Raw genomic sequence first — 72,089 nt, forward strand, 5'->3', positions numbered from 1 at the left:
AGAGCTGCTTGTCAGGAACCATTTCATTTAAGTTATCCTACACCTCACCAAATGGGCCAGAGTGTGTACACCGCATTGCAGTCTACAGCATGCTGGTAAGGCAAATGTTTCTTTATGGTCAAGTCACCAAGGGTATGCCACTGTAGGGGACACAATATGATGATAATACTGTTAAAATACCTTTTTGGCTTGCAGCCCCTTTAATGTCTGCTTCTATTAAAGTGTAAAACATGGTGAAATTGTCCAATTATACCATGTGAAATGAGAGTAAATGGTCAAAAGTGTGGCCATATGGTAAACATGATCTTTTATCAACTTTAATCTAAATACAAGTCCAGTTCTATTAACTAAATCAATAATGGAATAAAATATATTTTTCTCCTGTTTTAAAAGCATGTAACTTGTGTAAAATTTTTATTTAAACAAAAGCTTTGACTGATTGATTGGGCTTTTTATTTAAGTTATCAATTTTAACCTATAGAATACCAGAATATGTCAAATTCTGACTTAATATAAATATGAAGCTGTATATAACATTGAGGCCTACAAGTAACAACATGTAAGCCAATATTTGGTCCATATCATCCGTTCATTCAATTATTTAATTTAATCTTGAGACAAGAAAAATGAAAAAAATGAATGAAAATCAATTAAATGTATTTCTGCTTTCATCATGAAATGGAAATTTAAAAAAAACAAAAAAACAACCAAAACCCCAAAAATACAGTTTCTGTTATTTTTACACTATCTTTCTCTGCCAATGTGCATGAGCAGCCATGAACTGCAAAGTGCACACAATTTGCGGGAGGATGGATGTAACAAGATAGTTCTATGTTTGAGGAACATGCAAAGAGTAAAAGAAAACCAAGTATTTTTCAAAAATATCATAAAACAATAGTCAAGTATCAAAATTAACATTGTCACTCTCTGTAATCATTCCTCCTGTTCATACTGGCCTTTAAGAGTTCCTGTCATAATGCACTTACAATGTCTTTTTTTTATCTTTATTATGCAGGAATGTCATGATCACACTCACACAGTTACACATTTTGGAAGCAGTCCAATACAACCAGTTGGGATCAGTTGGGGTTAAGAACCTTGCTCAAGGTCAACTCAGTGGTGGTAATAAGGGAGAGGCAAGCGCTGCTTTTTCACTTTCCCCACCTAACATTAGATTTATTCTGCCAGTCCAGGGATTGAACCAGCGACCTTCCAGTCACAAGCTCGCTTCTCTAACCTTTACACTGTACATGCAAAAATGTATTTAAAAGTTTGTTTGGAGCTAGTATGAAGCTTCAGCTGTCCGAATTAGTCAAATCAAGTATCTTTCAAATCTTTCAAAGTTAGTCTTTTTTGTGCCAAATTCCCTCTTTTTGTTACAAGCCTTCAACTGCAGCTGAACAGGAAAACACTGTCCATCAAGACAGAAAGAGGGACATTTGTACTAAAAAAGACTGTGGACGATACCCACTTTATTTGAATTACTCAGATTGCTGAAGCTTCATATTAGCCTAAGATAAACTTTTAAATACATTTTTGTATAGAAGGAGGACTGTGGATTTTGTCCCCCATCACTTACATTGTAAGTGTATTATGAAGGGATCTTCTAATGGCCAGTATGAACAGGAGGCGTGATTACAACTAGTGCTGTCCGGAGGGAGGTAGTCATATACCTACACTCTAAAGCAACATCCCTGCACTTGTATAAGTTATTGTCTCAGCTACATTTACCAAGTGTCACTCAGCTATGTTTACAGTTTTTTAGCTTAATTTTGCTTTTCAAATGTGCATGTTTAGCCATATCTATTTTGCATTAGTATTTACAGTACCAGATGTAGCAGAAGTTGGGGTTTTAATTATACCCACACTGTTAATGTGTACATCTAGGCCCACTGTGAAACCCATGTGTGTGCAGTCTGCATGGGGCTAACATAGAACCCATGGACAAACACATTTACAACCCATATTTCAACCCATGTAGTCCCCATGTAGTACCCAGATAGAACTTGAACCTGGGTCTGATATGGGTCTTGCATATGTCACCCAGTTGGGGCCCACCCAACAACCAGTGTAATCCTGCTACCTGCATGGTAGGATCCATGTGAGCAATTGACATGGGGCAATTAAGGAACCTGTGGACAATCCCATATAGGGCCCATTTTTCAGCCCATTTACTACCCACATGGGTCTCACATATAAATGTTGGCTGGGTAACAATATATTCTGTACTGCTATGAATATTTGTTATGTTTTCATATTATGCTCTCTTTTCTCTGCTTTTCAGACCCTTTTGCCTTGTACCCTGCCCTCTTTATACACCGTCGTAATGTCATCTCATAAGGTATTTATTTTACAGGAAATTATTTCAAAATAGATGACCTTTATGTTTTTTACATAAATTTCTAAAATGCACCTCAATGTGTGGACAATGTAGATGGACTGCCACTCTTTAAGACTACTTGTAGATCTTTCTGGCCTGTACTCTGCACTGTACATCTAAAAGCAGCAAGCACATTCACACATTCAAATCACTGGACTTCATTAAAGTCATAGCAGATAAACTGAACATAATACTAATTAATGGCTATGAGCGGGGAGAAACAATGCATTACATGTGATGCACCAGCAACAGCCATGCTGAAGTGCATCAAACAATTCTCAGGTTACTATGGCTGTGACAAATGCACCCAAAAAGGCAACTGGGAGGGGCGCATGACATATCAGCAAGTGCATGACCTCACAGGGATGATATCTCATTCAGGGAGCAGCACCAGAACACCGCCTTGAAAATGCTGTGTCCCCTTTCAGTGACCTCCAAATACACATGGTTAAGTCTTTCCCTGCAGACTATATGCACCAGTTCTGCCTGGGAGTAGTGGGAAAAATGCTCATACTATGGTCACAGGGCAAGTTGGGGCATAGGGGCATCACCAGCTAAGCTGAGGGAAGTTAATCAGAGGCTAAGGAATTTGAGAAGTGGCTCAAATTCCTTAGTGGCTTCCCAGTATTTTTGCTGGGAAGCCACGGAGTCTGGAGGAAGTGGAGCGATGGAGGGCCACTGAATTTATAGAGTTTATGCTCTCCACAGGCAAAATTGTTCTGCAGGGGATTCTGCCAGATATCCTGTACAGTCATTTCATGGCCTCTAGTGTGGCTATGTGTATACAAGTGTCTCCAAATTTAACACAAATCTAAAATATGTATGCTTATGAATGGCATACATATTGGCATATAATTCTTCCATGGTGAAGAATTTCTAGTGTACTGTGTGCACTCACGGCTTCACCTCACAGCTGATGCCACCGCATATGGATCCTTAGACAAATGCTGGTTGTCTATGGTTAGATCAGAAAACCATGCCCTAATTCAAGCAGCAAAATGGCTCCAAGAACATTCATGAATTCAAATAAAAGCAAGTGAAGAGAGACCAATACATACGAAGCATCCTAATAATGTTTACATTGTTAGCCCAGCATCCTGCCGTGAAGTTCAAGAAAGGACCAACTCAGGAAAGCTCTTCTGTAGAGTCTTCTCACATTTGAAATTGTACCTTTGCAAGCCATTTGATTCAAGGATCTATGGAGCCTTTCTATGTGGTCCATCAAAGATGGAGGTTCTGGACAAGACAAACTTACAAGGAAGGGCAATGATACTTGAGGATGGGCATGGATGGATGGGTTGTCCTTTCCTCCATGATCTCAATTAACAAATGAAATCAAATATGTACATAGTATTATTTTTTCTGTCATTGCCTTAATGTCTTAACTTTTTTCTCATATTTCTTGAATGATTGTGCTCTTGGCCCTCATTTTTAAAGTGTATGTTCTTTTTGTATTAGAGGTTCGTTTCTACAGCTGTGGCTCAGGAGGTAGAGCACGTCGTCCACTAATCAGAAGATCGGCGGTTCGATTCCCGGCTCCTCCGGTATGTGTGTCGAGGTGTCTTTGGGCAAGATACTGAACCCCAAATTGCTCCTGTGAATGTGTGTTAATGGTTAGTTCCCTCTGATGAGCAGGTTGAGACCTTGCATGGTAGCCCCTGTACCCATTCAGTGTATGAATGGGTGAATGTGGCTCATAGTGTAAAAGCGCTTTGAGTGCTCAGAAGACTAGAAAGGCGCTATACAAGTACAGGTCATTTACCATCTACATGATTATTTTTGTGAATGAAAACTCAATTGCTGTGGCACCTGCATTATGGGTAGAGGAGGTGAATGGAGTAAGGGCGCACATACAAACACACACATTCACACAGACAGACACAAAAAAGTCCATAGTTCAGAAAAAGTTAGACATGTGATTAACTTTCTCCTGAAATGTTTTAGGTTCTGATTTGCTACTGGCCCTGTAGAAATGCCAGTGGCATGACAAAGGCCTCCCAGAGGACAGATAAGGAGCTCTGGAATCAATATAAGATAAGAATTATCATGACACCTGTGAAAAACTGAATAAAGATATAGTCATATGGAGGTACACTGCATTTACATACTCAAAATAAATACAAAAAGTATAAACACATCACGATGTTACTCTGACCTTAGACAACTACAAGACAGCCAGAGAGTGAGCCAAAGGAGCCACTGAAACCTCCAAAGTGGACAGTGAGGAGGAGGAGGAAAAAGGGCAGAAGAAAACTGCCCCATCTAGATACAGGACAGTTAGTGAAAGTAAACACATGTGACTGCTATTTCATGTATTACTCCACTGTTAATGTATAGAAATCGTGCCTAAACCACACATGGTTACAGAGATAACCGAAACGGAGGAAAAAATCATCCACATCCCCTCAAAACCCACCAAGCCTCCCTAAGCCTCCAAGTTGTAAGTAACGGATTTCTCTTTTGTAAAAGTATTCAACCCCCCTGAACTGTAACTGAAGTTTATTCCATGCTTTCATTGTTTGTTCTTAGACAAAACACCTACTCACATCACAGTCACTGCCCATGTACCTGAGAGCAATGAGCCATCCCTGCCTAACCTCTGATTGATCGATTTGATTTATTGAACAGGACAGTGTGCAGTATTAAGCATAAATGATGCACTGCACCAGAGTTAGCTTGAAGCTAATTTGCATCAGTAGTCCATTATAATCAAAACATACAACAGCACAACAACAAACAGTACAAAGCAAAAAAAAAACCAAAAACACGAAGAACACACCATACAAAATACAGTTCTTCATATAATCAGGTAGGGCATTCCACTGAGTGGTGGCTTTCACACAGAGAGCTGACTGCTGAAATGCAGTGCAACAAAATGGTATGGTACAATCTTGTATAGAGGATATTCTGGAGGATTTAATAGAACTTACTGAGCGAGTGTACACAAAGTCACATAGTGGAGGAGGGGCCAAACCATTTAAAATTTTATAAACTAGGTACAAATTTGAGAATAATCTAAAATTGATTAGATTAGATGATAATCCTTCAAATATTATGTGTGTTCAATGTTGGGCTTCTATCCATCTATTAACATTAAATATTTTTTCATATTATTGAGTGAAGTGAGCACCTTAACTAAAAGAAAACTGTGTACCTCAACTTAGGGTTGAGCCATTGTGATGGCGGACAGTCATCAACCATTGAGCATCTATCATCGTAACATTGTGATTTATGAAATCATGTTTGTTCAGTGTTGTGCAGTTTTAGACCAGAATATGGCCTATACATAAGTCTATGTGGTGAAATGTCACTAAAAATTGTGAAACAGACAATAACCAAATGAAACCAAATGAAACCAGCCATGCAGAGGGTGCAGTAAATGCAGGTAAACGTATGGTTGCACTTTTTTATTACTATTGATAGTCTACTATTGACAATTGGGTGGTTGGTTGCATTAGGCCATAGCCATGCATCTTGCAACAAAGAGTCATATGCCAATGTCTATATTTTCTACATTTTCTTCTTGAATACCACACCTATGCTCAAATAACACTGAGCAAATAATTGAATGTCAAAATACCTCTTTTTTCTTATCTCAATTTGTCAGGCCTCCATCAACCAATAATTCAATCGTAAAAATGGATGCTGCTGGCAATAGAAAGAATGCAGGCAGACCTAGCAAATTCTATTGAACGCTTGGTCCAGGCTATTCAACAGATGCACTCTGGTCCAGCATCCATGTCATCACAGCCACACAAGGCCATTGAGAGGCCCTACAAAACAGTGCAGGAGCTGGAAGAGTTAAAATTGAAACTGGAGGGCCAAGAACAAAAGAAAATGATGGCATGTTGATATGCCATGCACTTTAAAGACTCATTGTGCTATTTAAGATGATTGGTTTAATTGCAACACTAACACTTGCTTTTGAATATTTATCATAAATCCAGTTTTTGAGCTTGATGGGAGGCTGCAGCATTGGACATGCTGTGAATCCTCCAGAAACCAATGAGGCCCGGTCAAATAACAGCTTCAAAAGCTAAAAGGGAAAGCTGCCCTTCATAGAGACAGCACTCCATCATATTGTTTTAAGTAAGCTTTTCAAAGCCCCTTCTTCTTACTTATTCATGTAACTGTTTTAAAGGACAAATGATATACCATCTCTGTACACATACACCACTGCAATTTTTCACTTTTGTAAACATCTAATTTAATCACTATTAAATGTGGATGAATTAGCTAGCAGGTGCAGGTGCATAATCAAAGTGGGCCGACAACGCATCTCTCTCTCTTTTTGTATAATGGGCTGCTCAAGCAACCCACAGAGCAACTGGTGCTCCCGATGACCTGTCCAACTCCACTTACAATTACATTTACAGTATTTGTGTAACTGTATGCCAGAGAAAACGAGACACATTCTGTATCTGCGATTTAGCGACTGATAGCAAATTCTCTGGTGTAATGTTAATGTGTGAAATTGGCTGCAACAACACACTCTCCAGCAGTTAACATCACCATGACAATGATTGATGATGTCAACAATAGGGAAATAAGCCACATTAAGACCACATTCACCTGGGGACAGGATTGCTGTGAATGATCCCCAGCTACACTGTCAATACAATGTCTCTAACAATTTATTGATCAATAGAAAATTTATTTAAAAATATAAACCGTTACACTTCACAACATATTGTATTCATAACACAAGATATGGGTTGGGTCCGGATTGAGTTGCCATCCGTACTTTGAGAAGCCCTGCTTTATGGCAACAAAAGAATGTAACCGATTACTTTTTAACCCTTCACTTTTTCCCTCAAATTAAACTTTGCTTCTGTCACTTATGATTTATGGACACCTATTCATAGTTTAACAAGAAAATCTCACTTTGTCATATCAATATTCACACTTGACATGGCAAACACATTTAGTTAATATGCTAAGTTCCCTCATAGTCAGTATTTATACACTTAAGTGTAATTAAAAGCACTTGGCAAGTGATTGGCAAATATTATCATTTATGAAATTGTCAGACAGCAGAAGAAGAACCTGGGGGGTGCCCCAGGCATGACAGTGACTGAGCTCTCTCTCTCTCTCTCTCTCTCTCTCTCTCTCTCTCTCTCTCTCTCTCTCTCTGTTTCCTGTCTCTCCTCTCTCTGGCTGGCCTTACTACAAAAGGATATATTTTGTTGTTTTTCATTAACATGTATGAAAGTTTTTATTGCATGCTGTAACAAGGAAGGGTACTAGTACTACTAAATTTCATATTCATTCATAATCTGTGTTATTGTTCATTAACTAAATGAATGACAGATTCCCGCTTTGGAAATGTTTGATTACTTCCGCAAGAAATAATTCCAGTCAAAATGAGGTTCAAATGTAGAACTTTGGCAAAAGAAGGGTGCAATTTGTAAGGTGCAATATGGGTTGTGACGTCTTTTTTGTTAATGTAACTCAAAATATGTATTACTCTCTGCTTGTTAAGTAGACATTTACATGCATATAGTCTGATTGGTAAATGTCTAGTTACCAGTGTGTTAATCAGACATGTTGATTGAGCATATTAAGTCATTATTAAGTTCCACAGCACCCTTGATAAGAATGAAGACAATTTTGATTTATAAAAGAACTGAGATAATGTTACTTCTAGCATGCTTTGGGGATGTCAAGTCTAGAAGTATAAACAGAAATGCTATATTTTACTTTAAATTGTCAATCAAGCCAGATAGCCTACATCTACCACAGCAAAATTTAACATCATGCTCAGTAAAACAATTTATAAGAACTGAAATGCTGAGAATGTCTTGCATTAGACATGAATGTTTTATGGTGTAAACATGTTTTTATGGTGACATGTTTACACCATAAACATGTCACCATAACATAGCAAGATAGCAATTTTTAGGTCCCCTAAAGGCTCTGCAAAAGCTCCTGTAATGTTATTTAAGTTCTGCAAATGTTCTAGAAAGGTGATGCAAGGACCAAAAATAACATTCTAGGTTTGGGCCCTAAAGGTTCCTGTGATGTTAAAGGTTCTGGGAATGTGATGGAAGGACCAAATAGGTCCAAAAAGAACATTATAGGTTGGTTCCTTAAAGGTTCCTGTAATGACACTAAAGATTTGCAAATGTTATGGGAACGTAGTGTAGAGACCTAGTGGGAAGGTCCTATCGTAATGGTCCCCTAAACATTCCCAGAATACCCTGAATGTTCCCTGAAAGTCTGCCAAATAACGTCCCCTTACCCTTTAAAGAGCTCAACAAGATAATGTTTTGGAATGGTCTTAGTCCTGACCTTAATCCTATAGAAATGCGGTGGAAGGACCTGAAGCAGGCAGCTCATGCAAAGAGGCCCACCAATGTCCCTGAGTTGAGACTGTTCTGTAAGGAAGGATGGGCTAAAGTTCCTCCAAGCTGATGAGCAGGGTTTATAAGCAGGTACCAGAAACGTTTGTTTGAAGCTATTGCTGCAAAAGGGAGTCACACCAGTTACTGAAAGCAAGGGTTCACATACTTTTTTCTCCCACAAATATGCAAGATTGGATAATTTTCCCCAATAAATAAATGAAAAAAATGACATTTTTTTGTCTCATTTTTTAAATTGGGTTCACTTTATCTAGTTTTAGGACTTGTGTAATTATCTGATCATGTTTTATGTCATATTTATGCAGAAATACAGAAAATTCTAAAGGGTTCACATATTTTCAAGCAACACTGTATATTTTCATGGACATTTCATGTGGGAGGTAACTATCACTTCCTGTGTGCACTATGTGGCACTAGAGAACACCCACAATTACACATAATGTTGGACAAAGTCTAGTTGAGTTACAACAACTTATTGTTTCATGGCTAAACATCGAAGTTCAGCACATCACCATGTCAAGGGCGTTCAGTGAAAACTCAGGATTTTGATAACGTTTAATCAAAAACGTGTTTAGATGCCACTGACAAAATTTGAAATTGCTCGGGTGAAATCTCGTTTGTTAAAATACAATGCCTGCAAAGGGCCAAAACTGCGCAAAAATTGCAGTTTTTCCAAAATGGCCGACTTCCTGTTGGATTTAGGGTATGACTCCAAGAGGCTTTTTTTGTGCATTTGGACACCAAATTTAGTTAATCTACATCAAATTTAAAGGTGGGGGCTTTTAATTTGAAATTTTCTGGGGGGCGCTCTAGAGCCATTTTGGAACACCCAAGTCAAAAGGCCATATCTGATATCAAGTTTTGCCACTTCTGATGAATGTGCAAAGTTTTACTTTCAAAGGTAGTTAAGGGGCGTTATAGAGCTGCTGTGCCATGCCCAAGCCCATTTGTAATATCAAATCGAATTAAAGCTGCAAGTAGCGATGAACGGGTCCTCGCACCTTCGTGCACGTCGGGCTGCAGCACAATAGAAGGACTTCTGTCATGGGTTGACCCGGTCTGTTTTCAGACTTTGCAAGAAGGAGATAAACATCACTTCCTTTGTCCACTATGCCTACTGCTGGGGCTGCTTCGTTGAAATTTTGTAGGGGGACTATTGAGCCAGTTTGCATCACTGACGGAATATTGTCATATAGATATGTTCAGGCCGGGACTCTTATTAAACATGTGAAACATGGCGAAACATCAAAACTCAACACCATGCCACGGCCACGCGCTTCAAAGATAGCTAAATCTTTTAATAACTTTTGATCACAAACTAGTCTAGATTACACACACTTTAAAGAGCTCAACAAGATAATGTTTTGGAATGGTATTAGTCCTGACCTTAATCCTATAGAAATGCGGTGGAAGGACCTGAAGCAGGCAGCTCATGCAAAGAGGCCCACCAATGTCCCTGAGTTGAGACTGTTCTGTAAGGAAGGATGGGCTAAAGTTTAGGGTTTATAAGGGTTTATAAGCAGGTACCAGAAACGTTTGTTTGAAGCTATTGCTGCAAAAGTGTTGCCAGTAGGTTGCGCTACGACTATGACTCAATATGAGCCTGTACTTGCCTTCAGACCAGGACCTTTATCAAGCATGGGAAATTTGGAAAAGATCTGATCATGCAGAGTCAAGTTATAATACTCTGTTCATGACGAAACATTGAAATTCGCCACGCCACCACAGCAAAGGCGTCCAGTGAAAGCTTTTCACAACATGGAATCATCAAACACTTAAGGCTTTTCTGACCAAATTTCAGATGGATCTGTTCATCATGCTTGGTACAGCTCATAAAAGTACTGAACATGTAACTTCCTGTCGCCAGTAGGTGGCGCTATGAGTATGTCTCAATATTGGCACTTAGATGTATTCTGGTCAACCTGCTAGGAGTAGTTAGTAAAAGTATAGAGCCTATTACTTCCTTTTGCCAGTAGGTGGCGCTATTACTATGATTCAATATTGTCCTGTACATGTCTTTAGACCAAGACTCTTATCAAACATGAAATTTGGATAAGATCTGATCATGTTGAGTTGAGTTACAACAGTTTTTTTTGCAATGGCGAAACATTGAAATTTGTCACGTTGCCACGGTAATGGCGTTCAATGAAAACTCACAATGTTCACAATATATAGAATCATCAAGGTCTTGAGGCTTTTCTGACCAAATTTGAAGTGGATCTGTTCAACTTGCTAGGCACAGGTCATAAAAGTATAGTACCTGTAACTTCCTGTTGCCAGTAGGTGGCGCTATTACAATGAGTCAGTATTGACACAAGGATGCATTCAGGTCTGGACCTTTATCAAACATGAGAAATTTGGGGCAGATTAGGTGGTGTACTTTAAAGTTATAACAACTTCCTGTTTCATGGCAAAACATCAAAGTTTGCCTTGTCGCCACGGCAAGGGTGTTCAGCGAAAACTCAAGATTTTGATAACTTTTCATCACACACGTGTTTGGATACCACTGACCCAATTTGAAGTTGGTTGGGTTAAAGCTCTAGGAGGAATTCGTTAAAATACAACCTCTGGAAATGGCAAAAACTGCACCAAAATTGCACATTATATTCAAAATGTGCGACTGCCTGTTGTACTTAGGATATGGCTCCAAGAGTCCTTTCAAATTTAAAGGTGGGGGCTTTTAATTAGAATTTTTCTAGGGGGCGCCCTTGGGCCATTTTGGAAGAAAGACCTATATCAGATATCAAGTTTCCCCACTTCTAATGAATGTGCAAAGTTTTGTGATTTTTTGAGCATTCCTAGCACCTCAAAAATGCCTAATGTAATTAGGGGATGCTATGGAGCTGCCGTGTCGCAACCAAGCCAATTTTCGTTAACAAATGAAAATCCTCACTAATTCAAATAAGCGTGCACATGCACTTTCAGTGCCAGGGACCCTGGCACTTTCGTGCTCAAGCCCTAATAATAAAAATAATAATCTCTACAAAAAACAATAGGTTTCCCGCACTTTCAGTACCAGGGACCGTTGGGCCCCTGGCTTTCTTTTCCATTTAGGCTATGTCTCAGCTCCTTTAGGACAATATGACGCTGCATGGCTGCGTGTCTCCTCCTGAGTCTGAAAAGGACCTCAGACTTTCACAAACTGAATAAGCCATAATTTATTTAAACATATTATGCTGTTTTAATCGTTCCTTTTCGTCAGTTCTAATCTTTCAGTAATCAACAGATGTAAATTTTATATTTGTGTCTTATTCTGTGACAGACGGGTGCTGCTATAGATCCATAATCAAATGATAAAAATTGGTGGTTATCGGGTGTTTTCTTTCCAGCTATCATGATGAAGAAATGATTAAGACACAGTGTAAAGTGCTAATTAATGGTACATGAATTTTATGTGTAAACTTTAGAGTTTTAGCTGTTACTTAATAATTTCTACATATTAATAGCTGACTTCTACATATTTGACAGTTGAGGTGCTGTGTGTCATGAGGTCGTCTCCTTAAAAGGAGTGAGCGGGGATGTCCCGTTTGATGAATTACATTCCTCCGTACTCGCATCTCTTCCTCACATTTCCATGCATGCATCTCCTGCATCCTTACTGGGAGGAGCTGAGACGTGAGTGAGGGAAGTGAGGAGACAAGTTAGCATAATGAAAAGCACCCAGAGTGTCTATGAGGAGGGAAGAAGGAAAATTATATCAGCATTAAACATTAGAGAATCACACATCACACAATCTCACATTAGAGATACTCCTTGGAGAGGCATCATGACATATATATATTTAAAAAAAATAGGGGGTGGTGTGTCTTCCTCAAGCTCAGGTAGTCTACAAGAGGCCTGGAAGTTTAGGGGTTCTGCACAGTATCTTAGCTGTTCCTAGGACTGCGTTCTTCTGGACAGAGACCTCAGATGTTGTACCTGGAATCTGCTGGAGCCACTCTCCCAGTTTGTGGGTTACAGCCCCCAGTGCTCCGATTACCACTAGCCCCACTGTTGTTTACTCCCCACATCTTTAGTAGCTCCTCTTTCCTCTTGGTATTTTTCAAGCTTCTCGTGTTCCATCTTCCTGATGTTGCTGTCGCTTGGGATTGCTATATCTATCACCACTGCCTTTTTCTGTTGTTTGTCAATCAACATGATGTCCGGTTGGTTAGCCATCACGAGCTCGTCAGTCTGGATCTGGAAGTCCCACAGGATCTTGGCTTGGTCGTTCTCAACCACCTTAGGAGGTGTCTTCCTTTTTGACCTTGGGACTTCCAGCCCAACCCTGGGTTGCAGACCGAGCCTTCGTGGTCCTTTGCAGTCCTGTTGGCAGCTTTCCCTGGCTGTTGCTACTGCTATTGTTATTGTTATGATTGTTGTTATTCTGTCCCTCCCCCCCTCCTCTCCCTTTCCCTCTTTCTTTCTCTCTCTCAACTCAACCGGTCAAAGCAGATGGCCGCCCACCAAGAGCTGGGTTCTGCTTGAGGTTTCTACCCATTAAAGGGGAGTTTTTTCTTACCACTGTCGCCAAGTGCTTGCTCATGGGGCAATTGTTGGGTCTCTGTAAATTAAGGAGTATGATCTTGACCTGCTCTATGTGAAAAGTGCCCTGAGATGACTTTTGTTGTGATTTGGCGCTATATAAATAAAAATTGATTGATTGATTGATACTCAGTGCAGATGTTCCTGTACACTATGCCAGCCACTTGGTTATGGCATTCCATGTACGCTGTTCCTGCCTGCATCTTACACCCTGCTGTTATGTGCTGAACTGTCTCAGGAGCCTGCACCTGGGGTCCTGTCTGGTGTGGTAGATCCCTGCCTCTATTGATCTTGTACTAAGTGCCTGTTCTTGTGCTGCCATGATTAGTGCTTCTGTGCTGTCCTTCAGTTCAGCCTTTTCCAGCCACTGGTAGGATTTCTTGATATCAGCCACTTCTCCTATCTGTCGTTGGTACATGCTGTGTAGGGGCTTGTCTCTCCATGATGGTTCCTCCTCCTCTGCATGTTTTTGCTGCCTGAGGTATTCACTTAGCAGTTCATCTTTGGGGGCCATCTTCCTGATGTATTCCTGGATCTTAGTTGTTTCATCCTGGACAGTGGCTCTGACGCTCACCAGTCCTCGGCCTCCCTCATTCTGGTTAGTGTACAGTCTCAGGGTGCTGGACTTGGGATGAAACCCTCCATGCATTGTGAGGAGCTTCCTTGTCTTGATATCAGTGGCCTCTGTCCCCTCCTTTGGCCAGCTTATTAAAACAGTGGGGTATCTGATGACTTGCAGGGCATACGTGTTGATGGCTCGTATCTTGTTCTTCCCATTCAGCCGACTTTCCCGGACCTGCCTTACTCTGTGTAGGTATTTGGCTGCGGCTGACTTCCTTGCAGCCTCCTCATGGTTCCCATTTGCCTGTGGGATCCCAAGGTATTTGTAGCTGCCCTGAACACCTGCAATGCTGCCTTCTGGTAGTTCAACCTCCTCGGTTCTGATCATCTTCCCTCTCTCCGATACCATCCGACCACACTTATCTAGTCCGAATGACATTCCGATGTCATTGCTGTGGATCCTGGCGATGTGGATCAGTGAGTCGATGTCTTGCTCATTCCCAGCATACAGCTTGATGTCATCCATGTAGAGAGGACTTTACAGTCTTTTTAGTTCAGAGGTAACTGATGGTTGTTCCACTTCGGAACCGGTATCCATAGCCATTCTTTGAGATGATCTGGCTGAGAGGGTTCAGGCCTATGCAGAACAGCAGCGGGGATAGCCCATCACAACAGTCATTTTCCGCAGGCCCATTGAGTTCTTGATGAAGGCTTGAGTCGTAGGCTTTCTTGTAATCAATCCAGGTGATGCACAGGTTGGTCTGCCTGGTATTGCATGGTATTGCAGTCTTGTGTGACTGCTCTATCGACCAGTAGCTGGTGCTTGGCTCCCCTGGTATTACTACCAATTCCTTTCTGGGCCCTGCTCATGTATTGGGCCATGTGCCTATTCATCTTAGCCGCTATGATGCCTGACAGGAGCTTCCATGTTGTACAGAAGCAGGTTATTGGCCGGTAGTTTGATGGAATTGCACCCTTCTGGGGGTCCTTCATGATCAGGACTGTCCATCCTTGGGTTAACCACTCTGGGTGAGTCCCATCCAGCAGCAGTCGGTTCCTTTGTGCTGTTCATGGAGTGCAGTTAGTTTCTTTAGCCAGTAGGTGAGGATCATGTCCGGGCCTGGTGCTGTCCAGCTCTTCATATCTGACACTCTTTCTTGGGTGTCTGCCATTGTAATGGCTACTGGATCTTGTTCTGGGAAACTGCTGTGGTTTGCTCTTAAATCCAATAGCTTAGCCACTGAGCATTGGTGTCTCCCATATGCTCTTCCAGTATTGTTCAGTCTCAGCCCTGGGTGGATCTGTTCTCGTGTTATTACCTTGCCACTGAGAGTACACATTGGATGGTTCAGTGGAGAACATCTTCATTCTCCTGGCTTCTGCTTCTCCTATGTATCTCTTCAGGCGGGTAGTCAGAGATGTGAGTCTTTGCTTGGCAATCTCCAGTGTCTCAGGTATAGACAGTTTGTTGTACTTCCTGGGTATCCCTTTTGTCCGCACACCTTTCTGTAGCTCTGTGAGTTGACTAACTTCTCTCCGTGTCGCTTTGATCTTGGCCTCCAGCCTCCTTCTCCATGGAGGATAATGCTCTTTGTGGCTTATGGTGTTCATCTTGTAGCTAAGCATCTCTAGGATCACTGTTGCTGTGGCGTATATCAGCTGATTGGTCTTAGTTATGGTCCTAGTAGGGATAGTAAGAAGTGCTGCATTCACGTCCTCCAGCAGACTTTCAGAGGGTACTTTGTCACTTAGCCTTGGCAATTGGCTACGGGAGTGCCGGTTGTCCAGCTTAGTCATGATTTTCAATCTCAGGTCAGTCGCCCTTGTGTTAAGGTCGTGAGGGCTTGTTGGGGCTTGGTACCCAATCTCAGAGTGTGGGGATAATGATGATATCTCCCCTCTGACCTCTCGTCCTGGCTCCCCCTTGCCGTCGCATGTTCATTGTACCTCATCAATCTCTAGTTGTGATAGCAGTTGCCATTTGCGGATGTTGGAACACTGAGCCAGTAGTTGTTTCTTTGTCATCTTAGATGTTGGTTTCGAAGCATCCATGTATCCCACAACCCCTGCATGTAGCCCCTGTCATTGGGGTTACTTGTATAGTAGCATTCCAATAGATTCGTATTCTCTGCTCTACTCCATCTATGTCGTGTTCCAGTAGCCCATTTCTCATTAGGGTGTCCTGGTTCCCCAGTATACATACATATATATATATATATATATATATATATATATATATATATATATATATAAATAGTCACATAATTAAATATCTAAAGGAAAAGGGTTTAGTAGAGAGAATTATTATTATTATTAAAGAAGTATTTATTTTTGGTTTGTGTTGTCTGCCAATATAATATTCTACACGTCATTCCAGTAGGTTACAGTAATGCAGCTTTAAACTAATTTGCCAACCGCCAATTAACCCAAAAGAAGAAGAACTCCCTGTAATGAAAACTCTATGGGTGCTTGCCATTATGCTAACGTGTCTCCTCACTTCCCTCCTCGTGTCTTAGCTCCTCCCAGTGAGGATGAGAGAGAGAAGATGCAAGGAGGAGAGGCGAGGACAGGGGAATTTAATTTATCAGACGGGACATCCTCACTCACTCCAGTGTCATTTTGAGGAGACAACAAGTTGTCATGACGCACTTCACCCTAAATGTCAAATATGAATAAGTCAGCAATAGAAATGACTAAGTAACAGTTTAAACTCTAAAGTTTGCATTTAAAATTCATGTACAATTCATGAACACTTTACACTGTTACTTAATAATTTCTACATATTGATAGCTGGAAGGAAAACACCTGTTAACTGCTCTAATTTTTATCATTTGATTATAGATCTATTGCAGCATCTGGCTGTCACAGAATAAGACACAAATAGACAATTTAAATCTGTTAATTACTGAAAGAACAGAACCAACATAAAGGAACAATAGAAATAGCTGTAGCCTGCAGAATAGGTCTAAATAAAATGTTGCATGTTTAGTTTGTGAAAGTCTGACATGCTTTTCAGGCTCAGGATGATTTTATAAGAGACGCAGCTGTGCAGTGTCATATTTTCCTGAAGGAGCTGAGACATACTGAAAGGAAGAAGAAGAAAGGAGAAGTCTTTTGGCTCATGAAGATAAATAGTAGAGTTTTTTATGATTGAGTCATTGAGTCTTTAATTTATAAATAAATACTCTATGAGAAGCTGCTGTTGGTGCTTTCATTCCTTCTCTGCAGGTAGGGCTCTTTTCATTTCTCTATTTTGTGCCTCCTGGTCCCTTCTCTCCTCCTGCCCATGACCCGTAAATCAATCTCTGCGCCTCATGTTTAAGGATGTCTCAGTTCCTAAAATGCAACTCGAGGAGAGAGACTTGCCATAGGAGCTATGAGCGAGGATGCACAGGTGTGTCATTTACCGAAGTCTTTTCGGCACCCGTGACATATAAAAGAGGCGTAACATACAGCTGGGTGGATGCACATGTTAAATAAAATATAACAATGTATGACATCTATACATTCTTGTCACATTATGCCACGTTGTGATTTGAATTAAAAGTAAATATATAAGTTGTCATGAACACTGTTATGCTCATCTGTCAAAAATCATAAAATACAGCAGTAGACATATTTAATTGACATGACGGCTCCAAAGCAAGGATGTCTCATTTTGTTAAATGCCTGTTGTCTCGACTCTTCTCTCCTCGTGTCTCTTCCTTGTCTCCTCCACTTGCATCTCGGGTGGGAGGGACTAAGACGCGAGGAGAGGAGGTGAGGAAAGGAACTGAGGATGTACAAACAGATGCATTTAAGGGTGCATTTAAGGGATTGGAAGATCCTCCATGATGATGGAGGGAAATCAGTTTCCGGATCACACAGAAGAGACTTGCAAGGAAGCATAGAATTACCATAATAAAAAGCACCCTACGGCTGTGGTCAAAAAGTCCCTACTATCGTCTTTTCCTACCCACTTTTAGTTGATCTCGATGGAAAACATCATGAGGTCAAGGAAAGATGTGAAGGAGAATTCATAAGGACTTAGGAAAAGAGAACCGCGGTGCTAAGAGATTAGATAAGAGAATCCGATTGCACTTACACTGGGCTACCTAATTATGCGATGGCAGATGTTATGAAGTTTTATTGACACAAGTCTGCTGTGGTGAAAACTACAATGTTCTGAAGATGGACTACAAAAAGTGCATCTTTCATGCAGGCTATATAAATGTGGATACCACAGTGAAAAACATTACCTCATTACTGAGGTTGGAATTGAATTTTAAAAAGGAATATAGGCTACCAGTCACAAAACTGAAATAAAATTGTCACATTGAGAATGCTTGCTCACACTCACCCTCCTGAATCACAATTATTGTAAAAATATTGAAAATAAATGTAAATGTGTGCAAGATAGGCATGTTAGACCTACAAATCCACTACTGTACATATCATCACTTAAGTTTCAAACATGTTGAATTAAAAACATAATCTGACAAAAAACGTCTCATATCCCCTTTTCTGTGTTATGTTTAATATGCTGATGATAATCTGTTATTAGCCTGTGCATAGAATAGTTTAAGAACCACCACACAACTCAATACACACCTTGAAATGTTAACTTGATTTTGCTTTGAAGTTGTGATGGTTGATACAGGCTGTGGGTCTGTGTACCCTCCATCCAAAGCTCTGTTCAACTTGTTTGATAACAAGATAAACAAATATACAATGCATTATATATATCATATCATATATATATATATATATATATATATATATATATATATATATATATATATATATATATATATACATATATATATACATATACATATACATATATATATATATATATATATATATATATATATATATATATATATATATATATCCTTCCACTGCAGCTCAATAGGGAAACAGTGTACAGGGAAACAAAAAGTGGGAAGCAGCGTAACTTGACCATTTAAATCTCCAGACACGCCAACAGGACCGGTCAGGAACTAATGTTAATTAATGTTGACTGAGTGTTTCCCAGTTGAGCTACAATGGAAGGATCATAACAAAAAGCGAGAATCTGGCACCATAAAAAAGACTTTAACATTGAAAGATATCTGCTTGAGGTTATTAAATACCTGCAGCATCAAACCCCATTCCACAGCAGAAATGATAAGTGCGTTTCCCCATTAACAGAGACGCTGTGAGTATTTACGCACGAGGCACTGCAGCATAACTTCATTGACTATCTATCTATCTATCTATCTATCTATCTATCTATCTATCTATCTATATATCTATCTATCCATAGCCAATGACAATGTTTTGAGATGCAGTAGGGGCAGATAATATAGATATAATGATAAAAGTGAAAATGTTTTCTGGTTTTGTTATCATTTCTCTTCCGATTTGAGAACAAAAATGGGAAAAGCATGTGAATTTCCGGTTTTATTATTATTATATTTAATTTACAGGAAAAACGGAGAAACAAAATGATACATTTTATATTTGTTTATAAACAAGTTGAACACAGCTTTGGACGGAAGGTACACGGACTGCTGTGGATGTGTAATGCGGGTTTAATTGTTTGAGTTTTTGAATGGTGCGTTGCTTGGTAGCTTTAAATATTGCTGCTGAATTATCTCCTTTCCTTTCGTAAAGGATGGTCAAGTGTACCCTATGCTAAAGGAGAATATAAAGGAAGCATTGAAGCACCTTTTCATAGCAGTTAGAGAATTTGACCAGCTCTTATCATGGCTGCCACTTAGATACCTCCGGGTCACTTCACTCAGTGAGGAACCTTCCTAAGCAAAAACCAGTAGTGTGATTCAGGAATGCTGGGAATACAACAGATTTCAAGGTAATGGTTTTGGCTGGATAAAGAAGGCTAAATCAGAGGAATATAGGCTGGAAAATATTTGTTTTAACTCCCCTACCCCTATTAGTAAAAAAATCTATTCAGATTACATAGGCTTGGGATGGAAGTGCATCCTTGTTGGGTACTTGCTCATGCAGGAATAAAAGGGAATGAGGGAGCAGACAAAATAGCCACAGCAACCAGGATGAGAGATGTCATAGACATACCTTTAGGTAAAGGGGAAGCTAAAGGGATACTCGAAAAAAATAATGAAGAAGTGGCAGGACAGATGGGACAGGGATAACAGAAGAAAATATTACAATGTGCAGAAAACCATTAATGCGCAGGGTGTGTTTAGAGGAAACAGAAGGGAATTGAGACTGCTTGAACAAGACTAACATCCAACCATACAGGTCTAAATAAAACATTATTTTTGCTAAGGAAAAGTACATCAGATGAATACTTAGAATGTAAAAGCATATACTGATGGACTGTCAAAAGTATAGGGAAGAGAGGATAAGACAAACTAGATAGTTAGTTAGTTAAAGCAGGAAGAGAATGGAACCTTGAGGGCATTCTGGGAATATCAGGAGGTAGGGTACAGGACACACAGAAAGCCGTTGTGGAATGTTTGAAGGAGATAAGATTAAAGTAAAAAAGTAGCGGCGCACACAGCTCCAAGTCTTGAACAGGTGCATGATTGTGGCAAGGATGAACCAAACTGTCCACAATAAATAATAAGGAGATAGGATTATACCATAGAATTTAGCGAGTTTTTAAAAAAAATTAAAACTATCATTAAAGAATTATTTATTTACCTAATGATATAAAGTAGTCCAGGGATAATATCACATGCTGCATGCTCCGGTACAGTAGGTGGCGGTATTCACCTTATGAGCAGTGGTTGCAACTCGCCATAAAACCAAAGGAAGAAGAACTCCCAGTGTGCACTGCTGCTGTGTCCAACATTACAACACAACTAAAACGCTCAATGAACTCGACGCTGGAGGTGAGTCTTTCAGCAGTGAATTGTACACAGATAACAAATCTGGCAAATACTGTGTGGCCTTGAGACTCTCCAGGATGAGCGGCCTGCGGACCATCCTGAGCTCCACTGCGATGGTCGTAGTCCTGGGGGTCGGCTTTGGGACGTGGCTGATGGTTGTCCCGACAGAAGACAGGCGGAAAAATCTGATCAAGGTGACTCGCTATATTGCACCTGACATTCAGTGTACAGCCTCTCTGCTGCACTGTAATTGTAATCCCGGTTTGTGTCTTAAGTGCAATAGTCGTTTTTATATTTGAAAGGCTTGCATTAGTTTATAGTTAGCTACGATGTCTTGTCAGGACCCGTCATGTCTAATCTGCCGATACTAAAACGTTCCCTTCAGTGTGCAATGATCAATCTGTGATCCAGTAAGGTGGCAAAGGACTGAATGTGTCTGTGGTTGCTGGTGGTGGTGGTGATGATGATGATGATGATGATGATGATGATGTTGCAACAGGAAGAGGAAGCGTCGAAGTCTTTGTAAATGCTTTTTGTTTTGATTTTATACATTTTCCAGATACATTCCCACTGAGTTCTTTTTCGTCTTGGCTAACTGTGTATGTGAGTGAAATGGTGTCACCAGCAGGAAGCAAAACACACCGAACTTAAATATTGGGGAAAGAAACAGCAGAATGCAGAATCCGATTCTACCCCGTCAGTAGAAAAAGAGCAGTTTGTCAGAGAATTAACGTTCTTCAATCAAATTATTATCAAAGAATTGAATACAGGCTGTATGTTCACAGATTCCTTGCCACCTGATTTGTACGACCTACCACACGCAACATCAGTCACACTTTGAATCAAAGTGGATAATGGCCTATATGCTTATCCTATTTATTCTCTACATAGCCCCATGTATGCCCCTTATGAAGTCACCTTCTTCACGTCAGAATTCTGCATTGATGACCATCAGTCAAATGTTCAGTAGCCTACACTGTGTGATGTGGTTGTCGAACTGCAGTGTTTTCGTCATATGATCACCATGTTTTGCTATGTTTTTTACATTATGGTAAAGTTATTCCTTTTTTTTCTTTCCTACTTTGTTTTTATTTTGAAAAAAGCAAACATGTCAAGAGAGCAACGTACACTTAAAATCAAATTAAATACACACATTTCTTATACTGCTGTCCCAGCATGAAAACATATACACAGTAAAAGAGAATGTTTGGTGAGATACAGATATCTATCTACCTTAACATATATTATTGCTTGCCACTCCCAACCAAAATACATGCTGAGGTATCACCATTCTTTTACAGACTCATCTAAGGTTCTTTGTAATACATTGGATAATCTCTCACAAGGAAGAATTGATAGTAATTTATCAAACCACATTGATAGGTGGATCAATGTGCCAACAACATCTTTTGAGATTTTCAAATAACATCACGACAGTATAGATTTATTTGTTCAGAGATTGAGGGATATTATTAATTAGATTCTAGTCCAACCATAAAAAAGGCCTTCCCCTACATATCAGATATTTGAACGGTAATAACAAACATAAAACAAATGAAAAGGAAATAAATTAATGACCAAATAAAAAAAATAAATAAAAAAATTAAAACAGAAGGGTTTTAATGCAGAAGGGTTCCCATACTGTTAAATTCAAATTGCACGTTCATTATTTGTACATCTGTATTGAATTCAAAGGTATACTTCACACAAACCAGGACAATCATATACCAAATGAGACTGCAGCCACACATTTTTCCGTTTTCTATTTCTCTGTTAAGTGTTGTCAGGTTAGGCTAATCCATTGTTGCTAACTTCAGAGCTAACCCCCAAGCTGCAGCATTTATTAACTGACACACTGTAGTCTGTACTGTAAAAAAGACAGGAGAAAGAGAGAGAGAGCACCAGCGAGAGAGTGAGAGAGACTTTTGATATCCTTTAATAAACAGAGGCACTTACAACACCACATACAGCTCCTACCCATTGATCAAAAACATAAAATAGACCAACATCCCATCTCACAGACACCCGTAACTCCATTCATCATCCCTCCTCAACACCTATAACCACATGCACTTTTCACTGGTGAATGTTAGTTTGGTGGCTCGTTCACTGGCCACAATCCAGCCCACAATCCTTCACTTTATTCCTCCTTGTGAGTCAAGTAGCCAGTTTAGCCTGCCCAAACAGTTCATCAGCACACTTTTTGTTTTGCTTTTCACGGAATACACTGGTCCCAAAACGTACAGCCCCACAGAAAAGAACTCCCATCTTTCCACGTAGCACTTTCAACAAAGCAAGAACAGGTGACAGACGGTTACATTCAGTGAACACATGTACAACAGTCTCAGGTGAATTACAGAAAGGACAGCCATTCCCCACATTTTTATCTATTTTGGACAGAAACATGTTAGTCGCCAGGGCCCCATGAAGCACCCTCCACTGCAGATCCCCTGATCTCGGATCGGGGGCTTGTAAAGCAGCCTGACATCCTGCACACACACCTTCCTCCTGCCACCCTTGAGTCTCAGCTGACACTGTCAAGGAGGGAAAAAATGGAGGCTAGCCCTTAGAACCGTGGTGTAGAAGGTGGTAAGTCCTGTTAAATTCCTACTTCTACTGGGATGCTGAGACCCCTAGCTACTTTAACCAAACATGAGGCACCAGTATATAACATTTTAACCCCACATCCAAAAGCCTGCAGTGTTTTAAAAAGATAACCATGATCTACCCTGTCAAATGCTTTCTCCTGGTCTAACCCCGGAAGACCAAATTTTGCATGTGACAGTCCTGCTAAGTCCAGCATATCCCATAACAGATGTAAATTGTCCAGTATAGAGTGTCCCGGCACACAGTATAATTTATCCTTGTGAATGATTGTGTCCAGTTGGCCTTTCAGCCTGTTTGCCAGAGTCTTAGAATATATTTTAAAATCCGCACAGACCAGTGCAACAGGCTTCCAGCTCTGTAAGTCACTCAGATCACCCTTCTTGGGTAAGAGAGCCAGCACTGCTTTACGACAGCTGAGCGGGAGCTCACCTATGCTCTGGAGGCTAGTGGAGCGTTAGCCGCAGCTGGGCCAGAAGGGAAGCACAGCCAGCTAGCCTCCGCTAGCCTCCCAGCTAACGTTAGCCCCGGCTCTTCATGTGGATCTAACCAGAGCACAGAGCTCCAGCTTGTTATTCAGGTTAAAGTGGGAAGAAGCAGCGGGTTTGACAGGCAGCTTGAGTGAAATGGAGCCTGTGAGGGAAGCACCGGGACCATCAGGGAGAAACAGTCTGTGGAGGAGCCGCTATGTTCGGCTGTACAGATAGGAAACGCCTTGGCTGACAGGATGTACCACTCCATTTGGAGAAAAAAAAAAAGTTTTCTTTTTGGTTTATACCGACGGTTGGCAACCAGCGTATTAGGTACATTACCACCACCTTCTGCTCTGGAGTGTGGACCAGAGATTAAATCCTACATTAATCCTGTTTGTTTAATAAACTCAAAGAGAACTACTGCTCCACCCACTTGGCAGGTTCATTTAAGTTTTAATGGTGAGCTCCTGAACTCCAGTGTTATTATTGTATAATATTATCTGGTGTCTTTCTTGAGCATACTTAGTACAATCTATACTTATATGCATAATAGTCTCCTCAGCCATCTGGAAAAAAATATGTGCATATACCGGCATTGGTTTTCGGCCCAATGAGTTGGAAAATATCAGCATATTGGAAATCGGCAAAAAATCCAATATCGTGCATCCCTAGTTTTTGGTTTTTGACAGAAAGCTGTCTAGCTCTTCAAAGGAGTAGACCTCCCCTTCACCTGGCTTGAGGAGAGCTCCAGCTCTCCCGAGCTATCCAAACTCACCAAACTGCTGGAGGGCCAGCATCTGACTCACCCATCTCAGTCTGACTTTCCACTCCTCCCATCCCTGAGTTCTTTACCTTACCCTGCACTCCTGCAACCCCCCCCTACCCCTTGTCTACTCCTCTTCTTCCCCTTCCTTCCCCTAGCTACAATCCATCCCTCTTCTTCCCCTTCTCCCACCTCTCACTGCTCCTCCTGCACGCTGCCCTGCCCGGCCTCTGACTCTCCTAGCCTGACAGCACCCTGGTCCTCTGCCAGCCTGTCTACTCTACTAGTCCCCTGCACCTGATCTGCCACCTCTCGCACCCCTCCTCAATACTGGACCTCACCTCCCCAGCCTGCTCAGCTAAGCCCACTGCAGCCTCAGTTCCTCCATCCTCCCTCGCTGTAGACTCCTTCCCCTGACCTCCAGAAGAAACTGCGGGCCCAGCTTCCTTGTCTGCATGGACATGCAACCTGTTTGTCTTATCTCCCCAAACCCAAAATCCCGCAGCATACACACTCTCACCATGCTTCACGTGGAAACTCACACTCAATGTCTGATCAGGGCTCCTCACATATATGAACACTTGCCTCCTAAGTGACATCACATGTTTCACCTGCTGGTTTTTACAACCCAACGCAATCAGCCTGAAACTACTAGCAAACTCACCAAACCAAGATAATTCCCTCATCAGCGCCTTGTTTTTAATGAACGGAGGCACATTGGAAACGAACACTCTGGTAGCCGGTGCTGATAATGGTGAAACAGCCACAATACAGCCGTTTACGTGGATACCACTAGCAATTAACCCACCCACCAAACTCTCCTTCTTCAACCGCCTTGTTAATTCAGGAAGCATATCCCAGATTCTCCTAAACCTACCTGTTCGCAACCGCGAGCAGCACTTCCTCCACCGTTATTTTCTGATTGTTTCGCAGTGGTTACATTCCGGAGGACAAATAAACACCCCCACACACCTCCGCTCAACCCTGCGGCTGAACACTGCATTGCCTTATTTGGTCTGAATACGGCCTTACCGCTAACCTTTTCCTCTGCTCTGCTCACATTCACTGTCACTTTTCTGACGCTCGCTCTCTCGCTTAACCACTCACTCACTCACGTACTGCCCTATTCCTTAAAAGGCGTTACGCTACCTGCAGTTTCCCAGGCAACAACACAGAGGTTATAGGAATATATATATATATATATATATATGATTTGTATTCAACTCCTGAAATTCATTCTAACAGATTAGCAGCCTCATGTTTCTCCGTTCTCTATTTCTCTGTTTAGCGTCATTAGGTTAGGCTAACCCATTGTTGCTAATTTTGGGGCTAACCCCCTTCATTTTTCCAGCAGATAGGAAAAGAACAGACGAAACTTTTCTTGGTCTTGAGAAGCCGCAGCATTTATTAACTGACACACTGTAAGTCTGTACTGTACATTTACTGCCAGATTGAGAATTTAACAACCTTTTGCTTTGCTCCGCTCGCGTTCACCTTCACTTTTCTGCTGATTGCTCTCTCACGTAACCACTCCCTCACTTACGTACTGCTGTATTCCTTAAAAAGAGATACACTGACCAGGACTTTCCTAGGCAATGCCACAGAGGTTAACTCATGTTTTGAAACAGTGCTGCACAGAGGCTCCCAAATGCTATTGATTGCTGGATGAATGGATATTTGGCGTTATATTTGGCATTTAAGAAAACATTTTTTGGCCTAGCGGGGGTTCTCGTTGGCCTGGCAGCCTGCCAGCCCTGTACTATTATAGGGGAAACACTATACAAACCAATGGTAGCTTTTACACCTGGAATGGGACCCATTGGTACAGAAAGACAGAAAGGTCACAGGAAACAGGTCATATCTAATTCTTCATTTAAGCAACTAGGGCGTAGTGTTTTTAAGGTAGATGATATATCTGCATTCACAATGAAGTGTTTGTCCAATGTGAATATATTTCCACCACAACAATAAGGAATCATCATGTCAATGCCACAGAATGCCAAGTCGAAATAGAATGATTACCATACGCAAAGTGTCTTGCAACAGCTGATTTAGAATCAGCTCAGCAGATAGCACTTTTATGTTCATTGATTTTAAATCTAAGTTATCTCCTTGTTTTTCCAACACTCTGGATGCCACATTTGGTACATGCAAGAAGACAGACAACATTACTAGAGCTGCGTGCAGGGTGCACATGGATATAACTGCAATCTGTGCCTCACTGCTGTCCACGTACAAGCAGTACGTAGCAAAATAAGTCTTTAAGGCTTAGATTGTAACAAAAAAGACCACAATAATATATTGAAATCATCTAAATGTATGCTTTAGCTAATATACTTACACACAGCCAGGGTAGCGGTGTATTGTTTAACCAGCGCAAGATATTTGCAAGGTCCTGCCAGCAAGCTGTTTGTAACTGAGGGGATAGATGGGCCGGTACCGCAGGAACATTTCTCGCAGTGGGTAGCCAGCCAGTGATAATAACTATAGGAACAGCATGGGAAGACTTGCTCCATTGTAGTCAGCGCTTTGTTCAGTTTGTCATTTGCTGAGTGATAGTTTAAAATAAATAAATAAATAAAAAATATATATAAAATCCCTTTCATCCCAGGGGCATACCAGGGAAGATCTCTGTTCATCCAGAACACATTTTCTACTGTCCCCGGAATGATGTGATGCTGTTAGTCTTGAGCCCTGGCTGGATGTGACAGTTCTGTTGATTGATTTCACATAAAAAGAACTTAAAAACACAGCAAAACTTGATTATGTAGAAGAGATACTCAAAACCAGGAGCAATGAAATTGATCTGAAGAAAATCCAAGATGACCTCAATGCCAAACTGCAATGTGATCCAACCTTCTCTTTTAAGGGATAAATCCTGTAGTTCTGTGAGTCCATCTGAATACAAGTACTTGACTAATGACTTTCCTATCAAATAAGTTATTTATGGCCTACATAAAGTACACAAGCCTAAGAAAGGGTTCCCAAAATGTTGCCCTATTACAAGGAGTACTGGTTCTCTTACTGAACCTTTATCTAATTGAGTTGATAATCACATCAGACCATGAAATGAAAAGCTCCCTTCATATCTAAAAGACAATGGGGATGAAATAACTCAACTCAACACTTCCTAGTTGATGTGTCTAATTAATTGACTAAAAAGTACTTTCTTTATGGTAAAGATTTCTTTTTCCAGACATATGGTGCTGCTGTGGACGCAAGCTTCGCCCCTGACAATGCACAACTTTTTATGGGATGGTTTGAACACCAGTATGTGTACAATAATAATCTATTCTCGTAATCCACTTTGTCTTGGAAAATATATTGATGACATATTTCTGATTTGGAATGGCTCTGATTGTTATCTCCAGGTTTTCCACAGTATCTCAACAATTGTATTGATTCAGTTGAATTCAGTATGAAATGTGACAGTCACACAGTAAGTTTTTTGGTGACATGGATAATCTATAATGGGAGAGACATTTACACCACTCTCTCCACCAGACCTTCAGACAGAAATAGTCTTTTACACTACTCAAGCTATCACTCTATCCCCCTCAAAAAAGGTCTGCCCTATAGTCAGTTTCTTAGGGCCAGACACATCTCCACAAGGGATGATGATGAGGGGGTATCCATGAGATGTCTTGGATCAGGCATTTGCAAAGGCTTCTGAGAAAAACAGAACTGAATTATTCACCAAATGTAAACCTGAAAAGCAAAAAAATTCTCTCGTGTATTTAATACTACCTGTTCACCACTTGGGCATGAGATATGTAATGCTGTGAAAAATAACTGGAACATTTTATCTCTTTTCTCTTTTTCTAGAGCAAAGAATGTTCAGTACACACTGGTGCACGCAGACACAGAAAAACTCCATCTGCAAAGCATGTTTGGACACATGTTTGTGCTGCATGTTCTAATTGTAAAGAGTATAACACTTTTACCAGCTTTGTGGCCAAAAAAAAAAGTACAAAATTTAAAAAATGATAACATGCAGCTTTAGTAATGTTGTCTACCTTCTTGCAAATGTGGCATCCAGTACGTTGGAAAAACAAGGAGACAACTTAAATTTAGAATCTATGAACATAAAAGTGCTATCTGCTGAGCTGATCCTAAATCCGCTGTTGCATACAGTAAATTCTATTTCGGATTTGGCGGTCTGTGGCATTGACATGATAATTCCTAACCGTCGTGGTGGAAATTAAATTTTACTCCAATGTGAATGCAGATATATCTTCTACCTTAAAACGCTACACCCTAGTGGCTTGAATGAAGAATTAGATAATGACCTGTTTCCTGTGACTCTTATTGTCTCTCTGTACCGATGGGTCCCATTCCAGGTGTAAAAGCTAACATTTGTATGTATACATATATCAGTATGTTTATGAGAATGTGTTGATGATATGAAATTATATTGTCCAAATGTGTTTCTAATGACTTGTCCTGCAGGCAGTTGACTTGACAAGTATTCAATCAAGCCCTAGATCATTGATGAGGTGCATCTGTAGAGTAACCCACACATAGGGTGACTCATTATGCATGCCTCATTTAGCACTAAGGAAAATCCAACATGGACTGAAATGTTTGCTCTCTTGCACTTAAACACATTTTTCACTGTCTGTACAGCCCTGCTATGTAAATAATAGAAATATTTAAAATACAGATCTGTCTGACTTTTTTTTTTCTTTTCTCTGTGCAAGTCCTTTGTTGTACTATGTCTAGATAAAGACAGTAGTTTTTTGAAAAACATTCTAATGTATTCAATATTTCTGTTTTGAGCTACCTTTTAAAGAACACAATTTCCCATGAGTCATAGACATGGGTTAAATGTGGCAGCTAGACAAAAGTTGAGCATGTGAGGGGAGGGGTCACGGTTAGTTCAGACATGTCTGTAATAACCGCAAGACAGAGAGGAGTGAATGCTGTACAACGTTTTTTTGGACAGAGAAATTACAGGTAAAAAGTTGGAAAAATGTTGCATTTCATGGATATAGAAACCAAGTTAAGATGATTTGAGTAAACGTGCTGCTGTGCTGGTAAATTTTCTGTAGGTTTTGTGTGCTCAAAAAATAAGTTTAACTTAAAATCACAAAGTTTTCAACTTCTGATGGTAAGTTCTGTAGTGGATGCTGAGTTGTCTTAGAATATGGAAAGCAAGAAACTCCAGCAACACATTTTTTATCAGGGAGACTGATGAAAGAAATGCTAAATCAGAGATTTTTGCATTGCATTGAGGTACAGAAGCCAGTGGAACAGAGGCTAGCCCGGACATGACATCATGACTTTAACTCTAAATGCAGGACTCTGCATATTTTGCCTCTGTTGCAATGATGTGATTAACTGACTGTGTGTAGTTAAAACTGCACCAGTTTAATGTTTGAGACTTTAATTTCATCTCAAAGTAATTTTTTCTACAAACAAAAAAAAGTGCTATCAGAATATAGTGGAAGAGGCTTTAATCACATAGAAGTTTTCATAGGGGCTATCAGTTGCTTGGTTGGATGTTGAGACCTGATAAAGCTTTTGTAACATGTCTCTGAACTATGTGAACAGGAAAGTATGTGTTACAGCCATGAATAAAGGCATGAAAGCTATTTAAATAACTAAGATGAAAAAATTAAATATTTATGCAAATAAATATTGCACAAGAATTTGTTTTAGAGACAAATTATTTAAAGCAGAAAAAGAAACAAACGTCTTCACATGGTTTAATGCATTAATTGATTGCATGTCTCTTGCTGTACTGTCCATTAGAATCTACCTGAATCGAACCCGGTGAGAATGGAAGAGACGAGGAAGAGGAGCGCTCTGGTGATGCAGGCACTCAAGGATGCTGCTGAAACCAACGACAATATTGTAAGAGGATTCGGCGGAACTGCAAAATAAACAGGCAAAGCTCTGTGACCTCTTTGCAAAGGCTGGCATGCAGGGACACATCGTGCTCAAAGAAAGATGGACATTGTATTATTTTACAGGGAGGTTTTCTAATTTGCAGCTCTAATATCATTATATGTACAATTTACCATTGGATTAAAACTCTCCGAACACAACCACATCTTTTCATTTTTATTAAAAGCTGAATGATGATCAAGACTGTTATTATTTTTATTATTAGTTATTACTAGATTCTTTAACATGTACTGTATGTGATCACATGTAAATTTAAAAGATAAGTCTGATGATAATTTTATTACAAACAAATATTGTGAAAAGACTAAAACCAACAACAAATTGATCCTAGTAACAAGCATGTCTGTCCAAAGCCGGATATATCTCACTCCTCTGTGCCATAGAGCTCCTTTGTTGTCCAAGAACTATTAAAACATGAAGATGGGTGACATGGGAGGCAGCTGTGGCTCAGGAGGTAAAGCAGCCCTTGAGTGCGACAGTGAACTCCAAATTGCTCCTGATGGTTAGTCAAGTGCCCTCTGTGGTATTTTGGCACGATTGGTGTGTTAGTGTGTGCATAGGTGAATGAGAGGCAAATTGTGGAATTATAGTGTTATATGAATCCAGTCAGTCAATTCAGTTCAATTTAGGGGTAAAGTTGAAGAAACATTTGCAAATAAGCTTAAAGTAGTGTTGGCATGAATGAGAGCTAAATGATTTAATCAGGTTATGATCAACATGTCTTATAAACTATAAATTATTTATTAGTCTAAATGTTTTAGGGAAAGTGGAGATTATACTATATTTCACATCAAACTATAGGCAACAGGATTTTCAGCCTCACATGTGAATGAATGCAAGTGAGGATAAAAAATTCAAATGTGTTTCTTGCAGAAAGACAACAGACTCTCCTCCTCTGTCTGACTATATCACCCATGATGAATGTTAATGTGGGAAACAACAGATCATGAAAAGAAAATTTGTCCTAATGAATGAAAAGTTGTTTTTGTTTCCTTTCTTGATCAGATCTACAATTAACACTTGATGGTGACAGAGAAAACCAAATATAAAAATTCAGTTGAATCTGTTATTTGTCTGTCCACTCTATGTGAAAAGTGCCTTCAGATAACTTCTGTCGTGATTTAGCACTATATAATAAAATTGACTTGACTTCACACTCTGGTATAAAACTGTGATGTATCAGAGGAGTCTGATCAGCTGCAGCATCCAATCACTAACAGATTTCCAATAAAGGGCTTAGTTGGCCGGCGAAAGACTTCCATGAAGGCTTGTCTCATGAATCCTCACTCAAACCTCAGAGATCGCTCCTCGCTCCCCAGGGAAGGAACAGGCAAATATGACCAGCCTTCAAGATGGTAGACCAGAATGATTTCTGGGCCCAGCAAGGACCCATGGAAACAACAAGTCTCCAGTGCACATAAACTGATCTTCTATCCAGCAGTTGAACTTTTAAAATGAAAAATATTAGCATATTCATATTCTGGAATTCTCAATGAGGGAGTAGATGCTATTTTAAGGATTTGAGGAAATTTAACTTTTTGTGTGTGTGAAAATCATTAGATAAAAATATATTATTCAAAGCAGAGATTTTTATGTCTTAAAACATCTGATCTGAGATTTTATGTAACGTGATTTTACAAAGGAATACAAAAATGCTGGTAGGCAGCAGTAACATAGTAACCTACCTGGACTTTTTTTGACACACAGAGGGAACAGGACAGGACCTAACATTTTCTGACCTGATACTTTTTGTTTTCTGTTAAATATATCTCTTCATCAGCAGTGTTTCTAGACTCTGGAAGGAGTGTATTGTAGTGCCAGTGTCAAAGAATAAGAATCCAAGGAAACTAAACAATGTTAGACAAACAGTATTAACCTCAACTGTTAATGAAATACAGATTTTACTTGATTCAGACCCACATACTTGCCAGCGAGCTGCTCTCTTTCGAAACTTGTAAAATGGATAGTTAACCTTTTGACAGGCCCCAGAGTAAAGATAAACGGTACATTATCTCAACAGTGAATCTCTTCTATTGGTTCTCCTCGGGGACGCGCCCTGTCACACTTGCTCTTTATTTTGTACACCATGGGTGCTTTTCATCACCTGATTTACATGTCTCCTCGCTGATCCGGTGACCCGGAAATCGCTCTGGTCCGCCATCATGAATCAATGCCAACTCTCTGTGTGCGCAACGAAACGCAGAAATTCACAAAACAGAAAGGAAAGAGTTGCCAGACTGACCCATCTGGCTACTTTATATACAGTCTATGGATTGACTCTGACCCATACACTTAATACACAGTCTATGGACTGACCCTATTCCAAACTGAGAACTAGCCTGCGGTCATGAAAGAGCGTAGTTTTGGAACGCCCCTGGTTCAGTTCCAGCCCTGAACCCGTGTTTCGTGTCGTACTCATCTCTCTATCTCCCTGCTTCCTGTCTGCCTCCTCGCTGCCCACTATCCAGTAAAGGCAAAAATCCTCCCAAAACAGCTTAGTTTTAACGTTCAGGTTTTCTCATGGTCGGATACTTTTCTTTGACCCATATCGTAAGGACAAAATTCGGGGATTTCACGGAAATTTCGGTGGAACAGATCTGGTTCTCCGGCTGATCCGGTGGGCCCAGCCCCCAGACCCTTATTCCCCGCGCTGTGTATTCTGGGAACACTCACAGTAGTTTCAAGATGGCGGCGAGCAGGAGGCTGGCCAAGGTAAATCTCCCGATTCCCTTATTTTCATTTCACCTGTAATGTGTAGAGAGGCGTTCAGTCTTCGTCTAAACTCATATAAGATGATGTTGTTGTGTGACGACGAAGAAACACTTAGTGCCTGTTTTAAGCTGTAAACCTTATAAAACCGAGAGGTCACTGTTGGCCGAGCAGCCAAGCAGTTACTGGCAGCAGACAGCCGGTAAACTAGGCCCGAGAGCCGAGAGTCCGCCTGCCGAGCACCGCCAGTAAACTGATCTGTCGTTTACAAGCCCACACTGGCTTTCGGGCAGCTGTGGTTGTATGACCGACGGAGTGAGTTAAATGTGTCCAACATTAGCCCGTCAGTGAGTTTCCAGAGCACAAGGCGTCTGCTAAGCAGTTAACCTGCTAGCCTCACAGCTTAGCTGCGCCTAGCTAACGTTAGCAAGATAGCGTCGGCTAAACTCAAGTCAGGTTTTGGAGTTCGCCATTAGGGGATGGGTGGGGATGAACTTGGTGTTAATCCACATCTAACGTTTTTTCATAGCTGTTATGTGAACGCAACAGAATGTAAATTTCTTATTGTCAGCCATGTGTCGTTTTGCAAAGTGTTGATAGCACGTAACGCTCGGGCTCAGCGTCTGTTTGCATGTGATTAACGTTAGCTTCTCTTCAACCTCCTGCTCCAAATCACCGCACAGGTCACTCAGACTGTTAGATCTGTGGATCATGCGTTCATGTAATTATTCATTCAATCTGGAAACATGAAAACGAATTCTTTTTTTTTTTTTTTTATCATTGTAGATTTTTCGTGAGCAACATTAATGGAAAATCACTGCGTGTTTTCCTGCTTTCGTTTTGAGATGGAAATAAACTGAAAGCATAACCAAAAAATAAGCCTTATTTCTGGTTTCTTATTTTGTTTTGTACTGTGTGAAGTAAAATTTTGAGGGAAGGTTGATGCTCTTAAAATTTGCTGTCAAGTCTGTCTCAATAACTACTTTTGTTGCACGATATATTGAATATATACATTATTGAAATGGCGATAAACAATACTATTGTCATTTTTGACCATTTTATGCCATTGATATGATAATGCAATAGTATAATAATGCAAGTACACCCTTTCAAAGAGAAATTAACTTTGACTTAAGAATAATCAGACATAGGAATTGCAATAGGAAAAAAAAACTTGCAATCCAGACTAACCTTGCAGGTTAGTCTGGATTGCCTGCACACGGCTGTCACCTCTGACATCACATGTAAACATGGGGGGGGTCAGACGGAGTGAGAGTGCCACGCTTCCATTAAAAACACCAACTTGTCATCACAGGCTAGGACAGAGTTGTTTTTGGTTTATGCCATATGAGCGGTGGACGTGTGCATTGATTGTCAATTTATCCAAATGCTGAAACCTTCTTGAAACAACCTGCTGGAACAGGCAGACACATTATTTGCCTCAAATAGATAGACCACATACAATGAGTTACGCTGTTTATTCTGGCATCATGTTGGCTAAAATATTTGTGATATTCTTATGTAAACAAACATGCATACAAACACAGTGGGCAATATCAAGGTCAGCTAAAATGATCAAGGTCATGTCCATATATTGTACGATAAGTCGATATATGGACATGATAATGTCGATAATTACGTTACCATATAAATCAATAACATAATTATGACAGGCCTATTATAAATAACCTTTGCTGTCAGGTTCACCAGTGATGACAGAGTGCCTATGGCCTGTGTTATCAAACCTAAGTATATTATTAGACTCAACAGAAATAGTATTTTTATTTGCAAAAAGCAGTTTTTCAAGGTTGATTTAAGCAAAACTCGGGGGTGAAATCGTTTCTTGTCCCTACCAATGTGTTTTTAAGCATAGGGCTTTATACAGTTTTCCTGTATACGCGACAATGTCGATTTGTCCACATTATTGCTAAATGTACATTCTTATTTTTCATGAGATTGTAGGGCTGTGTGATATGATATATATCATTTGATGATAGAAAAACATCTATCGTTACATATTGTGCTCTATTGTATATGATGTTGGGATGCAAATCACACATTTGTAGTCCATCTTTTGCATGGCTTACATTGATAAATAACTCTTCTTGACTTTTTACTCGCAAAGCTTTTATTACACTTTATTATATTTATTGCACAGTAACATATCAAGTTCAGTTGTCTCCAACTCTCCATCGCTGTCGGTCTCTCCTCTGCTGCGCTACACACACACAGAGGGCTCAGCCCCACCCGCACAGAGAAGGAGAGAAGCAGTGAGACAGCAACCATAAATGATAGAAAAACACAGTAGAGACTGTTTTTATTTGTTATTTACCAAATTTATGTGAACTCATTTAATTTCAGCTCAGTGTGAGTCTCTGCAGTGTTTTGCTGTCATTTATGGTCATGCTACTCTGCTCTGCTCTCAGTGGTTCACTGCAGGCAGGGCTGAGCCCTCCCTGTATGTGCTGAACACACAGGTGACAGTGAACCAGGTGAAGTACTCGAGTTGAGCAATGAAGAGTAGTTGAATTTAATCTGTGTAAAGGATGGATAGACAATGGGGGTGTGGGGCTTGGGGGGTGGGTATGTACAGACCAACTATTCATTCATTGAATTAAGATGTGCTATATCAGGATAGGTATTGTTATCGGGATATGAAATGACCTATATTGGGATATGCAATTTTGGTCATATCGCCCAGCCCTATGAGATAGTACGCTCTGTTTCCCTGCTTCTTTCATTTTACTTACTCACATTCTACAGTGACACCTAGTGGCCACAGTCGTCAAAGCAGCTTCAGTAGTAATTTAACACCTGTAAGCATTAATGCATGAGTCAATATGAAAGAGCTCAATGACCCACTCTGAATGTCTTTCCATGAAACATAGCCTCTCAACTTTTGGTGAATCTGTCACATGCTGAGTCCTTCATCAACAAATCCGCAGCAGCTAGTGGCTGCATTTATTTAGCGCTTTTATGCAAAGCCGTTTATTCACTCACAGTTAAACACCAATGGCAGCAAGTTTTATTTCTTTCTTCAATATAGCCTCCTATGTGAAATATTGTTTATGTCTCTGCCTAGTTACCACAGTTACAGTACAATCAAGCGTACCGGACAAGCAGCCACCTCATTAAACTGCTATAATATTCAATTCAATTCAGTGTTTATTTATATAACGCCAAATCATAACAGACGTTATCTCAGGGCACTTTTCATGTAGAACAGGTCTAGACTGTACTCTTTAATTTACAGAGACCCAACAATTCCCACATGAGCAAACACTTGGCGACAGCGGTAAGGAAAAATTCCCCTTTTAATGGGAAGAAACCTCAAGCAGAACCGGGCTCTAGGTGGGCGGCCATCTGCCTTGAAGGGTTGGGTTGAGAGAGAAAGATGGAGGGGGAGAGAGGAGAGGGAGACACCGAGAAGCATAATAACAACAATAATAACTATGATAGAAATATGACTAATAATGATAATTGCAGGTTTGAGCGTCAAGCATGACCACACAAGCACAACGTCCCCGCAGCCACGGTTCAGAGGAGCCCGCTGTCCATAACTAGGGGGTCCACCACCCTGAGACAAAAGCTACCCTTGTCTCAAAAAAATCCAGGGAAAACCCTGAAACACTGCGATTAATGGATGGCATGCTCTACCTCCCAAGCCCCGTGGCTGTATATGATGGAGCTTAGGCCTGCTGCTCATCCTCATTTTAATCAGTAGTGGAGAGGTCAAATAGGCAGCAATATGATCACAAACAGATCCGCACAAGAAGTGATGTAAACCACACAATGTAACATGTAGCAACATGGGGTGTTATTTTTAGGAAGGAAGTCTTTTGGGAATAAGCCAATAATGCTAGTGAATACAGAACCAATGTCACTGGATTTCATATACAGACATCACACACACAGGCTACATACAAGGAAAACAAAGAAAAACTCTCACTCCCCTCCAAACATGATAATGTATGATGTGTAAGTTTTTCAGCAGCAAAGCTAGTACTACCTCAGATCATCTGTTGTTGATTCAGTATAATTACAATGCAACTGCGATCTATATCTGATGAGTCTATTATGCCTTTATGTTCATAACATCGGCTAAAATCTATCGTCTAATATATCATCACTGGTGAACCTGATAGTGAAAGTTAGTATCTTCCCCTCATAAATCATGTAAATGTGTGATAGTTTTTCTCTTTTTGCTGTGTGTGCTTCTCAGCCATGGCTGTGGGAAAATGCAAAAATACACAAAATTATTTGTTTTTTAAATTTGATTTTCTTCTTTATTTCAAAGTGAAGATGAGAACAGGAACATAGTCATTTTACTTTTCTACAAAAAATGGAAAAATCAAGTTGTGATCCATTTCTTCATTTTCCAGATTGAAAGAAATAATTGAATGGATGTTACAGTCCCTTATGAGTGAATTTGTGAGTTTAGAGTGGTTCAACCGTTGTATTTGTGGTAAGCATCAACAAGACCAAAGCAAAACTAAGAAGATCTAAAGAATGTGGAGCTGGCTTGTATGGCTCTACTTGAATCTGTCCATGAAAGAGTTGAATTGACTGCACACTGTAAAGTTTTATAGCAGTTCAAAAACTGAAGTACCAACACTAACAAGTATACAAAACCTATCTTACAAGAATGTTAGCTAATTTTCGGTGTTTGAACTAGTATACTACTATCACAAGCTGCCATTCAGAGAGTGCCAGTTCTGTTAGACCATAAAAAGTTATTTATTAAATAGTTCCATGATAGAAAATGTACAGGATTTTGAAGAACCACAAGCAGTAATATTTCTCCTGACTTTTATTTCTTCAAGGAAAAGTGGCAACATGTGACATCAGTATACAGTTTTGAGACTTCAAACCATAAACATATTTATATACTTCAAGTGTGTATCAAGGTGGCTGTTATTGTTGTGTTATTGCTGCTATGATCAAAACCCAGGATGTGCTGTTTTCCAGACAAGTCAGTGGGATGTACTAGTGAATCGTGTTTGAACCTAACAACACACAAAACATTAACTAGCTTTCAAAGCTAGTTGGCAGGGCAAAATAAGGAATTCTTTCTGGGGGGAAAAAAAGACTTAGGCCGGAGTAAAGTATTGCCTTTGGTTAACAACACTGTCTCAGAGAGCAAAATGAGGCCATTGTTTAGATGGTCACTCAGTAACTGAATTAATCACAAAAGATGAGATGCCAACAGGATCTGTCAGACTCTGCTCAGCAGACAGTGATTAGCCTAATCAGAGCAGTATGCCAGAATGTTGGGAAATATATAGTCTGTAATTCCTTATGTCCCTCTCCTTACGCCCTCCACCATACTTCAAAATACTAACCTGACTGTTAGCAAGGAAGGTGACTACACATGACAATAACATGATCATATTATCACAATCTAATTCCACTGAAAGTCAATACACTATAATATTTCACCCACCTCTAGAATTCATCATATGCTATGAACGTATTCTGTGTATGTGTATAACTACAGTGTATATTTACTACAAAAAGTAACTAACTACAACATATAGATAAATTAATTAGATCCAATAATTCTGCGTATCTAAATTCTCACTGAATGTGGCTCTGATTTGTGGGGACAGTTTTTGCAGATGTAGGCTGCCATAAACAGCTATGTGCTGTGAGTGACAACATATTTTGTGAAAGTTCAGCCACATTTATTTTTGCATAATTTGCCCTCATTTTCTCCCCATTTGGAATGCCCAATTTCTGAATGCAGCTACTACTGTTGACCCATCACCCTAGTTAGTAAGGTATGGTTGAACCATCAATAAGTGAAATAGAAAAGCAAGAAAGCATGTTTCTCAATAAATCTGCAGACATACACTTTGAACTGGTTCCAATTCAGAACTGATTCTCAATACCCAACCTAATAGAGTGGAGTGAAAAGTAGAATATTTCCCCAGAATTCTAAATGGAATTAACCCTGTAAAATAGCAGCACTTATAATTGTACTGAAGTATTATTCTTATGCAATGTTGCAGATATTGTTTTTTTTTCCATTTCTGTAATACATACTATTGTCTTGTTCTCTCAGGAACTTGAAGAGATTCGCAGGTCTGGAATGAAAAACTTCAGAAACATTCAAGTTGAGGAATCAAACCTATTGTCATGGCAAGGGCTCATTGTTCCTGTAAGCTGCTGTTCCTTGTTTGACATATGTATGACACATCTCTGACACAAGTAGGCCAACACTTTCCTTTACTAACCTCATTCACTCACTTCCAGGACAACCCCCCTTATGACAAAGGTGCGTTCAGGATCGAAATCATTTTCCCCACCGAGTACCCTTTCAAGCCTCCCAAGATCACATTCAAGACAAAGATCTATCACCCCAACATTGATGAGAAGGGCCAGGTGTGCTTGCCTGTGATCAGTGCAGAGAACTGGAAGCCTGCCACCAAAACTGACCAAGGTAGGTGTGTTAGTGTGACAGAGGGCCTCTGTGGTTGAGCTGATGCTACATAATAGAGCTGCAACAATTAATCGATTAGTTGCCCGCTATTAAATTAATTAATTAATTACTATTTTCACCATCGATTAATTGTTTTGAGTCATTTTATAAGAAAAACGTCCAGCCTCTAAGATTCCAGCCTCTTAAATGTGAATACTTTCTGCTTTCTTTAGTCCTCTATGACGCTAAACTGAATATCTTTGGGTTGTGGACAAAACAAGACATTTAAGGATGTCATCTTGGGCTTTGGGAAACATTGATCAACATTTTTTACCATTTTCTGACTTTTTTTTGGACCAAACAACTAATTGATTAGTCATGAAAATAATCAACAGACTATGACTATCAATAATGGAAATAATTGTTAGTTGGTTGAAATTGTTCAATGAAAGTTCAAGTGACACAAGTGCCAAAACCTAAACAAAATATTTTCAATACCTTACTTTGTGGAGTGAAGCCAATTTTTCCATTCATCAAGCCAAACTTAGCATATGAGTAGAATGTGTTAAATGTGTAAAGCCATAACTCACTTCTGCAGAAAGTCACCATTAAAGATTCACCAGTTCCTAAGGAGGTGACAGTTTTCCAGGAAGTTCAAGTCAGTCATGGTGTCTTCAAAGTGCAGATATGACACTGATACTTTGTGGAGAAAGTCAGGATGAAATCTGACAGTCCACTTTGTGGCACTCAACCTACTGATGACCGACTTTAATTTAAGAAGGAAAACAACAGACTGCAACAAGTTCAGTGTCATAACTGCACAATAATCTGTAATGGCCTATACAGTTATATTATAGTTCTAACCCTTTTTTGCCAAAACATATTGTAGCTAATGTTCTATAACCTTTCTGAGGCGCAGGAGTTGGGAACCTTTGCAATAGCCCACTGAAGGAAGCTAAGCACTAATTTGATGGACATAACCCTAACTCTTACTGTAAGCTGATAGATCCAGTGTTTCTGCTTAGATCTGTGTCAGCAGCTGGTGGTCAGTATTAGTGTGTCTCTAGGTTGATAGATCTTAGTGTTTAACTGAAATCTGACAGATAAACTGTGATGAGGTTCATAATAACAGTAGCAGAGATGGCTGACGGAGGAACAAACCACACAGCTCATATTTAATTAACTTTCTCTCAGTCATGTGACTGTCAGCTTTGCACACACCACGCAGTCTTGGAAAAGTCAGGAAAAGTATCGTTCATATCTAACTATATTTCTCTGGCTGTGTGTGTTGTGTTTTGCAGTAATTCAGTCCCTCATTGCGCTGGTGAATGACCCCCAGCCGGAACATCCCCTGAGGGCAGACCTAGCTGAAGAATACTCAAAGGACCGTAAAAAATTCTTGAAGAATGCTGAAGAGTTTACAAAGAAACACGGCGAAAAGCGGCCAATGGACTGATGACCTGACAAGCGTGTAGCCCTCTCTCTGTCTCTTTCTCCACCTCTCTCCTATCTCACCTGCCCGACCAAATACCGATCTTCCTCCTCGCTCTCCCCCATACCTCACCACCTTCCTCACTCACTCTACTCCCTCTTTCTCCCCCACACCGGTCCTCCTTGCAGCCCAGGAGCCGCCCAACTGAAGCCAGGCAGCGGCAGCCTCAGCCTCCCTCCCTATCCGGGACTTTCTGTGGATCAGACAGCTTCCTCCCCTTCCTCTTCCTCCTCCTTGACCTTAAATCTCCAGACCATTACTAACTTTCTACTCTTTTCTTAAAGTAAAAAATGGAAAATGCAAAGTTAAGGAAACATGATGTTCAGATGAAGCATTGGATGGAAATACTCAGAGTAATGTGTTAATTTTCTGTTGGCTTTTCCTCTATATAAATAATTGTGTTAAATAGATATCACTTAGACATGGTTTTTCTGAAGTATTTTTTGCAGAGCAGGGAAACTGGCAGATTACTCTCTTTCTTTTGCCCCACCAGTAGTCTTTTAAGTTAAACAAACATACCTGAGAAAAAGGAGCGAAGCTAGAACCTGGAGGTGTGTGCAGACTGAAAAGTTTCCCTTACTGACCTCCACTGCTTCTAGACTTGCACTGTACTCTGTGGAACATCTCTCGCACATCTTCCCAACAGTTTGTAACCCACTGAGCAGAGACAATGGCAGGCCATATATGAATTGAATTGTTATTGTTGAAAATGCTACTGAAGGTTCTCCAGTGATAGTAAAAAGAATTGGTTTCTAAACATTCCAAATAGTTTTCATCAGCAGGCCCTTTTTTAGGCAAATTAAACAGCGCTATGCTCATAGTTTCTTAGATGCACTTTGATGAGTTTTCAACACAGATCAGTTGTACTCAGTTTCAGTCCACAGTGTTAAAACTGTTTTCTGCATGACAAGTGACTATTATTAAGAATTGTTTTCTGTTGCCACTTTTAAGCATTTTGATTGGCACAAAAAATGGCAAAGTCGGAAGAATGTTTGGTTAATTTCAATCTTCTATGCACGTCTCTTCTACCACAATTGGGCACCGCAGTATAACCACCTATCATATTAGACACAGAGCCCTTTACCACACTGAGACATATTCCAGCGGCAGATCTACTGTCAGCTGCCCAGCTGAAAGGGACCTAAATTGTCAGGAGGGGGGAAGGAGAAGCTGGAGAAGGATGCACTCACCTGGAATGAAGCTCAGCTCCTGGAGGTGGTCCTAGAAACAAGCACCTTGAAGGCAGCTGGGAGAGGGCTGGCTGTCTGGGGATGTGTCAGGACATGGAAAGGGACTGGAGTGGCCCAAAAACCACCATGTAACAGCTGTTTGATCTGGTCCCAATATTTGTTTCATAATAAAGATGGCTAACCATTTAGCCTCACTGTCTGCCTGGAAGTCAAGTGGATGTTGCATGTGTTTAGCTTTTTATGTGTGGACAGAGGAGCAGAAATCATCAAAAACAAGAAATGTGAGTTAACTCATGGTCCATTTACTAGCCCTTTCCGGTGCTTTCAACAGCATTTCATAGTTGTCCTCAGCGGAATAATGACTCCAAATACCATATTGGCCTGAATATATAACAACCCCTCTTTTCAATCATAATTTCAAGAATGAAATATTGTCTTATATTCAGGCCAATATGGTACATCAGCTGTTCAGGATCTGATTGAAAGCTCCAGAAACAGCTAGTCAGTGGACCTTGAGTTGTGATGAGACTACTGCTTCTTACAAGGGGAAGAAAGAACTTTGACACTTAACTGTTGCTCTGTAGTTTCAGTTTATATTAGTGTTTTGGTGTGTTTACTACAGAACACATACTTTATATTTGACATTATACATGGTGATTATTTTTCAGAGCACCCCAAAAGTATAACAGCCACGTTAAATCTGGAACACGGATTGATATTAAAAGCCCAGTTTAGAGTTTTACTCTGAAATCTCGCATTAAACCTGCTTCTTGGCACAGGTCACGTGTGTGCAACTTCTGATTCAACACAAAGGTATGAAGTAGTTTATAACCTGTTTAAGTGTAACCTGAGTTAATTGTACAGAGGCATACTTTCAGTGTACTGGACATCAGAACAAAGTGTTAGTAACATCCTTTAATAATGACACAATGTAAAAATACTCCCAAATTCACCGTTAGTTTCCTCTACCAACTGCAAAGTAATCAAAATAAATGTAATGGCGTCAATGGTTTACAACACTGGCCAGGCCAGTTTTATGGAACTCGTACGAACCAATACTTCTAGGTCAGCATTCGCAGTAATATGTCATATTTATACGTCTTAAGACGACAGAAAATGCCCTGTTAACACGTCCGTTTTGAACGTCTTAAGGCATCTAAAATTGGGTGCATCACATCATCAGTTTCTGAGGTGAAACCCAACAATCATTGCAAACGAGAAAAACAATTACTCACTCAACCTGCCTTTATATTGGGGGGGTGGGGGGGTGTAAACTGGTTAAGATCCTTTCTGATTAATGGCGACATCTTCAGTGCAAACAAGGGGCATTTCTTAATGTAATGGTGGTGTGAATTTTTTTACATTGTGACTATTTTGTTTAAAAAATCTAATTAAACTTTTGTCATTTCATGAATAGATTGTTGATTAGGAATCAGAGTTTTCCTGTTTAAAACACCACATTGCGTTTAAAAAGATATTCTTGTATAATTGAGACTGGATGACAATACACATGTGGTCTGTTGTTCACGTTCTGGATAGGAATGAGAACCTGTAGAGGATGTACACTAGCTATGTGTTGCACCTATGAATCAGTGGATTTAGGATGGACATATTTAAGAAAAAGGGAGGATGGTTTTATTCTGAATGAATACATACAGTGATTTTGCTGGTCTTTACTGATATTCTCTTATCTGGGTGTAACTGCCTACTAATATGGCTTAGAATGTACAATAACAAAATGACTAGAACGTACAGTGTATAGCAACAATCACAGTATTGTATGAAAATCACAGTATCCCAAAATGATACATTCTCTAAATAATTCCATTTAAAATCAATAAACTATCAGAATTCCAATAAACATAAAAGAGGTTTATATAGTTAAGTATTAGAAAAGATTAATTCTAATATATAAAAAGGTGTTAAAACTCATTCGATCTAGAATTCTTGTGACTAGTATATTTCTACATAAAACAATAAAGGAACCTAAAGACTACATAAATTCAATGTTAAGTATTACTATTTAAACTAAGTCTTTCCTGTAGGTTTACTAACTACCAGAGCCGTATCTCCTTAAACGGCTCTGCTAACTACTAAAATCATGCATTCTGTGCTTACAATGTGGCGTGATTCTGCACTCTATTTATATCCCATTAGCCCGTACATAAATGTTTGCTGTTAGTGATGGAACAAGTGACAGCTGACGTTACCCTATATTAGTTTAGTTTAATCGTACGAACAACATTAACCAATGCAATTACAATTCGGCATATTTAAACAAAATCAAAAACAACTATCAACAGTTATAGTCCCTAGCTAATGTGTTGTCACGGGTTAGATTGTCAAACTCTGAAAAATAACAGCATCGATCCCTGAGGAGTTACGTTAGCATTAGTGACAGTTGCGCCCATCAGTACGCGGTTATAGTTATTTATATATATATATATATATATATATATATATATATATATATATATATATATATATATATATATATATATATATATATATATATATATATATGTATGTATGTATGTATGTATATAGTTATCGTATAACGTTATAGTTCCGCCAAACAATGTAACGAAGCACTATAAAAACTATATAAACAAATTAACTATTGAGGGTACATTCTAATAAAATATAAAGGTGCTTGGGTGACATTTACCCACCTGAAAGAATAAATGAAAACAAACTGTTTTCTTTTTCTGCTCTTCAGTGGCCTTCCTGATATTCTCTGGGTGTAACTGGCAACTGAAGAATGCAGCAAGCTAGCAACTGAATGGGGGAGATCTGTAAAGATACAAAATAAAGCGGACGTAGGCCTACATAAAATAACACAGCTACAAGTGAGTGGGCAAATACACATAAAAATCCTATATGCCACACATACTGGACCATAATTGGCTACAAACTAATTGTGATGTCATAAATCTTGCTCATTTGCCCACCCTTAAAAAGCCGATTTTCAATGAGCACACAGAAACTTCCCATTTTCAGCAGATGAATGTGAAGACAAACTCTGTAAATACATCATTCAGCACAGCGAGGAGAACAACATTCAACTGTTGGACCAAGAAGAAAAACATTTATGAGTGGAAGGGGACTTTAGGCATATATTTTTTAAACCAATGAATGTAATTTATCAGACTACACTACATGTGATATTTCCAGCAACATGGATGACATTGCAGGTGTCTGACCACCAGAGGGCTCTGATACAGAACATAAAGAGGAACATTTGGAATGTATTGAAATAATTGTGCAACACAAGTGCATTCTAGGGTTGAACAGTATTAGTACCCATCTTGTATCCAACATGTTGCACTACATTTCATCATAAAAACAGGCAAAATCATGTTTTGCCATATCTTCGTGTTTGTACTGTACATCCTCTACCATACAGCACCTACTATGTGTTTTGCTGCTCTTTACTTATTAGGGCAGATGAATGTACAAACTGGATAAAATATAGTCCTCTTGGACACCACAGATTAAAAAAAAACATTTCATTTGGTATTGGTGACTGGGTTCACTAGGGCGTGTAATAACAGTAGATTTTCAAAAATAGCATTTGTTGCTTTTAGATTACAGGGGAAGAAACATCAGACATCAGTTTGACTTCATTTATTCATCTAGTAGCTTGCACGATAAGATTTGCCAGCTGTTCAGTTATGAGCTTTGTAACAATTAAAATATATTGATGCATAAAAAGTTTCAACAGAAACTTTATCAAAATATACAATTTCAAAGGCCAGGACAGCAGCAATAAATATAACACATTCTGTACTCTCACAGGTGATTCAAAATAAATCACATTCACTCAGAGAGACACACTTAGCATGTGATTACAGAAGTTCAGTGCTACTTGTGCTACACAGACCTGAGATCATTGGAAATCATCCCTCCACCCTCTGACATAAAAACTGTAAAGACTGCGTGGCTTGATTAACCTGTTAGGGGCCCCCTAACAATGCTAGTATAATCTGTCAGTTATAATAACTCAATCTGTCAGTTATAGTAACTCATTACATTACTCAATTCTAATCAATTGATTCTTGGTCAATTAAGGCATTCTACCTCTGACTAGCAGACCGCTGGTATGAATAACATACCGTTGCTAGGGACGCAGTTCTGTTCATAGACTCTGGAGGACCACATCCAATCATATCAATCCACAAAAAGAGGTCCGGTAAAATTACCAACTACAGCTCATTCTCAACACCTTCTGTCAAAAAAACAATAGAGATAATGTCTGTGACTGGGCACAGATGTGACGGCAGCCTGAAGAGCTACTGGGCTCCAACCATTACAGAAAGGGAAAAGTTTAGCAAGATCCTGTCCTCCAATCCAGGCAAGGCAGCAGATCTGGTGAGCGCCTCTCTTAGTTGTGTATCGCTGCACACTAACTTAAGTGATAAGTGGTAGTGATAATAGTAATATTGTTATCAGTTGTAACATTAGTAACAATTGTGTTTCCAGGTGTGTCAACTGCAAAGCATGTTCTCAAGAAGGGTACAGAACTTCCATAGATATTTACGCTGCTATGCACGCAGTTCCAAACATAGAATCTGACAGACTATTTTTTTTTAGCTGAAGCAATAAAATCATTTTTAAATCAATAAAATCATTTTTAAAGCAATATTTTGTGTCAGATTACTGATTTCTTTAGTAAATAGCTGTGTAATAAGCGGGATAACTAAGAAGCGGAATTCACTTTCAGTTTGAACTTCAGTTATTTAGTTCTGTGATCCTTAAGATTAACTTGGTGAACACAATACTAACTTAACAGATAGAAATGGACAAAACTATCAAAATATAACCTGAGTTGTAATAAATGTGTGCAATGATGATCACATGGGTAGTGCAAAGTACTGATCTGGATCAGAGTAATGTACAGCAGCAGCTGGTATGGCTTCTGTAAAGAACACACTTTTCCTGTTTCATAGTGCCACTTCAATCTGTAATCACATTTACTCTACAGTGATGAGGCTGTGCTCAGCTGCAAATTGGAAGTCCAGACATCACTTTCTATCTAGTCTCTGTAACTCACTCTGTAAATCTCTCATTGACTGTTTTCTTTCATCGTTTTTCAGAGAAAGGGAAACACTTTGAATTCTTCATGATTTTAACAAAGTTAAACAATGATTTATTCGTTAGCATTTAAAATGTATTAGCTTTAGTTTTTCTGTGCGAGAGTGCACATCACACATAGTGGGAACTGTCTTTTCTTTGAAACAGTTAAGGTGTTATTGTTACAGCGTGTGAGACAGCTGTTGACCTTTAACCCATGACTGACTGTCTTGGGCTTGTGGGAAAAAGTGTTCATTAAAGGTTGCTAAAAAACGAAAAAAATAAGTAAACATAACAATATGTTGTTGTTGTTTTTTTTAAAGGGTTAGGGTTTAAAAAAAACAAAAAAACCCAACAACATTACCTTCCATTTCTAGACCAAAGCAGTGAACCACACAACATACTTGTTGAGCAAGGTTCTGTCGTAGGCCTGGATTCACAGTAATCTGTGTTATTAAACTATTCTGTTATTAAACTATTCTGACTTATGTGTTTTTACATCTTAAACAGAACCTGTAAAATCCACTTTTAGTTTGGCTCTCTATAGTATACGTACAGGTTAGTCATTTTTAGACAGTAGTGCTTAAATGTCTTTGAAAGCACAGAGCTGCACTCTCTCCTGGCTGTAGAGGGCCAGCAGGGACGGGTCAGTGAGCATGCTCAGCTCATGCTGCCTGTCAGCTGACTGGGAGAAGTCATCGGGTCCTTCTCCACAGCCACCCAACTGGGGGTGACTGGGGTAACCTGGGTGGACCATCAACTCTGCTGTGACCACAGGCTGATCAGAGCTGGATGTACTACAGGAGGTAGTGCCTGAGGGTCCTGCTGACAAGGCGTGGCTGAGGGCCCTCTGCAGGTTGGGGACGGACATGTTCTGACCCATAGTGGTCAGTCCCAAGTACACATCTGGCCACCTGTGGACATGGAGACAATGCAGAACTTTAGTGTTTGTCGGCCACAGACCACAAAGGACTCTGTTAATCCCTCCACCCACTGCAGCACTTTCATAGATGAAAACATCACAAACCAGTATAACAAACCCTCATACTAAACAGTTAGGACCAGACCTACATACACATGACAAGGTTGACTGATGAACCTTAAGATGACAGGTGTAGACAGTCAGAAAGGGAAAAAGCAGCATCACCAGTTCTCACCAAGAATCAGCAAGTTGAAATGATTTCCTCATACAATTATCTATATATCTGTGTGTCCATACTGACATGAAACTGAGCTGGTCAGAAATGCACATGCTGTTCTTAAAAAGGCTCAGTCCAGGTTGTTTCTCATCAGGAAACTAAAAGAGGTCAGTGAGAAGCTTTTAAATGTTTTCTATCATGGTTATGTGCCTTGTTTGATGTTGTTGTATGTAGGGCTAACAGCATCACTGTCAATGCCAATGGTTCTGTAATGACATTGTTTGCAAATTTCCGGGACCTGTGGATAAAGCATTTGTGTGTCACTAGAAAGACAGCTGCCTTAAGCTGTGCAGCCCCCAACAAGGTGCTATCAGTTAATCAGTTCAATTGGGTACATGTGGGGTTCAACCCTATTGCACCAAACAAGGCAGTGGAAACCAGTTCTTAGACTAGAGGTGGGTCCTGGACTAACATGGAATAGTAAATTCCATGTTTATAAGAGGAGGAGGCCAGGGCACATTTTGCTGTAGAAGATAATCTTCTGGGAGCATTTCCAGAGAATCTTACCTTCCCAGTTGTAAACATTATCGATGTGTATGCACCTACACTGAGCTTCACCTCTAAAATTTTATGATTGATTTAGAACCACAGTAAATCATATGCCATATCATATCATATCATATCATATCATATCATATCATATCATATCATATCATATCATATCATATCCAGATTAGCCAGTTCTGAGTGTGCCATATCTTGGCCAAAACTGACCCAGATATGTTTTAAGATGACCGGGCCACACTGGCTACATAATATGTTGGCCACCTCAGTCTCACTTCCAGATTAGCCAGTACTAATTGTGCCACATCTTTACCTATAGCGGCCCAGTACTGTTCAACCATATTTGGGCCATATTCACCATTTCAAATATGGGTCATACTAGGCTCACATTCAGATAAGCCAGTACCAATTGTGCCACATCTTTACCTAAAGTGGCCCGATAATGTTCAGCAATATTTGAGCCATATTTACTATTTCAAATGTGGGCCACATTACGCTCACACTAGGACAGCAAGTGCTGACTGTGCCATACAATTGCAAGACAGTGGGCCAAATTTGTTGTATAGTATTTAGGCCATATTTGCCATATCATATGTTGGCCACTTTAGGTTCACATCAAGTCAAGCCAGTGTTTACTGTGCCGAATCTTTGTCAGAACTGGCCTAGGTATGTTTTAAGATAATTGGGCCACATTTGCTGCACCATATATGGGCCACTTTTGGTTTACAACCACATTAACTATTGTCAACTGTGCCAGATCTTTGCCAAAGGTGGCCCACATTTGTTTTGGGCCATATTCATTATATATCACATGGGTGACTTTAGGGTCACATCCAGTTTACACATCACCGAGAGCACCGCATCTTTGCCAAAACATTTGTTTTGGGACATATTTGTTATTTTACATGTAGGCCATTTCAGGCTCACATCCATTTTGTCAGGGCCAGAAGAAGGCCAGCATCATTGCCTGAAGTGGCCCACTTCTGTATGCTATCTGGGCATTATAACATCATACATATTCTCCATTACCCACATTTCCCAAGTTAGCTTTAACAGATAGACATAGACAGACAAAGGACAAAGACAGATATTAAACATAAAATAGGAGTCTGGCAAAATCAGAGAGAAAGATAGAGAGGATAGATGGAGAGAGAAAGAAAGAAAGAAAGAAAGAGAGAGAGAGAGAGATTGTAGAGTCAGCAATAAATGTAACATTTGTGTTATTAGAGGATAACAGGGAGTTTATTTAAAGTTCTGATTTCATGTTGCAGCATGGGCTACTGCATTGGGTGACTAGAGCTAGGTAGTGATGTGGTAACGATACAGCTGACCATTGATATATAAGCTGTCCATAGACAATACAGTTTGTCTTCCCTTCTCTCGAGGTTGCTTCATGATCGGAAGTTTTTTTTCTACTTTCTTGTATTTCTTTCGGATACTTGTTGATGCCATAGTGAGTTCCTTTCAGTTCCTGTCCTTTGCTTTTCACAAGTTCTTTGTAGTGTTCAAATTTTGCGACTATTGTTCTTGGTCTTTCTGTGTTGTCCTCTGTGCTGAGAAGGTGAGCTTGGTGAAATGTTATTTTGTTCATGGTATCTGGTGGTAATTTCAGGGCTGACTGCATAAATTGTTTGATTGCATCTTATGGGTTATCTGGTGTTTGTTCAGGTATTCCAGAGAAAATCAAACTGTCGTGCATGCTGTGGCTTTGGAGGTCCAAACCTGTCTCTTTTATTGTTTTGTTTTCGTTAGCAAGGTTTGTTACTTGGGCAGATAGAGTTTTGACTGATCCTTTTAGTTGTTTTCTTGTTGTAGTGATTCAATTTGTGACTGTGAGAATTCAAGACTGAATTTCATGTCTCTAAAGTCTGCATGTAATAATTCCAGTATTGAGAGTTTGTTGTTGATAGACTGGAGTACACTGACCTTGATTGTAGTTGTTTCGGGTTCTGTCTCAGTAGACCAGTCATGTCTTGGCTGCATTTTGCTGGGTTCAGCTGCCATTATGTCTAGGTTGTAAAAGTAGTTGTTGACGGTGAACAGGTTTTCCAGGGTTAAAGAGGTAGATGATCCAATGTCAAATTGTATAAATAATATAAATTATAATAAAACTTTATTAATTGTATATTTTTTTAAAAGGAGTTCGGCATGAGCATTGTTCAGTTCTGAGGCTCAGAGCCTGTTCAGTTGGGGTGTGGTTTCAGGGTCTTGAGCAGACATGCCCCCAGAATTATAGAGCTCAGAATACTGCTTGTTTTTCCATGATTTTGAAACCTAATTTGATATACTTTGCAATTTTTTTAATCACTAAAATCTGGCTGGGTGGTTAATAACACATTTCTATTATTGCGTTACATGGACTTTAAAGGTTTTGTTGCATATATAGTTATTGCTTGTTCCATTGGTCTTGTTTGTAGGTGCTTCACTTGTCATTGTCCTTAATTGTGTGTGAGCTGCGGTGCAACGGATCACAAAACTCAAGGTTCGGATCGTATTACGGATTTGAGTCATGGATTGGATATTCTTTAGGATCAGCAAAAAAAAAAAAAAAGGTGACAAATAAAACTTTGTTTTCCATTTATTCTGTAACACACTTACAGAAAGGAACTTAAGCCCATGGTCTTAAATGAAAACAACATTTAAGATGTCCAATGTTTAAATGAAATCTTAATATTCAATGCTAAATTATTGTTAAATTAAATTGCAATATGAAGCATGATACCTTCCTCTTTTAAACACAGTAGTGAATGAAACAGCCTGTGTCCACATCATCAAAACTTGATGATAACTTAGAAACATGAACACGTCTTGTCCTGAAGCTTGTTTAACAAGCCACAAAACTAACATTCACCGGGGAAAAGTGCACCGCTAACGTCAGTTAGCAGCTACGTAGCTAATTAGCTGCTCAGCTGCAGCACATTAAACAGTAGGTAAATGTACCTGCAAATGTAACTTTGGACCCGTTAGATGCTGGTTTGATCGTTGCTCTTCAAAATCCCTGTTAGCAACACGCTGTTTGTCCATGACTTGTGCTTACAGCAGTTTGTCTTAAATGAGATATTAAATTTTGCAATTAATCCGCGGTTCACATGTGTGCCGACCATGGGGGGCGATCCATACGGATCACGGATCAACTGCGATCCGTTACACCACTATATATTTATTATTTCGCCGTTTTTTAGCATCTAACTACTACTATACAATTTGTCGTATAGGAGTAGTTCATTCCAATGTCTCCATAAGGAGATGTATGCTATTACTTTTCTCATTTCTAGCATATTCCTGTGATTTTATATAATTTTTAAAAAAATTTAAATTTATAATGGAAGGTCAATGGGAGCAATGTTTGAATATCTCAAAAACTAAAAGTGCTGAAGTGTTCAAACTTGAAGGAGCGGTGACCCATGTGGTCAGTTATTATATGTTTTATGTTTTGGCTAATAACTCATGAACTGTGAGGCCTATCCAAACAATATTTATACAGTTTGTTCCTTGGATGATGCCAAGTAGACTGATATAGACCACGCCCATTTGCGCCTAAGAAATTCTTCCACCATTTTGAATTTTTTCATAAACGCATTTTTTGCTTCTTTTGGCACACTTTTTAATCCAATCTTGACCAGCTGCCTCTGTATGTTCTTTCACATAGCAAGTAAGTGTTCTGGATTCAGAGGCGTGACAGAGATCAGACTGATCAGAGCTGTAAACTCTGCTATGAGGGAGGACAAAGATGTTACTAGGACAAGGGGAGGACATTTCTCCTCGTTTGATAACGTTAAAAGTTAAGTTAAACTTTTCTGTTGGCTTCCTGACTCAATTTAAAAAGATGAGAGAAAAAGAGAGAGAGAGCAGCTGTGGTCAAGTGAGCTAGAGGGTGAATGAAGAGAGGGAACGCTGGTAGTGAGAAAGCCGGTGAATAAGATCACCGAACGTTATTTTCTGATTGTTTCACAGCGGTTACGTTCTAAAGCACAAACAGCTGTAGCAGAGACTCTCACACACCGAGCTGATATTAAAAGAGCGCACATAAATTTGGTAAATAACACAAATAAAGACAATCTCTACTGCGTTTTGCTGTCATTTATAGTTGCTGAGCCCTCCACATGTGTGCAGCACAGCAGAGGAGACAGACAGCAGTGGAGACTTGAAGACAACTAAACTCGTTATGTTACTGTAAATGCCATAAAAGCTTTGTGAGTAAAAAGCTAAGAAGAGTAATTTATCAATGTGATCCATGCAAAAGATGGACAGACCCCAAATGATGAGAAATATTGCCGTAAGGAGTGTGATTTGCGTCACAACAATATAAACGATAGAGCACTATATGAAACGATAGACATTTTTCTTTCGTCACATGATATATATTGTCATATTGCACAGCCCTAGTACATACCATATTTGGATGACCCTGAACAGAGCTTATATGTTCATTTTTTGGTATCATTTACCGTTTGTCTGTAATTGGTTACCAAACTTTTGAAGGCATGGCCAGATGCACTTAACGAGCCATAACTCTTCAATGCTAATTCGGATTGACACCAAATTTGGGAATCTTGTACATACAATGACTGTATGTATGTATTTGGGCTCACAGATGTAAGAATTCACAAGAACTAGTGTGTAAAATCTGATACATTTCTACTCACAGGGGGCGCTACTGTATATTATAACATGATTTTTCTACAGTTCTGTTGTCTTAAATGAGATGAAACTTGGTACACAAGTTCTCCTTGTCAATGTGCACAACATATTGAAACATGGCACCAATAGCCCCATCTTGTGGCCATTACTGAAACACCTACATACTGCTTATTAAGTTCCATATCTCTTAATTATAATATTCCATGGTGACCAAATTCAGCAAAGTTGCACAGCTGTGGATGCAGAAACTGGCAGGAGCAGCTAGCATTTTGCATCTCTCACACGGAATTTCTTTAGAAATTGTAGAATTTTCTAGTTAATTTGCTGTTAGTTGAGTAGCTAGGTGGGCTCCTGAGCTATACTTACAGTATGTTATGGAACACGTGTTTGTGTGTTTGTGTTACTGTAGTGGCAGTATGTCTTTCATATGTCATCTGCTATGACCTGTCTGACTGTAACTTTTGTTATTTGTCACTGTGCATGGCAACAAAACTAGTTTCCCCTCTGGGGATTAATACATTCATCAAATTCATCTAATAAAAGTTAATTTAATAGGATTGAGATATCTGTGTTCTAAATGCCATATACTTATGTACGTGATAACACTGTGGGCCTCAAGAAGCATTTGTATGAACAAATGTGTTCTTAAGTGGCACGTATGAGTGAATTAAGAGAATTTGTCACATTCATCAATTTCCTCATACTTCTCTGAGGTACAAAAAAAATCAACCGTCATACAAGAAATAGTCTGTCTTTCTCCACAAGGGGACAGACACTCGTTTGATTTATCAGTTATAATGTATTGAATTTGGAGTTTAAATATGTTACCAAAATGAACAAAAATAATTATAATTGACTAAAACTTAATGCAAAATATTCTGATAACCATATCATCATCATGCCAGTTCAGCAGTTGTTAGGACAATAATTCCCTCACTCCCACAGGTGCCGCATGGTTTATATACATGTCACAACTTTGCTTCTTCCCCGGAGTTTTTTGTGCTTTCTCATCTCACAGGAGAACCTGAGTCCCGGGCCGAACCTTCGCGGTCCTTCACAGTCCTGATGGCATCCTTCCCTGGCTATTGCTGCTTGTGCTTGTTGTTGTTGTTGTTGTGATTGTTTTTCTTCTGTCCCCCCTCCCCCTTTCCCTCTCTCTTTCTCTCTCTCAACCCAACCGGTCAAAGCAGATGGCCGCCCACCAAGAGCCAGGGTCTGCTTGAGGTTTCTACCCGTTAAAGGGGAGTTTTTCCTTACCACTGTCGCCAAGTGCTTGCTCATGGGGGAATTGTTGGGTCTCTGTATATTAAAGAGTCTTGACCTGCTCTGTGTGAAAAGTGCCTTGAGATGACTTCTGTTGTGATATGGCGCTATATAAATAAAAATTGATTGATTGATTGATTGACTGTACAGGGGAACATCTGACACTATAAAATCATTTAATGTAGAATATTCTCTCATCCATAGCTGTCTAACCTGTTTTTGTCATCCAAGGTGTCTAACATTACACTCTTTATTGCTGCTCTGATGACATGTTGTTGGCAGCTGAATTTATATTTTCTAATAGTTTCGGGTCCTCTAATATGACTACTGACACAGATACATATATTTTGTTTTTGTCTGCTGTCTTCCAGCAGCAGGATTTGAAGCTTGATGGAGTGAAGCACTTCTTTTTACTCTTTGGGAACATTTTTGTGAATGAAACTTGAAACTATATGGACAGTTTAGGGGTGATGATTATGCTAATGATGGAATCTCATAAATGTTCACCTTCTCATGAACAGGTGACATTCATCAGACTGAAACCAGAGATTTAGGACAACTTTTTGCAGTTAAGGGAGTTTGTTGAATATGACTTGGAACACACGCAAACAAACCTCACAAAAAACAGATTCAGGAGAAGAATACATAAATATTTTTTGCATGAGGCCTAATGATTCCTCCTCTGATTGTTTTTGCACTTACAAATACTGTACTCGATTCACGACTAAAACTCTGTGTGCACACAAAGGAAGAAGCCTAAATTAAATACACACACACACACCCACAGACCTGATTCCATAGCGTGTGAAGACAGGGATGGAGTCCAGAGCGTCGTTCTCCACCTGTTTGTAGAATCTTTGCAGGTGTGCTGGCAGCCATGGGCAGCTGTGTAAACCTGGCTCCACTGGAACACGAGTGTATGGAATCCTGAGATGTGACAGGACCTGTCCAAACACCTCTCGCACCCCTGCAACACAGTCACAACAGCATCAGTACTCTCATCTCTCCTGAGCCAAGGGATTTGCATGGTTAACCTGCCCATTAAACTGTTAATGGACAACTACTAATTTCATCTTCGTGTTTTATTCTGTGATCTAGCCTCTAACTTTTTGGAGGGTAAGAGGATGAATTAAAGCCATTTTGTTGTTACCTACAAGCCCAAGTTAAGATAACCCTGAAGACAATTTTGACAAATCTCCTCCAGAGACAAAGAAGACATTATACTACTGTTTTCACAGGCTGAGTAGAACTACATTTGCATGATGAGCACATGAGTAAACTGATCTTCATGTGTAAAATCACAGTGTTCCATTTTATCTGTCATATTTACAACCCAAACTGCTTAAAGTCATGTCTAATAATTTATCAGACGTATAAATAATACTATCTCAGGCATTGTGGCAGAATCAGCTCAATGCTTTTTGGAAACCTTTGGATGCACATTAGGACTTTGTATGAATGTATGAATATAAATTTGACATTCTGTGAGCCCACATATATAGTTAAAAATAAGGGTTTTTTTAGTCCCCAATTGAACAAGCCATCCCCAAACAACTGGTCTTAAGTCAGAAATTTGTCCCTAAGAAAAAAAAAAGTGCAAGAGTGCATGCACCAAAAATGACATCACGTCTTTCACGCCAGGCATGAAGGCTCCACAAGTTGTTGCAGCACTTGGTTGTGCACCTCTGAATTTATGTAACTAGGCTCACGCCAGAGCTTTTCATCTCAAGATGGACATGTTCGAAGATAGACTGGCCGAGCAGGTTCACCTGTAAAGAAACCTCTGTTACCCTTCCTTGGGAGACAGCCAAATGGCTCAATTCATAGAGAGAGATAGCCACCACACTGGCAAAAGATGAGGCATTTTGCCAGAAAATGTGGAAAAATATGAGGGATTGCTTTGTGAAAGCAAAAAAAGGAACCATGCAAAGAGTGGCAACCCAGGTGGAAACAGAGTGGTCCCGCCAATTCTGGTGGAGCTGGGATGGCTGTCCCAGTTCATCAAACATGGAGAGACAGGCAAAAATTTAGATTTGCAGGTAAGCGACAGTAATTACAGTACAGAAATGCAAGGTTTGGCAGTATGGCGGTACATTCCTTTACCTCCACTCTCTCTATTGTAGTTCATTTTGTGTGTCTTTATAGCACGTGTTCTCTTTTACTTGTCAGAATGTAACCACACAACAAATCGGGGAAATAACTTTGTAACAACTCTTTCCATCTTGATGTGCAGAACAAAGTAAACTAAGACCAGAAATGGTAACAAAGAAGACTTCATGTTTGAGTGGAGTTGTATCCCAGTTTCATTATTACATAACCAGTATCATATCTACTGCTTAGAATTAGTAGAATGAGTGCTATTATCAGTACTCATTTTACAAACATGGCGTATTCACTGTTTTATATCCATTATCATTTCCGGTTGTTTTGGTTTGTCTTTGTTCTGCAGGAGTTAATTTGTTAAATACCAGAGTAGCTGGCAGTGTGCTTTGTTTGCCTTATTATATGGTGTTATGGGGTAACCTCATTATAACTACAGTTTTGTTTATTAAAGGATGACGAGCAAGATGCACACAAGTGACTCCACTGAAGTTCTGCACCCTGGATGAGCCCATGTCTTCATTGGCACTGGGCACACTCTCACATCACTTTCAGGACCATCGTTTACGACAGACAACATCTGGCAGCTCTTCACCCTCTGTGAAGGACTCACCATCTCTCCTGCCTCAACTCTCCACCTAGTAAACATAGGCAGCAAGTGAACAGTCAGTTCTTGAAGTTGATGTGTTCGAAGCAGGAAAAATGAGCAAGCGTAAGGATCTGGGCTACTATGACAAGGTCCAAATTGCGATGGCTAGATGATTGGGTCAGAGCATTACCAAACCGGCAGGTCTTGTGGGATGTTCCCAGTATGAAGTGGTCAGAACACACAGTGCAGCGCAGCTTGCTGCATATGGGGCTGCATAGCTGCAGACCAGTCAGAGTGCCCATGCTAACCCCTGGCCACTGCCGAAAGCACCTACAATGGGCACATGAGCGTCAGAACTGGACCATGTAGCAATGGAAAAAGGTGGCCTGATCTGACGAATTACGTTTTCTTTTACATAATGTCAACGGCCGGGTGCGTGTGCGTTGTTTAACTGGGGAAGATATGGCACATGGTAACGCTAGCAGCTGCTCTCATGTCTCCATGGATCTCAGTTCTTGTTTTCAGCGGCAACTCTCTTGCTCTCTGCCTGCTAAGCCTGCTCTCGGTGTGTCTCTCTCCGGATGGCAGGCGAGTTGCTCTGGTTCTGGTTCTAAGCGGCGGTCGTCCCCTGGCTCGTCCCCGTCTGTGCGCGCCGCAGCCCAGCTGTACATGGACGACGACCCACTGGCAGAAACCTGAAGCCCGCCATCACTAACTCTTATATAAGGGGAAGATCTAAACTAAAAATCTAATGTTAAAGATCAAAGTAAGCACTCTACGGATGAGCATCATTGATGAATCTTATTTTGTAAAATGTCCAGTGTAACCGGTGACACCGTTGTTGTCATGAGTTTATTAGTCAGTGGGAAAATTTCCTCATCCTGGCATCCCTAGACAATACTACATAAATGAAATGATAATACAGCAATACATTTACCAGAAGACAACTGACATATACATTTTCATGAATATTGGACCTTACATGTAGGGGGTGACTATCACTTCCTGTGTCCACTATGTGGTGCTACAGAATATCCACTAATTATATGTCATGTTGCTGAATTTCATGTGCAGACCACACCAAATTTCATGTAAATCGGATGATGTTTGTCACATACAGCTAAATTCCTTGTCAGTAGGTGGCGCTATGACTATGACTCAGTATTGACATGTAGATGTGTTCAGGCCTGGACTCTTATCAGGCATGAGACATTTAAGGCAGATTGGACAATGTAAAGCCGAGTTACAACTTTCTGTTTAATGCCCCAAACATGTTTTGGGCAAAACTGTCCAGCACGCCATGCCAAGGGCATTCCATGAAAACTAAAAAGCTTTTCAATTTAGCATCACAAAGGTGTTTAGATATAACCTACCAAATTTGAAGTAATTTGGGTTAAATCTCAAGGAGTTTGTTCAAATACAACACCTGTCAATGGCTTCACTTTGTTAAAAAATGCAAAGTAGATTAAAAATGACTGACTTCCTGTTGGACTTAGGGTATGGCTCCAAGAGGCTTTTTTTAAGTCTGGAGATGTTACATCTGCCTACCAAATTTCGTACATATATATCAAATTTAAAGGTGGGGGCGCCTTCGAGCCATTTTGCCATATCCATGCCCAAGACCCATATCTGAACGCCATTGACAGGGGCTCTATTTTAATGAACTACTCCTGGAGAGCGACTTCAAATTTGGTAGGTTACATCTAAAGATCTTTGCAAATGCTAAATTGCAAAGCTTTTTATATTTCATGGAACACCCTTGGTGTGGCGTGCCGGTGAATTTTGCCCAAAACATGTTTGGGGCATTAAACAGGAAGCTGTTGTAACTCCTTTACATTGTACAATCTGCCCCAAATTTCTCATGTTTGATAAGAGTCTAGGCCTGAACACATTTAAATGTCAATATTTAGTCATAGTCATAGCACCACCTACAACCTTATGTAACAAACATCATCCAATTTACATGAAATTTACATAGTGTGGTCTACACATGATATACAGCAAATTGACGTATAATCAGTGGGTGTTGTCTAACGCCACGTAGTGGACACTGGAGCTGATAGTTATCTCCTATATGCAATGTCCAATATTCATGAAAATGTCAATCCATGCCAGTTACCCTCTTGTAAATGTATTGCTGCTTTAATATTTCACTTATGTAGTATTGCCTACATGCACCAGGAAGTGAGGCCTTAATGACACATAGTTCATCAAATGTATACACAATTTCTAATAAGTTATCTCCAGCGCCACATACTGCACACAGGTAATACGATAATCCTGACAATTCAGAGCTGTGTCAACAAATCTCCAATAGTGATACTACGGCTGCCACTCCCTCCGACGTGCGTGAGGTGCAAGGGCACGTTCATCGCTGCTTGCAGCTTTAATTATTAGACTTATATTTGTTTCTCTCTTGCCTCAGTTCATGAATTTCTGATTAGTCACTGCTCAACAACAATAGATTTCAACATGCAATGCCACTGTTCTGTACACCACCTGAAGTCCTGCTGAAGTTCATCTCCTGTGGCAGAGTGTCTGACAGAAAGTGGTCTTCACAACACAGCACTATCCAGGAGGCTTGTATGGACCGGGACAGCAACTTCCACGTTGAGCCTGAACCAGATCCAGCAGCAGATCCCAGAAGGCAAGATCCCCGGCAGAGGCAGTGTGATGCTCTGAGCAATGTTCTGCTGGGAAACCCTGGGTCCACGCATTCATGTGGATGTTACTTTGACATGTACCACCTACCTAAACAATGATATTTCCTGATGGCAGTGTCCTCTTCCAGGAGGATAATGCGCCCTGCCACACTGCAAAAATTGTTCAGGAATGGTTTCAGGAACATGACAAAGAGTTCTAGGTGTTGCCTTGGCCTCCAAATTCCCCAGATCTCAATCCAATTGAGCATCTGTGGGATGTGCTGGAAAAACAATCCTGTTCACACCTTCAAAGGTGAAGTTCATGTAACAATGGGTCAATAGATTTTTTCATGTCATGTTTTCTATTTAAAAATAGAAAAGCTGTTGTCTACTGAGTTGAAGTGTTTCTGTAACCTCATTATGATGAAGAGCAATTTATCTTTTTGATGGCTGCTAAAAGTTGCTCGCATAAATAGCAGCCAACAGAAACTAGAGCTAACATAATGATACTCAGTATTCCAGCTGACCCTCTCCAGCCACACTAAACAAAACAGAAGGAAAAGGAAATAACCTGCTCTGACACTCTTGAACATGCAAATTGCAGCCTCATTCTGTGCTCCCTTCCTTGTTGACAGTCTAATTAACCCACCATACTCCACTGGTGTCATGGAGTAGTTCCCTTATTCCACACTATATTAACATTGTATTAAATGTATTCATCATAAACTGTTTGGACAGCTCATACATTTAAATACATGTACTTTTCCTGTTCTGTATCTCTTCCGGAGTAAAAAATAATAATGATGTACAGAGACATAACATGAATGAATTAAGCTGAAATTTTAGAAAGCTACAAACAATTTTAGATTTGGAAAATTAACAAGGGTCATGATCAGCTTCATTCTTTTACACACTGCATTTTTGTGTCCACTCAGACAAAGCAAATCAAACACATTTATTCTTAAAGCTATAATATGTAACTATTCCTTTTAAAATGTCTAAAAATGACTAGACCTACGTTATATATGTTGTTTAGTTGTGTACTTACGTTATCCCAAATGTTTCCAACAATTTTCAAACCCAGAGAAATGTGCAATTTTAATCAAGGTAACAGTCCATTTAATTTGGTCACCTGTCAGTGGTTTCATACCCCCTCTACCAAAGAGTATACATGCACAAGATGCATGCATCGGCATTGTGATTGTCCACCACAATGGTGTCTAACAAAGAGTATACGCATACAAGATAATACATCGGTGTTGTGGTTGTCTGCCAGAAACTGTCATAAATCATCTTTTATTCAGTTTTAAGCCACATTTTTCCAATAAACTTTCTAGAATTTGGTTGTTTTTAACCGTTACTTATCTTTTAACTGGATGAAGGATTTTAGTCATCGGACATCTGGATGGGTGCCGAAAAGTGGCTCCTAATATTACTCTGTTTTTAAAAATATCACCCATATTGCTTGTCTTACACCTACAAACAAAGCCTATATTAAATTGTGTATTTATCAGACTGATTTCAATTTGTACATATTAATGATGAATCCTCCATGAAGGCAAAAGTTAGACATGGAGTTCCACAAGGTTCTGTACTTGGACCAATACTATTCACCTTGTATATGCTTCCTTTGGATAATATTATTAGGAAACACTCCATAAATTTACATTGTTGTGCAGATGATACCCAACTATATTTATCAATGAAGCCAGATGAAACCAATCAGTTAAACAAACTCCAAGCATGCCTTAAGGACATAAAGACCTGGATGACCTGCAATTTTCTACTACTAAACTCAGATAAAACTGAAGTTATTGTGCTTAGCCCTAAACACCTTAGAAACACATTATCTAATGAAATAGCTACTATATGGCATTACCCTGGCCTCCAGCACCACCATAAGGAATCTGGGAGTTATCTTTGTTCAGGATATGTCCTTTAACTCCCACACAAATTAAATTTCAAATACTGCCTTTTTTCCCTTGCGTAATGTTGCAAAAATCAGGCACATCCTTGCCCAAAAAGATACAGAAAAACTAGTCCACGCATTTGTTACTTCTAGGCTGGATTATTGCAATTCCTTATTATCAGGCTGCCCTAACAAGGCTCTAAAGACTCTCCAGTTGGTCCAGAATGCTGCTGCACGTGTACTAACAAAAACTAGAAAAAGAGATCACATTTCTCCCATTTTAGCTTCGCTACATTGGCTTCCTGTAAAATCTAGAATAGAATTTAAAGTCCTTCTCCTAACGTAAAAAGCCCTTAATGGTCAGGCACCATCATATCTTGAAGAGCTCATGGTACCACATTATCCCACCAGGACACTGTGCTCCCAGAATGCAGGCTTACTGGTGGTTCCTACAGTCTTTAAAAGTAGAATGGGAGGCAGAGCCTTCAGCTATCAGGCTCCTCTCCTGTGGAACCATCTTCCAGATTCGGTCCGGGGGGCAGACACCCTCTCTACGTTTAAGAGTAGGCTTAAAACTTTCTTTTTTGATAAAGCTTATAGTTAGGCCCGACCAGGCTCACCTTGGATCAGCCCTTAGTTATGCTTCTATAGGCCTAGACTGCCGGGGGACTTCCCATGATGCTCTGAGTTCCTCTCTCCTCGTCCTCCTCTCCATCTGTATGCATTCATGTAACATCAATGCATGTTACTAACTTGGCTTCTTCCCCGGAGTTTTTTGTGCTTTCTCATCTTGCAGGAAACCTTGGGTTGCAGGCCAACCCTTCACGGTCCTTTGCAGTCCTGTTGGCATCCTTCCCTGGCTATTGCTGCTGTTATTGTTATGATTGTTGTTATTCTGTCCCCTCCCTCCTCCCCCTCTCCCTCTCCCTCCCCCCTCTTTCTTACTCTCTCTCAACCCAACTGGTCAAAGCAGATGGCCACTCACCAAGAGCTGGGTTCTGCTTGAGGTTTCTACCCGTTAAAGAGGAGTTTCTCCTTACCCCTGTCACCAAGTGCTTGCTCATGAGGGAATTGTTGGGTCTCTGTAAATTAAAGAGTACGGTCTCGACCTGTTCTATGTGACAAGTGCCCTGAGATGACTTTTGTTGTGATTTGGCGCTATATAAATAAAAATTGATTGATTGATTGGTATTTTTATATAGGAGTTCAGCATAAGCATTGTTAAGTTCAGAGGCTGTTCAGTTGGGACGTGCTTTCGGTACTTTTAGCGGACACACCCCCAGTGTTTCAGAGCATCACAACTGGCTATTCAGGAGGAAGCATCAAATGTGTGGACAAAACAGATCTCCTTCAAAAATTAAGTCTATTTATTTTTTACACAATCAAAAATTTGAATTAAATTGATCAAAAAGTTTTCACACATTCACACATTTGAATGTATTCATTTCACACATTCAAATACGGTTATACAAACCTACAATACATATGACCCTAATATTATTCTATGTTTACCAAGGCTTATTTTCATTTACAAAATGTTTTTTCTCATCAAGTCTGGATATATCATACCGCTGTGCAAGGATAATAACACAAACAGAGTCAGTTACGTTATGTGGATCAATGCAAACTACTGAGTGCTGCTAGGTGCCACTGGCTGCAGCCGCAAGTTACAGGTAACACAGTCGCTGTTGTTCTGTATTCAGCGTTGGCAAAGTCCAATTTAATATTCAGTCAGAAAACAAAGTCAGGTTTACCAAAGCACTGCAAAGTTTGCTGCAGTGATTCACTGAGTGTTTGGTGATGTGACAGCGCACACACAGCAACAGACCTGTGCCTTGGCTCGACAGCAGTTAACGCGACTTTTCTCTCAGGTAATGTTACATCTAGCATTGGCACAGTGAACCAAACGGATCAGCCCGGAGCTCTACAGTTAAATAGCCTGTGATTGATCAGTAGGAGGTTAACTTTTGCCCAGCCCCATTGAGAGGCGGGCTCAGGGAGACCACAGCAGGTGAAGTGGTGACATAGCTGCAGCTGCAGGCTGCCCGCATGGCTGCATTAAATTAACAATAGCAAGGCTTTTTGTTTTATTTTATTGTTGTAGCCTATATGCTCAGTTCACAAAGTTTGTTAGGAAGTTCATTCTGATGACTACTTTTGATAAAATATATTTGCTGGATCACAGTGTTTGTGTTTTTTGTTTTATTGTTGTTGTAGGATATTATATGGCTATTTAAAACATATGTCCGGTAGTTGTTCAATATGGCTGGAATTCTGAAATATTAATGGACATAATTGGCCATCAAAAAAAAAAGAGAAGAAGTAAAGTGTTAACTCTGCTCCATACTATGTTTTGTCTGATTCCACAGCACTGTATTCTGCCTCATCGTAAAAGTGTCACCCATCTCTGCTCCAACATTATATTGTAAAGCTACTTCTTTGTTTGTGTTAGGGTTAGTGTATAAGTCACAGAGAAACTCAGCAGCTGAAGTCAGGCTGCAGCTGTAACATCGCTCTGGTGGTCGTTTCCTGTTCCAGACTCTGTTGTGTCTGATTGAACAGCACGATATTTGGCCTCATATCATGTAATTTCTTTCCAAATATACTGATTTTTTGAAAGTATTTCGTAGCATGATATTTTAGTGTCTGATTTTTCCTATCGCTAGCGTAACATGGTAGACGGGAGTGTTTTTGGAGACCCACATTTTATCGTCCTTGAAGGCACCACCACAGAAAATGCAGAAATGTAGTTTGTAGTCTAAGTCCACTGGAATATGTGTTTTGTGTGACCCTGCAGACTTCTGCTAGCAAATGAACAGGGAGCTCTGGGTAGAGGCAACATGGAGGGAAGTTAAACATTGTTAATTTGCATATACTACCTATAAAGTAATGATACAATGTGGGTTGAATATCAGCAAAGTTTCCCTTTAAATATCTATCATTATCCATTCTGGCATACTTTCATTTACCACTGATGTTCAATACCTCTTGAGACAAGTTGTTTTTGGGAATCAGTGGATGAGTGTACAGTATGATAACAGTTATAGTTAATGGGTTTTTTTGCATTACCTGGCAGTACATGGACATGTTGGTGTCCGTCCATGTGGTGGGGCAAGTGACCCGTCAGTTCCCTGAACAGCCTGACCTGGGCCCTCAACTCCAGCTCCACCTGGGAAGATAAAAAGCTCCTGTGACATCATTCCAGTCTTACAACACTGTCCTCACTTACAATGGAAAAGTAACATTTGGTTTTCCTGTACTTGACAGTGGCTGCTCAATAAACAAAAGGATGTGTGTGCTTGATTTTTCATTCTTTCCTGTTACAACATTTCTCAAAAGTTCAACTTTTAAGTATTTGAACAAATATGGAGAAAATGGTACTTAATTTATGTAAGGATTTTCTTTGTTAGTTTAGAGTCTTCAAGTGGAAAAGTACATTTCTACTCAGAATAATATGAAAATTTCTTCTGGTTTGAGTTTTCATTTAGCTGAAAGCTGAGACGCCTAAGCACACATTCAACTGACTTCATGATTTTGAAATTTAGACAGCAAATAAAAAAACAGCATAAGGAGGATTAGTCCGACACAGCTGTCCTGTATACAGTAACTTTTTTTGAACTAGACTTGACCAAATGTCATTCATTTGCATTCATGGAAATGCATTCATATGATTGTTTGGATATGATGGTTCTAACTCCAATTTCTAAAATTAAGCCATGTTCATATTTTCATATGATCATTGTGCATTTGTACAAATCTGAATTTCATCCCAGAAACCGATTTATGCATCATTCTGATTAAGAGCAAATGGCTTCTCACCCTCATTTTTGAACAGTTTCAATGTTATATTTCATGATGTATTTCTATACTGAATTTACTGTTTTGCGTTCATTTCATTTACCCTCATACATTTTTCATCCCATTGTGCATTGCAGCTATTAACAGTTCTCTGAGCTTATTAATTAATGTGTGCAATGAGTAATGAGTTCAAATCAGTCACAAAGTGGACTTTGGGCAATGTACCTGTTTCATGCTGAGCTGACCTCTCTCTAGGGCCTGACGGAAGCCCATCTTCCCATGGAAGAAGCCGCGCTGGTTGACCAATGTGGAGGCCTGTCGGAGGCTTTGACACACCGGGATGCCCTCCGACAGGTTGGCATGGAGACCGATTGGGATGTTGTGTCTAACAAGAAAAGAGAAGTTTACAGTTCTTTACTTTAATAATGCAGTTATTAAATGAGCAAAAGTACAAGTCATATACATTTACTTGAATACTCCTTTATCTGTTGATAAATGTTCAACTTTCTAACTTAATTTGCAATTGTGTAATTTTCAATGTTCTAAATTTGTTTTGTAATTTCAGACTAACTACTATGTCCTCACTAAGCTGGTTTAGCAAGGACATAGTAGTTAGTCTTAGCATACACTAGGCAACAGCCTAGCAACTGCCTACAAACCCTCTAGCAACAAACATGTAATAATGCTTTAGTCAACACCTAGTCACATCTTAGCAATTGCCTAGCACACCTTTTTTCATTTATCACAGCCAGAAAATACTTAACATCACATATGCAACCAGGGAGGGTGATGCCATGAATACTACATTAACAAAGGCCTTATTTATTCTAAATATTGCATGTCCTCCCTGCTTTCTAATTGTTTTGTTATAAATTGTGTTGCCATTTAAATAATACCTTCTACATCAATACAAATTATTTTTTTAATTAAAACAGTAACAAAAGGTTTCCTTTTCTAATGCACAGAGTTTACAAGATTACAAAGTAGAATATCTAACCTAAGTGTCTCCAGCCCATCTTTCAGATGTACTTTTTTACACATTTGTCGTTACTGAAAAACATCCACTTTGGTTCTCCACAAAGAGACGCCCATAAGAACCTCCCTGGAGCAATAGACCCAATGACTTTAATAAGTCTAATATTTATGCTTTAGCCTTTTTCCTTCACATTGTACATTTCTTCGATGACCAAAATGGTATCTGCTTTCCAATCTAATTGAAGTTGAACTGGAGGCATCATTATGATGTACATTTGTTCCTTTATGTGAAAACATAACAACCAATGGACACAGGAATGCCAACTACATCATCAGTCACTGTTTTCAGAAGATCTTAAGTGTGTTTGGGTTTCACATATACAGTAGCTTATTATCAGCACCCACACCACCTTTTAGCCAGATCTACGGCCTCTTTGGCTGCAGAGGCATTAACCAACAGTGACACATTGGAAATGCCACCAGCCTGGAAGCAGTCCACAATCCCCTGGTTCCTCCTGGGACAGTAGCCGAAATCATCTCCCGTCACCACCAGCATCATTCTGGGCTGTGGCATGATTGCTGGTTGCTGTGGAGGACATACAGGAGGCAGATTAACACTCATCATAAGGGTGGATGTGGCTCAGCAGGTAAAGTGGGTTGTCTATTAATTGCATTGTCAGTGGTTTGATTCACAACTCTTTCTGTCTACATGTTGAAGTTTCCTTGAGCAAGACAATGAACCCCAAATTTAAAAAGCCTGCTGTTTAGGTATTTATCAGTCACAGCTAAATATATATCAACCACCTAGAAACCAAATAGTAACATCTTAGCAAGCACGTCAAATACGTCTCCTGAGTGGATGAATCTGAAAATGCCAAACTCCTGTTTTCATATAGATGAGGAAAAACTGATCTTTTGGAAAACAATGATATATTGGCTATACAGATATAGTAAGAGACTGTGTTGCAAGAAAGTAACAAAGACAACTATCTGTGAAGTTAAAAACAAACAGTAAACAGTCTTAGTGTCCACCAAGCAACACCCTATCCATCCCCTATAACAAAGATGTAGAAATACCAAAGCTACCAATGTGAATAACCTTGCAACTTATCAGGAATACTCCTGTGGATTTAACTTAGTCAACCAACATTGTTGTTACATTGTTGTCAAACTATGTACTTCTTGTTCAACTGTTTTGGAAGACAGCGTTTTGCTGTGGTCTAAATGTAAGCTGTGGAGCACAAACTAAGTTTATGTTTGGGAAAGACAGATATTTACAGGGAAGATGAGTAACATCTTCACCAGTCACATGTCACATGTAGCCTCGTATGCATGTGACTTGTAATTTTGGATATGACTCATCCTCATAGTTAGAATTATATTTCAGTTTTACAGTTAAATAACATTATATCAACTAATTGAAACTGCAAATTAGGAAAAACATTCACAGAAATGACTGAGAAATAATTGCTCTAAGGCTTTTGGTTACAGAACAAGACCAGAAAAAGGCACTTTAGGGCCAAATGTCCCAGTTCAAGTCATGAATGGCAGTAACAGTAGAATCCAATGTAACAACCCTGCAATAAATATTACTTACCGAGACTGCTAATTCAACTCTGGTATGTCGAAGTAGTCTTCTAGTGCTGATCTGTATTATAATTCTGGCCAATCCCTAAATTACACTACATACCGCTACAATACATTAGGTGGACAAAATACTGTAAACACCTTTCAACAAAACATCATCATAGAACTATGGTCACAGCAGTTACCAGAGAGTTGAGTCAACTCGTCTCTAAACTACACATTTGAAGACGACACTATCTTTATATCTTTGCTTTTCAATGTCAACAATGGCCGACCCACTGTAACAACAAAGACAGCAGAAACTCTATCCTAGTTTACGGATTCAAATAAAACTCCGTCTTACCCATGGTATTACACGCGTTTGTCCATGTATGTCCGAACCCACACAGGCTTGGTGGAAATAAACTGTACTTCCGACTAGCAAACCGCATCTGTAGCCTGGAATCGACTTTACCAGAATTGGACGCCCTCTGCTGGAGCAAACATGGCGGATTTAATCACCCGGCTGGCAAGAATTACTTCAAAAGAAGACGTCCGCAGTTCTTTCAAATTTATATCGAACTTGAATCGAACTAAAACTTTACATTGGTATGCCAAAATATTTTTAGTTCAATTCTTAATTCAGTTCTTGGCGTATTTATTCATAACACTATAAAAACTAAACATAACATTTTGTAAAATGCTATTGCAGTGCAATCATTTTCAAAACTGTGCATTTTATGGAGTACTTTTATTATGAAAATCTTCGAACGGACGTTTTTTTTCCGTTGATATCAAAATGGAAATTTCATTTCAACCAATAACGGTTTGTTCTGTCCAAGATAACATAGACATTAGAACATTAAGACGGTTCACGTGAACCTTAACCATACTTCGAGACCTTTCCAATGACATACACTGTATATGTAAACATAAACATGTCTGAAAGCATATATATCGTTATCACCACCACCACCACCTCATCATCATACAGCGTCTACCTCACCATGAGCACATTTACCAACACCTTTTCCCTTCCCTGTAGTTTTTCTTAACAGACCTTCCACAGTGACAACTCAGTGATACTGAGCTATGTACAGGTGTGGCTTCCCCCAGCTGGTCCACGTCATGTTATTGGTCGCCAGACATATAGTGTACACACAATCCAGGACCTGCAGCCAGAACTCACAGGCTTTGTCTAGTCCACTACCTAGTATTGAAAATTCATATCAGGGGGCATGGCGTGTTTTATGTAACTTTAAGACAATAGTTTGATTCTTAAAACATGTTACTGAAAAACAACATTTGTACTATGGAAAAATAATCCACTCACCCAGTTCTTACAACTTCCCGTTTTTACTTAACATACAGATTTAAGTATTAATGTTAAAAAAGAAAGATAAATTATTCCTGACTGGATTATCCAAGGGGGGCCCTATTTACCATCTATTTGTGGTAACTAGGTTTAACACAAGTTAATTTAGGAATATGCATAATATGTATTTTGACACAAATCCCTCTACAAGACAAGGTAATAATTAGTTTGAAATAAAACAAAGAGATTGGCTCCCATTTGCACCTATTTTAGCCTCATTACACTGGATGCTTGTTAGCTTTTAAAGTGAGCATGCTACATAATCTGAGATCCTCAAGCATTGACCTCTATATATCCCAGAGCGATGGCTAAAGACCATATCCAATATTTTTATTTAGCCATTTCTTACTGCCCTATTTTCAGCATTCCTTGGTTTTATTCCGTATTTTAGTGTACATTTTTAGCCATGCTAGCGGCACGGCTCTATAGCAATGTTGGTCTGTCGGTCAACCACTTTGATCCAGCCAGAAATATCTCAACAGCTACTGGATGGATTGCCACTATGTTTTACAGACATGGTTCCCAGACAATGTATCCTAATGCCTTCAGTGATCCATTGACCTTTACTCTAAGTGTAGGAGCCATGAATGGATTAATTGAATGAATTGCAAAGTAGTAATTCTTTTGTTTTATATTTTGGGTTATTTTGGTTTGTTTATTATTGCACGATCACTGGGATTGATAATCAGGTCACATGGATATGGGCGGTGGTATCCTATAGTTAATTTAAGCACCTGTTCACCTGCATGCCAGCTGGTAAGAGACAGAGGGTGAGTGGGTCGTCGTATTTTTTGTTGACCGCTGTTTTACACCTGAACGCAGTTTTACACCTGATCGCTGTGATTATTTTGAGTAGCCTATATTTTGTGAAAGTTATAATAAGTTGATCACTTTCATTAATAAAAGTTATTAAAGCTACAGTTTTGATCTCAGCGAATCTTTTTGGTAGCGTGTCGGACAAACGGCAAACAAGGCCCTACCTCAGCCTCTCAGCGACTTTTACGTTGTTGCCAGTAGTCGCTACATTTTTGTCAACAAAAAACGGCATTAAAAGAAACATCACCGGATGGCGCATGGGCTTAAGGATCGATTGGAAGGGGATTAAACAAAGCGAACATCGGAGGTGAATGACTGAAGAAGGCACCGGCTGTCAACCATCACAACTTCAGGAGCCGCAGTCAAAGCCAACCACAGAAGCCAGGTAGGCTTACCGGTGTTTATACGCATTAAGCTGTGTATTAATGGAAGGAATGCGGCTTGCATATTCACTGCTGTGTGTCCGCTGGGGACGACTGGCTGATTGATTACCGGTGCTGAAATATCTCCGTGATGCAAAAATAAGGAATCTCCGCTTGGTCTCTTTGAAGTTGCCGCTGCGCTGTTGATGTGGAAATGTGATGTTTGCTGGATGAATTGCCTTTCGGTCTGTGGATGTGTCCTTAAATGCACAAATAATGTATTGAAAAAGTAATCGAAAAGGAACTCAAAAGAGGAAAAATGAGTCAAATAAATGCTGGTGTTGCAAGTTCTCAAATGGAGTGTGGGAAAAGAAAAGTTCAACTCACCGCAAAGGCGTTGGTGAATAAAATTGAAAAGCTTCAACGGGAACGCAAAATGACTGTGAATAAAATTAAAGGGCTCATACCACAAATGAAATCATTCATGAAAAAAAGGGAAAACGTCTCTCATGTACAACCCCTTTTAGAGAGTTTAATTCAACTTTGTGAAAATGCCAACATGTCACATAATATGTTGATTCCTTTACTCCCAGAGGATGAACAGAGGAAACAAAATGAATGGTTTTCCAGCATTGTGAAATACAGCAACACATTTAAAGGGCATGTTGAACAATGGTTGAGTGAACCAGAGGAACTGCTCCACAATGACAGTTGTGTTCAATCTGATCCTGTTGGAATCAATGAAGATGTGTCTTTTCTTCAAATAGCCGATGAACCTCAAGTAATAATGCAGGCTGCATCCATAATCATGACAGATGATATACAAGATGATGTAAAGCCAAGTGACAGTGTGTCAAATGTGGGAAGCAGAGTGTCCAGATCACAAAACTCTGCAACAGGAAGAAAGTCTGCTGCTTCTAGTATTTCTTCTGCACGTCTTAAAGCTGAGACTGACTTGGCAGCTTTAAAGATAAGACAAAAATTATTAAAGGACAAACACGAACTGGAAGAAGAGGAGGAACGGCTACGTAAAAGGAAGGAGCAGCTTC

The 72,089-nt window shown here is 39.7% G+C and overlaps 3 protein-coding genes across 6 annotated transcripts; 2 read left to right on the forward strand and 1 right to left on the reverse strand.

Moving 5' to 3' along the window:
• The first annotated feature begins 20,547 nt into the window (after positions 1–20,547).
• LOC122990376 (ubiquinol-cytochrome-c reductase complex assembly factor 3) lies at positions 20,548–30,597 on the forward strand. The gene is made up of 2 exons (XM_044363727.1): positions 20,548–20,860; positions 30,261–30,597. Exons 1-2 carry the CDS (start codon positions 20,744–20,746, stop codon positions 30,390–30,392), a joined length of 249 nt encoding a protein of 82 aa, XP_044219662.1. The 5' UTR covers positions 20,548–20,743; the 3' UTR covers positions 30,393–30,597.
• Positions 30,598–32,838: 2,241 nt separating this feature from the next.
• LOC122990383 (ubiquitin-conjugating enzyme E2 L3) lies at positions 32,839–42,436 on the forward strand. Its single transcript, XM_044363732.1, has 4 exons — positions 32,839–33,128; positions 39,190–39,285; positions 39,381–39,567; positions 40,848–42,436. Exons 1-4 carry the CDS (start codon positions 33,102–33,104, stop codon positions 41,000–41,002), a joined length of 465 nt encoding a protein of 154 aa, XP_044219667.1. The 5' UTR covers positions 32,839–33,101; the 3' UTR covers positions 41,003–42,436.
• A 3,404-nt stretch (positions 42,437–45,840) lies between these two features.
• ydjc (YdjC chitooligosaccharide deacetylase homolog) lies at positions 45,841–69,645 on the reverse strand. Of its 4 annotated transcripts, none has more exons than XM_044363760.1 (6): positions 69,548–69,645; positions 67,332–67,507; positions 66,172–66,331; positions 65,218–65,317; positions 55,698–55,875; positions 45,841–48,215 (listed from the first exon to the last, which is right to left on the reverse strand). In XM_044363760.1, the coding sequence occupies exons 2-6, from the start codon at positions 67,493–67,495 to the stop codon at positions 47,885–47,887; spliced, it is 933 nt and encodes a 310-aa protein (XP_044219695.1). In that variant the 5' UTR covers positions 67,496–67,507; positions 69,548–69,645; the 3' UTR covers positions 45,841–47,884. The 4 variants fall into 4 exon arrangements, with proteins under 4 accessions (XP_044219695.1, XP_044219678.1, XP_044219687.1 ...); XM_044363743.1 differs by having other exon boundaries at positions 69,494–69,639; XM_044363752.1 differs by lacking the exon at positions 69,548–69,645 and adding an exon at positions 68,852–69,037.
• Between the last annotated feature and the right edge of the window lie 2,444 nt (positions 69,646–72,089).

The sequence above is a fragment of the Thunnus albacares genome, chromosome 2 (genome assembly GCF_914725855.1).
Source record: "Thunnus albacares chromosome 2, fThuAlb1.1, whole genome shotgun sequence".
NCBI lineage: Eukaryota > Metazoa > Chordata > Actinopteri > Scombriformes > Scombridae > Thunnus > Thunnus albacares.

Bases quoted from the DNA above. Each gene is read 5' to 3' on its own strand.
- ydjc (XM_044363743.1), bottom strand. The intron at 66,332-67,331 runs GTGGTGTGGGTG...TTTTCTTGTTAG, and splicing joins GCCGTAGATCTGGCTAAAAG to ACACAACATCCCAATCGGTC. The intron at 48,216-55,697 runs GTCTGTGGGTGT...CCATGTCCACAG, and splicing joins TTCACACGCTATGGAATCAG to GTGGCCAGATGTGTACTTGG.
- LOC122990376 (XM_044363727.1), top strand. From the start codon at position 20,744: ATGAGCGGCCTGCGGACCATCCTGAGCTCCACTGCGATGGTCGTAGTC. The intron at 20,861-30,260 runs GTGACTCGCTAT...ACTGTCCATTAG, and splicing joins GGCGGAAAAATCTGATCAAG to AATCTACCTGAATCGAACCC.
- LOC122990383 (XM_044363732.1), top strand. From the start codon at position 33,102: ATGGCGGCGAGCAGGAGGCTGGCCAAG. The intron at 33,129-39,189 runs GTAAATCTCCCG...TTGTTCTCTCAG, and splicing joins CGAGCAGGAGGCTGGCCAAG to GAACTTGAAGAGATTCGCAG. The intron at 39,568-40,847 runs GTAGGTGTGTTA...TGTGTTTTGCAG, and splicing joins TGCCACCAAAACTGACCAAG to TAATTCAGTCCCTCATTGCG.